Source organism: Bidens hawaiensis, unplaced genomic scaffold (assembly GCF_021521415.1).
Source record: "Bidens hawaiensis isolate Kalapana, Puna unplaced genomic scaffold, B.hawaiensis_p1.1 tig00027642_1, whole genome shotgun sequence".
NCBI lineage: Eukaryota > Viridiplantae > Streptophyta > Magnoliopsida > Asterales > Asteraceae > Bidens > Bidens hawaiensis.
The window spans coordinates 6,031-78,119 of record NW_027494482.1 but is presented as its reverse complement, the minus strand read 5'-3'; the positions used below and the strand labels follow the sequence as shown (position 1 = coordinate 78,119).

General features: G+C 35.5%; 2 protein-coding genes and 2 pseudogenes across 2 annotated transcripts; 2 read left to right on the top strand and 2 right to left on the bottom strand.

Annotated features, from left to right (window-relative positions):
* Positions 1-30,746: 30,746 nt before the first annotated feature.
* LOC143575748 (F-box/LRR-repeat protein At4g29420 pseudogene) lies at positions 30,747-32,965 on the top strand (annotated as a pseudogene).
* An 870-nt stretch (positions 32,966-33,835) lies between these two features.
* LOC143575754 (F-box/LRR-repeat protein At4g29420-like) lies at positions 33,836-35,314 on the bottom strand (annotated as a pseudogene).
* Positions 35,315-52,055: 16,741 nt separating this feature from the next.
* On the bottom strand, positions 52,056-56,709 carry LOC143575753 (wall-associated receptor kinase 2-like). The gene is made up of 3 exons (XM_077060046.1): positions 55,583-56,709; positions 55,326-55,496; positions 52,056-53,366 (listed from the first exon to the last, which is right to left on the bottom strand). The coding sequence occupies exons 1-3, from the start codon at positions 56,481-56,483 to the stop codon at positions 52,141-52,143; spliced, it is 2,298 nt and encodes a 765-aa protein (XP_076916161.1). The 5' UTR covers positions 56,484-56,709; the 3' UTR covers positions 52,056-52,140.
* Positions 56,710-66,881: 10,172 nt separating this feature from the next.
* Positions 66,882-70,651, top strand: LOC143575752 (uncharacterized). The gene is made up of 3 exons (XM_077060045.1): positions 66,882-66,978; positions 68,723-68,909; positions 70,248-70,651. Exons 2-3 carry the CDS (start codon positions 68,728-68,730, stop codon positions 70,432-70,434), a joined length of 369 nt encoding a protein of 122 aa, XP_076916160.1. The 5' UTR covers positions 66,882-66,978; positions 68,723-68,727; the 3' UTR covers positions 70,435-70,651.
* The last annotated feature ends 1,438 nt before the right edge of the window (positions 70,652-72,089 follow it).

The following is a 72,089-nucleotide window of genomic DNA, read 5'->3' as shown; positions in this document are numbered from 1 at the left end:
TCCTATTACAGATCCAAATATAAGAATAATGAATGATCGTCTCTAAAATAAGATTTTTCGAGGATTATTGGCTCGAAATACAGCTTCAATCCTGGAATTATGTAGGGCCCTCTTCTTTTTTTTTTTTGTATTATTCACTGTGTAATCTATTTGCTTTAGTTTTGTTGTAATAACGTTTGGGCCTGAAGCCATGTATTATGAGCCATTGGGCCGGTTCTTGATGTTAATATGCATGGTATGTTGTTACCTATATAGGAACATACATATGCACACACAAATAACCTTTTGCAAATTATCTTATCCACATCCCACCAACTCTCTCTCTATATATATATATATATATCTTTCCAAAACCGGTAATAAACCAAACTAAACAAGATCCGAGATCAAGGTTTATTTATGAGTGATTTCCACTAGTTTATAGGGAGATTGATTCAAGAACACATTGTTAGATATGGTGTCGGGACCTACAAATTCCATAACACCCACCATGTTGTTGAGAAGATGTCTTCCACCACTTATTTTTAAATCCCTCCAACTTAACACATTATTTAATATAGTTAAATATAATTACCAATTTTAATTGATTAGTTTCTTTCTTTTTTTTTTAGCTCCTACTTTCTCTCTCCATTCTTCTTCTCTATGTAACTGCACTATGATAACACTACCATACCGATTATTTTCATCTAACAAACTGGCTGGTTTCAACCCGAACTAATTTTGACTTAGAACCATATTTTTACACCTCTTGAGCTATAAGGCTTTCGGTTGGTTGGGCCCTATCAGGTTGAGGCCCATAGAACCACAAAACAGAATGCATGGCATAATTGTCTATGCTATTCAGAAGGGGGTAGCGGCGCAGCTTGTTGTCCGTCTATCTGCCGTTAGCCTGTAATTGTCTATGCTATTTATAAATAGATAAAAAAAAAAGAAAACTTTAAGCGCAATATATATATATATCATCGTAGTGTTTTTTAGACTTTATCTTCTACCTGTGCTGACGATTTTTAGTTTAAAGATCTCTCTCTTTCTCTCTTTTCATGGACAAACTCCCTGACTCACTGCTTCTCCAAATACTTAGTCGACTCGATAACTCAGCTGACGTTGCTCGTTGCCGTTTCGCTTCCAAGGCTTTTAATGCTGTGTTTCTAGGCCTTCGATCCATTAATCTTGATCACAGATACATCCATTCAAGGTCTAGGGATCCCAATTCTTTCAAGAAGATTTTTTTCAATTCTATTTTAACATTGGAAACCGTTGAATCGGTGAGTATCAACGCTGATGATCAGGGCCGTCTCTGAGAATATCAAAAAAAAAGGTGGGCCTGGGACATAAAGACAAGAGGCCCTAAAATACAAACTCAAAAACTCTAACATAATTTAGACAAATGTTATAACAATAAAACAAAAACAAAAGTTGTTTTTTTCCAGCAAAATGATCTAACTAAAAAACTTAAATGAATCGTGATGCTCTTCTGGCATTTTTGGAAGCAAAGCCCTCTACTAACTCTTTGTAATCTATGGTATCTAAAACATCGCTCTCTATAGCAATAACTGCTAAGCCATTAAGTCTTTCTTGGGACATTGATGATCGTACAAAACATAAATAACATAAAATTAATTCCATTAACGTATTAACACAACAAAACCTTAACTAATCTATCTTTTTTCAATCAAAAATCTAAAACTAAAAGTCTAAATTGTAAAACCAAAACAATCAATTTGGTGAGTTATAAAGCACAAAACATATAATATCAATATATCATAATATGAAAATATGCAATTTCTCACAAATAAACAACCCTATATCATTAATTTAACACTAAAAACAACTATAAACATAACAAAACATATAGTACTGATATACCGTATACGAAATTCAATACCCCACTTTAAAAAAGAACTAAAACATATAATATATAATATTTTTAACCTGGTTTAAGTGTGGTTGGTTGGACACTAAGTCGGAGCGTCGGACCTCGACAATGGCGAAAAGCAAATCCGCAAAAGTTCTCCGGCTAAAATAAGAAATCCTGCGATCGAAAGAAAACCGGCGGCTCTTTAAACGGGACTGTCGTGCATCTGATTGTATTCCCGTTCTATACTATCAGTGTATTATTTTTTTTCCAGCATATGGGCCTTTCAGTATCGTGGGCCTTATACATATATGAAATTTTTTTTAAAATATATGGGCCCTAAAGGAGGAGTGGGCTTGGGACTTGAGCCCTCCCAGCCCACCCTCATAGCCGGGCCTGCCGATGATTTCATTCTCAGAGACGAGGATTTCATTAAGGCCTGGTTGCATAAGGTTTCCGGATCCTTGAAATCACTTTCAATGTCTGCATGTGTTCCTTCAAATTTTTTAAATAGGAAAGCTAAATCGAATGTTTTGCTGCTGATTTCTGCGTATTGTAAGCTCATGTTTATTTATATCTTCTAGTAATATTGTATCTCGTTCATTCAATGTTTCATAGAACAATATACTCCCTCCGTCTCATTAAAAGTATCCACATTTTTTTTACTTGTCTCATTACAAATGTCCACTTTCAAAATTTATTATATATCCAATTTCCAAGTTCACCCTTAAACACAAAACTTTGTTTTTAGTCGGATTGGGTTTGCTATCCAAAAGGGGGTTGCGGCGCAGCTTGTTGCCCGCTTACCTGCCACTTCATTGTAAATCGTTTGGATGTTTCTATGAAGTAAAAAAACACAAAACTAACATTAATAAACAATATTGATGGAGTATATTGTATTTTTCAAACTAAGACACATTGACCAGGACGTAGGGAGTATATTGTTAGTTGTTTTGGTCAATTTAACTTGATTGTTTTAACTAATTAAGAAATTTTGCTTCCAGGTCATACTCTCACTACAAATAAAAAGCCATTTAATGGCATACAAAAAGTGTCACAAGAAGTCAAAGAAGTGTCACTAAAGGACCTTGTTGGAATGAGTGACAAAAAAAGTGCCACTAGATACCACTAAAGCCTTTTAGTAACACTTTTCTTGTCCGCCACACAAACTTTTCGGCTTTTAGTGGCACTTTTTTCCGTATGCCATTAAAAATATTTTGGACTTTTAGTGGCATTTTTTTCCGTATACCATTAAAAACATTTTGGACTTTCAGTGGCATTTTTTTCCGGATGCCATTAAAAAAATTTTGGACTGATTTTTTTCCGAGCTTAATCGAGCCCGAGCTCAAAAAATTTTTATCCGTAAATCGAAACAAATAGCAACAAATTTAGAAAATCAGAAACGAAATCGAACATTCAGAACCGAAGGTTTAGAAATATCTGAATCTGATGAGCAATTACCTGATGAGACCTGAATATGATGAGCAATTACATGATGAGTTACCTGAATCTGAATAGCGGAGGTTTAGAAACGATCAGTTTAATTTGTTGATGGAGGGAGGTTAAACCATTTTTAGAGGTTTAGAAATGAAGAGTAGACATTTAATTTATTTCTTTACCTAAATGAATTAGTATTAAATTGCATATAATTTTTCTAATGGAAACTATATGTAATTTTTAATTTTTAGTCAAGTAGTTTTTAATTTATTGATGGAGGTAAATTTAAAATTGCAAACAAATTAGTCAAGTAATTTTTTAATTTTTTAGATATAGTAGATTGATGTTCCGTTTAATTTTAATTTATGTCGCATGGTCATGTTCTTTCATTTGTCCTAACGAATGAACACGTTCAGCTTCTTAATGAACGAACACGGACTGTAAAACGTTGTTCATTTGATTACTCGTGTTCGATCGTTGTTCGGTTAAAGTTAAACGAACGGACATGAGCATGTCTCGTTCGGTTCGTTTAGAAGCCTAGAATTACTCGTGTTCGATCATTTGTGTTCGGTTCCTTTACAAACCAACTAAAACAGTGACAAGAATGAATTCATAATTTTACTAACCTATTAGGCCTGTATGACAACACGTTCAGTTTCTTAATGAACGAACACGGACTATAAAACCTTGTTCGTTTAATTACTCGTGTTCGATCGTTGTTCGGTTAAAGTTAAACGAACGGACATGAGCATGTCTTGTTTGGTTCGGTTCGGACTGTAAAACCTTGTTTTAATAAACATGATTGGTTTTTGAGTAAATCTTGACTGGCATATAGAAAAACGGGTTAAGTGGCTTATGTTTGGGTTGACTTGTTAATGAGCCAGATCCCCTAAAGGCTGCTGCAATTGCTGTTGGGGCCCGCATTGCTACTCGATCGGCTGCTGCAGCTATATTGAAGCAATATCTGTATTCGTTTTTGTGCATAGTAGCTTAGGTAATTTGGTTGTAACCGAGAACCCGAATTCATAGTCATAACCCAGCAGCAACTTAGCCAACCATTTATGTTGCGGTGGTGTACTTACCTTCTGATCTTACGAATATTTTAGACTTCTTTGATCAGTCTTAATTATAATAATCAGTCTTAATTATAACAACCATCAAAATTGCTAATAAGTATCAACTCTTTTTGATAGCTTGTTGTTTGGCTGATATACCTCTGCCAATGTTTACAAATGCAAAACTGCCAATAAGGTTCAGCAATTTGTGACTAAAAGGGTCTTGTTGATTATTAAGTAGCAATTTCATTTAGTGGACCAGATGCATTGCTGATGCTTTTGACTTACTCAAGTTTAATTCATTTTTGAATGTCAAAACTCAATTTTACTTTGTGTACACAGTTAATGTTAGCATTGACTTTCTAACTTAAATTTGAATGGTTTCTCAAATTTGCCCCTGTATCTTCCGAGAGACTTTGCAAAAACCGGTTTCTTTTGCACCATTTGACTTATAATAGTCAAAACTTCTTTTTTGACCATTAACAACAGTTACTAAACTTTGACTCACTAATCAAATTTACAGTAAAATCCACAAAATACGAAAAAACTTGACAATACCTAAAACATTAATGTTATAAGTAGGGGTGCAAACGAGACGAGCCGAGCCCGAGCTCGACCAGGCTCGAGCTCGGCTCGTTTAATTTACATAGAGCTCGAGTTCGGCTCGTTTCGAACTCCATTTTTATAACATGATATATATATATATATATATATATATATATATATATATATATATATATATTAACTAATATTTATTAGATATATATTTTAAAAAATTATATAAATGGCAGGCTCGTGAGCCGGCTCGAGCTCGATAAGTGAAGCTCGGGCTCAGGCTCGATTAAGCTCGGCTCGTTCAGGCTTTTTAAGAGCCGATCTCGAGTAGCTTGCTAGCAGCTCGGCTCATTTGCTCCTCATTGCAAAATTTTAATTGTTTTGTAGGATTTGGCCGCGGTTGTCTTTCTCTAAATTGGGAATTCTTTTAATTGTTTGATAAATATTAATGTTATAAGTTATGATTGCGTTAACGGTTATTATATTTATTTTAAATCTTGAGTGGTTAATTTTTTTTTTCATTTGACGGGTTTGTGATAAAAAGAAACTCATTTGATGGAAAAAGATAATATCAAGAAATCATGAATACAATTTATCGGTGACTTTTTTTGGTATTTGCTCTAACTTTAGAAAAGAAAAAAATACATGGTCGATATAATAAGTTTTTATTCGACTTTTATCTCAAATCTATATTTCTCTTTTATATTTTTATCAAAAACATAATTCTATCCAATAGTTCTTATTACGAAGATATATTTTATTGTTATAAGAAAAGATGGCATATGCAAAGTGCCATTAAGAACCTAGATTAGTGACATAAAAGTTAAATGGCATTAAAAACACATGACACTAGAATTTTAGTGGTATACGTAGAGTGCCACGAATAAATTAGTGGCATTTAAACTTACTGTCACTAAAACTGTGTTATGAGCAAAGATGACGTACGCAAAGTGCCATTAAAAACCTATATTAGTGGCACAAGAGCTAAATGTCATTAAAAACGTGTGATGCTAGATTTTTAGTGGCATACGCAAAGTGCTACTGAAATAATAAATTAGCGGCACTAAAACTAAGTGGCGCTAAAAATGTGTTATAAGCAAAGATGGCATATGCAAAGTGCCATTAAAAACCTAGATTAGTGGCACAAAAGCTAAATGCCATAAAAAACACATGACACTAGAATTTTAGTGGCATACGCAAAGTGCCACCAAAATCATAAATTAGTGGCATTAAAACTAAATGTCACTAAATTGTGTTATAAGCAAAGATGGCATACGCAAAGTGCCATTAAAAAACTAAATTAGTGGCACAAAAGCTAAATGCCATTAAAAACGTGTGACAATAGACTTTTATTGGCATACGCAAAGTGCCACTGAAATCATAAATTAGTGGCACAAAAACTAAGTGCCACTAAAAATCTGTGATAACAAAGATGGTATACACAAAGTGCCATTAAAAACTTAAATTAATGGCATATAAGCTAAATGCCATTAAAAACGTGTGATCCTTTTTATTTTTAGTGTCTTGTTAACTTAAAGCTCACATTTGGATATTTGTCTATGCAAAATTTGCATCCAATGCCAATACTAAAAAGTTTGACACTTGAATGTATAAATATAGATGAAGATGAGGAACACCTAAAGGATCAGTTAAATAAGTGTTTTCCTAATCTTCAAGTTCTTAACTTCTCAACCTCCGAACCTTCCACTGGGTCGTATTTTATGGTTTGCCATATTCTTTGACGCTGATCACACTCAAAATTGAATGTCACAAGCTCCCTGCAATTCATGCTGAAGCTCCGATGTTATGTCACTTAGATCTTACCATTTCCACCCATGAAGCCACCGATGCAATCACAGTCAACCAGTTTGAGAATTTGAAAACACTTTCGCTCAACTCTTCCTATATTGGCTCCTTACTTTTAAAATTCCCAATCACAAAAACACTAGAAAATTTGACATTGTGTTCCCGAGGCGAGCCAACAGGAGACGCACCAGATTCGAAACTGACCCTAACAAAGGTGTTCATAGCTTTCCCGAACGTGAGTTCTCTACGCATTGGCCCAAGTAGTTGGTCGGAATTAGAAGCCTGTAATTTGGACCTAGAAGATTGGGAGATTTTGGATGGCAGGAAAGGATTAATGTTAGTTGACCCGTCGTTGACCTTCTCGTATATTGCTCGTGTGTTGGACCAATGTGCCAGCTTGTCAGAGGTCTCGTTGTTCATCCATAGTAATGTTTTTTATACTAATTCTCAAAGTTTCATGTCTCAATGCATGACTCGTTGGCCTGGGTTAAAGTGGACATGGGAAAGATGGTGAAAAAATGAATGATTCTTGGATTACGGGTGGTATTTCTAATTAAGCATCACAAATCATCTTAGAAGCGCAAGTGTGATGAGGTAAGATCCATCATATATCATTTTCAAACGTCTATATTTATGTGGACTTTTTGGAATTTTTAAGTTATGTTATGGCTCTTGTGTTTTTATGAATTATTATGGATATATGAAGATGATAGCTCCAGATATCAGACTTAATATGAGAGAATGTATGAGGTTTTTTATTCTTTTTGTTATAGTTATTGTAGTCATGCTTAAACTGATTTCAACAGGCTGTTTGATTCACGAAGGGTGACTTTTTTCAATCATGAAACAGATTTTCGAATGAGAGGAAACTTGTATTGAGAAACTATATAAACCCGGCAAATGAAACTCAAATTGCATTTGCATCAACTTCAACTCAATTTGCAACATCAAGAAGAATGGGATAACATTTTATTATAGCTATCGAGATAACTATGCAATTCTCATTAAGGAAAATGACCAATTACTCGGTTTATAATAGTTGTTGTATAAGCATTCACATGTACCAGGGCCAGCCAAACATGTTATCAGTCCAGCCGTGTAACAAATAACGCTAGGCCCTTTCACTATAGTGATCCAAATTCCAAACCTTAGAACAAACAAATAAATAAATTCTTTTGTTTACCAAGTTTAAGGAACTCAAAAAGTTATATTCACAATCAGTCGATCACGCAAGCAAGAGATGCACTATGAGAAATATTATGAATGAAAGAAATTTTGATGTAAAAGTTGTTTGTATTCAGTTAACTAAAATGATGATTTTGCCTGTTAAGGAGCAATAAGACTATAAAGTGATGATTTTGCCTATTAAGGAGTGTAATACTGTCTTTTGGATGCATTTGAATGAATTTTGTAAAATTTGCCAAGAGTTGACTTTTTTAGACAGGGGGTTTTGGGTTACTGTTGACTTTACCAATTTTGACTTTTTTTTGCCACATTTGGAACTCTGGTGGTCAACGTTGACTTCTATGCTAGTGGACTTTTTTGAAATAAAATCATATGCATTCAAAATTTGGCAAAACCATTCATGAATTTCGAAAAGTAAGTGTAATCGCTTTGATGATGAAAAACTCACATCGGCTTTAGGATTATGGTAAATGAAGAATCAGGTTTTCAAGAAATTTGGTCGGTCGGTTTTCTTCACGTGACAAAAATTATGAAATTAAGTTGTAAACCAGAAGACCAGACTGTATACTTTGATTAAGCCATAACTGGTACGACTTGTTATTCACTTCAATGGTCCATTGTGATTTTAAATCATATCGTCTCACAAATCACAATCCACACAGAAGCAACAAATAAAAATTTCAATGACAAAAAATATGCACAAAATTCTGAATCCTTTTCTTCTCAGCCTGATAGGATAAGATATATAAGCAACAGATGAAATAGTCCAGATGGGAAGGTTCGCAAGACCGGACAAGGAGACGGACGAGGAGGCGGGCCAGATAAGAGTCGGATGCAGTAACGACCAAATATAAATATAAATACAAAGATAAGATGTATATGAACGATCTCGTTGTCGGTTAAACATTATTAAAACCAAGTGCAAAATCCGTTCGTGGTCGTTTTGGGACCTACACAAACAATCCAAATAACGACATGATAATATTTTTTCGATTCCAATACCGCCTTCACAGGTTGTACTAGAAAAGCATTAGGTTGTCGAACCATTAGAAGATGGTAAACCGGATGATGAGTCAAACTACGAAACATATTTCACTTCATCTGAAGACGAGGAGGATCCTCACCAGTCAAATGATGATTATTGCCTGAAGTAATCAATCGTTTGCTATTAAAAAGGGTTGCGGTGCAGCTTGTTGCCCTTTAGTCTGCCATTTTATTGTAATCGTTTTGAGTTTAATGACCATCAATATAAGTATCTTTTGACTTAAAAACAAAAAAAATCTAACTTTTTATTCATGCATCGTTTTATTTCTGTCAGCCTGTCAGGTGGAGGCCCATAGAACTGCAAAAGATAATGCATAGCATATATATATTTATATATCGTTGTAGGGTTTTTAATAATTAATATATATTGTTTTCATGGCAAACTCCATGACTCGCTGCTTCTCCAAATACTGAGTCGACTCAATAACTCAGCTGAGGTTGCTCGTTGCCGAGTCGCTTCCAAGGCTTTCAATGCTGTGTTTCCAGGCCTTCGATCCATTAATATTGATCACAGATACATCAAATCAATGTATTGGGATCCCAAATTTTCTTTCAGGAAGATTTTTTTGGATTTTATTTTAATGTTGGAAACCGTTGAATCGGTGAGTATCAACGCCGATGATTCCATTTTCAGAGACGAGGGTTTTGTTATGGCCTGGTTGCCTAGGGTTTCTGGATCCTTGAAATCACTTTCAATGTCTTCAAGTGTTCCTTCAAGGTCTTCATATACGAAACCTAAGTCGAATGTTTTGCTGCTGATTTCTGCGTATTGTAAGCTCATGTTCATTTATATCTTCTAGTAATATATATTGTTAGCTGTTTTGGTCAGTTTAAGTTGATTGTTTTTTTACTTAATTAAGAAATTTTGATTCCAGGTTATCTTGTTAACTTAAAGCTCGGGTACGGACTTTTTTCTATGCAAAATTTGCACCCAATGCCAATGCTCACAACTTTGGCACTTGAATTGATAGATGTGGATGTCGATGATAAACACCTAAACGATCAGTTGAATCAGTGTTTCCCGAATCTTCAAGTTCTTAAGTTGAGTGTTAGTAGAGAGTTTAAAGATCTTAACCTCCACCTTCCCGACCTCCAAGCCTTCGATTGCCTCATGTTTTGTGATTCACTAGATTCTTTGACGCTGATCACCCCAACCTCATCACACTCATAATTACATGCATCATGCCCCCTTCAATTCATGTTGAAGCTCCCATGTTATCTTACTTTGATCTTACGATTTACATCTTTAAACCCGCACACACATTCACAATCAAAAAGTTTGAGAATTTGAAAACACTCTCGTTGGACACTTCCTACATTGGCTCGTTACTTTCAGAATTCCCAATCACAAAAACAGTAGAAACTCTAGCATTGTGTACGCGGACCAATGCAACAAGAGCTGATTCAAAACTGACCCTAGCGAAGGTGTTCACAGTTTTCCCCAACGTGAGTTCTCTGAGCCTTTGTTCGTGTGGTTGGTCAGAATTAGAAGCTTGTTTGAAGCCAGAAGGTTGGGAGATTTTCGATGGGAGGAAAGGACTGAAAACAATATATGCGTATCTGATGTTAGCTGACCCATCGTTGACTTTTATGTGTATTGCTCGTGTGTTGGACCAATGTGTCAACTTGTTAGAGGTCTCGTTTGGCCTATCTTATCATTTTAGTTATGATACATCTCAAACTTTAAGTGTAGTTGGCCTGGGTTAAAGTGCACTACTAGAAAACAAGTCATTTTTCAACAAAAATTTCCTACAATAAGGAATTCCAACAGATTTTAAACGAATCATCAACAAAATACTAACAATATGTGTTTTTGTTGGAAAATTGTTGCAACTTCCTATGAAAATTTCCTACATATTTCAAACGAATCATTAATAGATTTCAAGTAATTCCTACAACAAATTTCATTTCAAATTACTCGTTTAAAAAATTTACTAAAAACGGGACCAAAATGTATTTTTATGCCTCATAAAAAATCTGTCATATACAAACAATTAGATTATATTTTTAATAATAATAAAGGCTTTTGAACATGAAACAATTAATTAATTATTAAAAAATTGGATAAAAAACTTTGTGAGTTGACTTAATCCTAAAGAATTACTATTTTCTACCCAAACCACCAGTTACACTTTCTGACCATTTTGCCAACTCCATTCAATGAATCATTCATTCATCTCTTTCCCTTATTAAAATCCAATTAAAATATACACAGTCGTCGATGTAATCGATCGGTTCGCCAAGTCGTCATTGGCCGGATTAATATGTGTTTTCCGGCCACTTCTGCTACCGGAACTCGTCCATTTACTAAAGGTATTTTAGGTTAATTTTGATGTTTGTTCGTTTTAAATTTTATTTGATTGAATTAATTTAGTTTGGAGTTGTGCTTATGGTGTTAGGTTACTGATTATTGATTATATGTGATGCACTCCATGTGTTTGATAAAATGCCAATTGTTAAGTTACTGATTACTCGATATGTTAAGTTACTGATTATTGTGTAGCATGTATTCTATTGGAAAGTTTTTATCCTAATTTTTGTAATGTTAGTTGTGGAACTAGTTAAGTGAATAATTAATATGGATTTTTGTTCTAGGTCCACCGACATTTGTGTATGCTATTGATTCGTTATAGAGTTATCAAACTGTAGTTGAAATGATTTAAGGTTGATCTTGGTTCAAAGTTCAAAATTGGCATGGCTGTTTAACTTAATGAGTTAGTGTGAATTTGAATTTCAGCTGATTAAATTTTATCAAACTATAGTTATTAAACTTTAATGTAGGATTTGTTGTATAAAAATGTCAACAGTTTACTCAGATCTGAAGTCATTAAACTTGATGTTGCACTCTATATTTTGTTAAGTTTCTCCTTGTAATAGTTGAAAAAACTATTTTACATTACATTAATATGTTATTAAATTTGCTTTTGTGCTTAATTCTTTAAGTTTTGTCTTATAAATGCATTGAACTTTTGTTTTAAAGTAACTTGTTTTATTAAATGCATGGTATATACATCATGCATGTTAGTCAACACAAGCGTCCTATTACTCGTGGCGGACGTGCACCTACAAGGAGACACAATTGTCGTGAGGGGGATCCCAACAGTCCGGTATTCATAGTGGTGCCCACAATGCTAGTAATTATGATGTTATTGGACCGAGTCTTACTAAACAGAGACACGACATTCCTCACGGTGGGGGATCCCGGGAGTTTGGTCCTGCTAGTAATGATGATGTTACTAGACCGAGTCTTACTAAACAGAGACACGACATTCCTCACGGTGGGGGATCCCGAGAGTTTGATCCTGTTAGTAATGATGATGCTACTAGACCGAGTTTTACTAAATATAGACACGACATTCCTCGCGGTGGGGGATCCTGGGAGTCCGGTCCTGCTAATAATGCTAATGTTACTGGACCGGGTCTTACTAAACAGAGACGCAACGTTCCTCGCGGTGGGGGATCCTGGGAGTTCGGTCCTGCTAATAATGCTTATGTTACTGGACCGGGTCTTACTAAACAGAGACGCAATGTTCCTCGCGGTGGGGGATCCCGGGAGTCCAATCCTCCTAGTAGTGCCGATGTGTTCTGTCTTCCTAGTGGTTCTAGCGTTGCCGGACAGACTCTTACTTCAGCGAGATGCGACATTCTTGGCGTTGGGAGATCTCGTGAGTCTAGTCTTCCTAGTACTGCTAATAATAATCATGTTGTTTTGATAAAATTGCAGGTAGCGTATAAGAAAAAACTTGCAAGGTTGTATGACTCGGACCCAGTCAGCATCTAATGGATGATCTTGATGCATGGAAGAGTGTGCAGCCCAAAAATCGTGTTGGTCAGATGTATGGGATAGGATCTTCTGATCCACATTTCGTAGTGGGCAGAAAAACAATCTACTACTTGCGGGTCTAGATCATACCTTGATGCCCAACAGTCGCAAGAGGTATCGTTGTTATTATTAGTGTTACTATTATGATCATCATCTTCATTATCAAAACGTTATGTTGCAATTTAGAAGTTCGGTTCGTTTATGTCGGTTATAGTTCGGTTAAGGCGGTTAACTTGCTCACAATGCCAACTGTTCGTCTTTTTTGTGTATGTATTATGTATTAATTATATATGTTTTAACATTATATATGTTTTAACAAATGTTTAGGTCCAAGACGTTAAAACTCGATTTGAAAAGGAACGACAAGAGTTGGAAAATCGATTGCAACAATTGGAACGCGAGAAGGTCGATCGTGAAGAAAGGGAGCAACGTGAGCGGGTCGTGCGTGAAGAAAGGGAGCAACGAATGCAAAAACAAATAGAAGACATTATGAGGAAATTAAATAGTCCCGGTACTTAATTATAGTTTAGTTATCATTTATCGAAGTGTGTTTGGTTTGTAAAGCATACTTATATTGGAACCTTTTCTACGTGTTTTAGATTCTTTAAGAAAATTTCTGCACATTCTAGTTTGTTATGATATTTTCCTTCATACTTCATGTCTTTCTGAATTTTTATGCAAATTTTAGAATTTAATTTTTTATATTTTTTGTTTAAATTTAGTTTTTTGTTGGAAGTTTGTTGGAAACTGTGTTGCAAATCAAAAAATAGCTTTTGTAGGAAAGCTATAGGAAGTTTGCAACAACATACTTTTGTAGGAACTTTGTAAGAAAAGTTGTTGGAAAATGGTTGAAAATGATTTTCAAGCATGTGTTTTTCCCACCAAATTTTTTTGTTGGAAAATTGTGAGAAAGTGGGTTTTTCAACAAATTTCCAACGAAATTTGTCGTAGAAAAATGACTCATTTTCTAGTAGTGATGGACATGGGAAAGACAGTCTTGGATTACAGGTGGTATTTCTAATTAAACATCACAAATCATCTTAGAAGCGCAAGTGCGATGAGGTAAGATCCATCATTTATCATTTTTAAACGTTTATATATATGTGGACGTTTTGGCATTTTAAATTTATGTTATGGCTGGTTTGTTCTTATGAATTATAATGGATTTATGAAGATGATAGCTCCGAATATCAGACTTGATTATGAGAATATATGACTTAATTATAATGGAAACTTGTATTGAGAAACTATATAAACCCGACAAATGATACTCAACTTACATTTGCATCAGCTTCAACACAATTTGCAACATCAAGAAGGATGGGATAACATTTTATAGCTATCGAGATAATTATGCAATTCTCGTTAAGGAAAATGGCCAATTACTCGGTTAACAATAGTTGTTGTATAAGCATTCACATGTACCAGTACCAGCCAAACATATTATCAGTCCAGCCGTGTAACAAATAACGCTAGGCCCTTTCACTATAGTGATCCAAATTCCAAACCTTAGTACAAACAAAAAAATAAATTCTTTTATTTACCAAATTTAAGGAACTCGAAAAGTTATATTCACAATGAGTCGAAATACCCAAGCAAGAGATGCACTATGAGAAACATTATGAATGAAAGAAATTTTGATGTGAAAAGTAAAATTAGTAGAAGTTGTTTGTATTCAGTTAACTAAAATGATGTTTCGTATTTAGATATAGATGTGGCAAAACAAAATTCATGATCCCCTTAATAGTTATAGCTTTCAGATGGTAATCGGTTTGCATGTACTGTTGTTTTTGAGTTGAACCAACACAACCCATACTGTTGCTTGTGTTCCTTTTTGGCCCAGAGCCAATGTTTATATTATTGTCGTCCTTGATGAGATTATAAACTTATAATTTGTGAAGTCATTAAGACTATAAAATGATGATTTTGACTATTAAGGAGCGCAATACTGTCTTTTGGATGCATCTGAATGAATTTTGTAAAATTTGAATGATATAGTGGCATTCGATCTTTATAATCGATTATAAATTGGTCCATTCAGTTAATTATGTCTAACAAGTCATATAAACAACATAAAACTATGTTTGCTAAGAACGAAACGGGTTGAATATTGTCCAAGTTGAACATATGCGTAGTTTTATGTGCTTACTGCTTTATATTTATTAATCATATTAACAATGGGATTAGTTTAATACACCCTTGAAGATAATAAATTGACTCAATTTGTGTACCCGAATAAAGAGTATATAAAGTCAATAAACAAGAATGGGTAAAATCATATACATTCAAAATTTGGCAAAAAAACATTCATACAAATCGAAAAGATGAATTGTAATAGCAATGATGATGAAAACTCATATCAGTTTTAGGATTATAGTTAATGAAAAATCAGATTCCAATGAAATTTGGTCGAGTCGGTTTTCTTCACGTGACAGAAGATTATGAAAGATGTAAACCAGACTGCATACTTTAACCGAGCCATATATGACATCATGCAACTTAAACGTCCATCTTACTTCAATGAAACATACCCATAGACATCACTACCAACATCATCATCTTTGATTCATAACCAAATCGTTTCACAAGTTACAGCCCCGCACAAAAGCAACAAATAGAAATTTCAATGTCATGTCAAGTATCAGGAATATGCACAAAATTCTGAATCCTTTTCTTCTCAGCCCCATAGCATAAGATTTAAAAAACTAAACAATTAATTAATAAACAGAGTCGTTAATTATTATCCTATTTAACACATAAATATTTTTATAAAAACCAGACGAACCAATGCAAGTCCTGAAGGTTGGTTTCATGTGCTTTCATATATAATCAATCCCAATTGTTTTAATTCATATAACATAGTTATCCATCGGTTATCCATGAATCTTCCCTATGTTCATTCCATATTCCCCATCTCCACTTCAAACCCGACCAGCGAGCCATGCACTTAGACATGAAACTTTCAGATACAGTAACACTAACATCACTATGGATGAGCAACGAGACCTCTGACAAGCTGACGCATTGGTCCAAAACATAAGCAACAGCTGAGTAAGTCAAAGACGAGTCACCTAACAACAGATAACTTTTCAAGAAATGATAACCAACGACCGTGCTTATGAGATATCTTGTCTTGCGTGCGAATATGCCTTAGAGAATCATGATCAGTAAATAAAACAAACTCTTTGTGAAACAAATAGTGACGCCAATGCTTTACAGCTTGGACCACTGCATAAAACTCCAGGTCATAAGTACTATATCTCAACTTTGCCCCTGTTAACTTCTCACTAAAATAAGCAATTGGTCGACCCCCTTGACTGAGGACCCCGCCAATCCCAACCTTCGAGGCATCAGTATGAAGTTCAAAAACTTGTGAAAAGTTAGGCAATACCAGAATTGGTGCGGTAGTGAACTTTTCCTTGATAACCTGAAAAGCTAACTCTGCTCCTTCTGTCCATACAAACGTCTTTCTCTTCATGCAATTTATCATAGGGGCCATAATGGAACTGAAGTGTGGAATGAACCGCCTATAAAAAGAAGCAAGCCCATGAAAACTGCGGACTTCAGTAATGGTGGTAGGAGTTGGCCAGTTTTGAACCGCTGCAACTTTAGATTCATCCACCTGTATCCCATCACCTGAAATAACATACCCTAAGAACAAAACTTTAGGGGTCATGAACACACATTTCTTTGTTGCTTCATAGAAACTGTCTCTGCGAAGTAAGGCCAAAACCTTCTTGACATGCACGACGTGCTCACTGGAAGAAGCACTATAAATAAGAATATCATCAAAATATACCACCACAAACTTCCCAATAAAAGGCCTGAGCAACTGATTCATCACACGCATAAAAGTACTAGGCGCGTTTGATAAACCAAAAGGCATCACCAACCACTTATACAACCCTTCACGAGTCTTAAAGGCTGTTTTCCACTCATCCCAAGGTCTAAGACGAATCTGGTAATAACCACTCTTCAAATCCAACTTTGTGAAAATAGTGGCACCACTAATCTGGTCAAGCAAATCATCAAGTCGAGGAATAGGAAACCTGTACCTCACAGTAATCTTGTTGATGGCTCGACTATCGACACACATCCGCCAGGTGTCATCCTTCTTTGGAGTTAACAAAGCAGGAACCGCACAAGGGCTCATACTTTCACGAACATGATCCTTAGAGATCAACTCCTCAACCTGTCTACGCAACTCCTCATGCTCTCTCGGGCTCATCCTGTAATGGGGCCTATTGGGCAATTGTGAACCAGGCTCCAAATCAATATGATGTTGGATGTCATGCAAAGGTGGCAGCCCATCCGGCAAGTCATCAGGGAAAACATCAGAAAATTCCTCAAGTAAAGGAGTCATAGCTTCAGGAATCTCAACTTCCTCGGGCACCGGTTTCCCTATCAAAACAAACACATTGTCTGCCCCCACCAACTCATCTCCAAACTGACTAATGGTCAACAGGTTACCCGACTGCTTTGTGGCTAGCTGCTTGGGCTTTCTAGGAACAAGCGTTATCTTTACCCCCACCAAACATGAAGCTATAAGAATTTGACCGTCTGTCATGTTCTATACTTCGATCATACTCCCAAGGTCTACCCAACAACAAGTGACACGCATCCATAGGAACCACATCACACACAACATCATCTTTATATGTGGTCCCGATAGAAAAAGAAACAAGGGCTTTTTTTGAGACCGTTACCTCTCCCCCTTTTTTAAGCCATTGAAGTTTATAAGGTTTGTGGTGACTCTCCGTCTTCAAGGCCAACTTTTGGACTGCCTCTTCAGAAATCAGATTGTCACAACTTCCAGAATCAATAACAAACGTGCAAACCTTCCCAAAAATGGTACATGTGGAGTGGAAGATGTTATGCTTAAGCCATCTGTCTCCATCAGCCTTTGGTGTATAGCAAGAACGCCTAACCACCAAGTTCACCCCCACATCACCGGTCACAAACTGCTCCTCATACTCGGGTTCTTCATCATACTCTGGGGCCTTTTTATATTCTTCATATTGTTCATCATCAGATTCAACAAACAAGTGCCTCTTACCCGCCTGTTTACAGTCAACTTTCCGATGACCTGTCTTACCAAATTTAAAACACTTCACCCAGCTACTACTAGCCCCCTTAGAAGTCGACCCAGTGTTGTTGGCCCCCGACCTCTGCTGACTTGGCACGACACGAGGTCCTGCACTACCCGACCCCGAATTTCCTCCAGCAGGGGATGGAGAATACGAACCGCCCACCCGACGGTTTTGTTTATCAAAACCCAACGCCCGTTGGTATGCCTCGGCGACCGTTAACGGATCAAAAAGATTTACAGAGTCCATGATCTGAACCCTTAAACCACCAATATACCGAGCAACGAGTTGTTCATCGGTTTCTTGAATATCATTACGAGCAACCAAATGATAAAACTCGGCGTATATTTATCAACCGATCTGGATCCCTGCTTCAGATTCTGCAAATGTTGATACATCAACCGTTGAAAGTTGTGAGGTAAAAAAGTATCCCGCAAGCACTTTCTCATCTTGGCCCATGTCACGATCCGTGACTTTCCGAGTCTATTTCGTGTCGTCTTCAACTGTTGCCACCATGCTGACGCCCTCCCACGTAGCCTGGTAGCGATCAAAGAGACCCGCTTATTTTCAGGGACCTCTCGGAACTCCAACACCTCTTCTACAACAACCAACCAATCGATGAACACTTCCGGATCCAAACTAGTCCCATCAAATTCTGGGATATCATTACGGACCCCAGCATCCTAACGCCGGTTTCCATCTTCCCGTTCTAGTCTTGGTCCCTCTCGTAACCTTATTCGGAAGACGAACCATCATTACCCAAAAACAGATTATCAAACGGATTATCCCTGTTTTCTGGGCCGGCCTTCTACGATTCATCAAGTCAGTCATCCGATTAGTGAGTTGATCGACCACTTGATCCAGTCGTTGTTCCACCCGCGCCATAAATCGTTGTTCCAACTCTCGTTCGTAAACCTAATCGAGCGGTCTCTGTTGTCTCCTTGGAGGCATTTTTGAGCCAGGAATTCGGCTCTGATACCAACTGATGCAGCGGTAAAATGAGAATGAAGATCGATCACGTTGATTCAACGAATACCGTGATGAACTTCCAAAACCCTAAAATCTCACCCAAAGGTCAGGGAAATTGAAGAGAAAAAATAATTATTATCAAATTCAAGTCTGCCTTTTGAAATTACATAACCAACATATAAATAAGAGTTCTAATACGAAATGGGCCTAAAACGGGCCATGGGCCAAACACAAACCCAAAAATAAAAAAATAAAAAGTGTTGAAAAAACAATAAAAGGCCCATAACTTTATTTAGAAGTCATTTTTGGGCTTCAGACAGGGCCCAACCCGCCATAGGCGTTTGCCACAATGGGCTCCTCGTCTCAAGCTTCGATTTGACTGGTAATAGACCTGAAACGGAGCTTCGTGGGCCAAGTTATGCCCGTTTTCGTGGGCCACCTTTGGAGACACGATCATGGGCCTCCAAATATAACATGACTGTTCGTCAATACTTGGGCCTTCATCAAATTTGAAGCCGATGCTATTGCTAACAAGCTTGACACTTCAAGCTGTAAGAATAGAGGATGAAAACCTGGAAGTGCTGAATAAGTGTTTCCCTAACCTTCAAGTTCTTAACATGTTAAGGGTTAGTGGACTTAAAAATCCTAAGATACATCTTCTCAAACTTAAAGCATGCGATTGGGAACTACACGCTGTTTCCGCATCATCTTTGACTCTAATCACTCCCAACCTCATCACACTCAAAATTGACTGTTACGAACTTGATGCATTTCATGTTGAAGCTCCCATGTTAACTCACTTTGATTTTACTATTGTTTCCGTTGAATCCGCACACACGTTCACGTTCAAAAGGTTTGAGAGTTTGAAAACTCTTTTGCTTGACTCTCTCTATGTAGGCTCCTTACTTTCAAAATTTCTCATCACAAAAAGTCTAGAAAATTTGACACTGGAATCGGGATTTTGTAAACCAATTGACACTGGAGATTCAAAATTGAGCCTAGCGAAGGTGTTCAAGGTTTTCCCAAATGTGAGTTCCCTGCGCATTAGTTACCTTGTTTGGTGGGAATTAGAAGATCGTTCGGACCCAAAAGATTGGGAGATTTTGGATGGGCGGAAAGGGTTGAAAACATTTTGTACATCTTTGATGTAGACCCCACCCGTCTATTTCATTGGGTTTATTTTATATTTCATAGAAACATCCAAACGATTTACAATGAAGTGGCAGGTAAGTGGGCAACAAGCTGCGCCGCAACCCCCTTTGATGTTAGTTGACCCGTCGTTGACTTTCACTTGTGTTGGTTGTGTGCTGGACCAATGTGTCGGCTTGTCAAATGTCTCGTTGCTCATTAATGGTAATGTTGTTGAAAGTGCATCTAAAAGTTTCATGTCTAGGTGTATGGCTCGTTGGCCCGGGTTGAAGTGGAGATGGGGAATATGGGATAAAAAAGACGATGAAGATTCTTGGATATCCAATGATATCTCTAACTAAACACCACTACACTACAAATCATCTAAGAAAAGAACTTGTGACGAGGTAAGATAGATTGATTACGTATCATTTGTGAACGCTTATGTTGATTTTAACTGTTCTGGCTTAAGTTCTAGCCTCCTTCAGTTGTACACTGCATTATTCCCATTATCATGTTTGGAGATTATGTTTCTTAAAAGTAATTTTCTAATTTGTTTATGATTATAAAGACTATATTGAAGTATTTTATTGGCGGGAATTAGAGGCACGTTACAACCATTTGAGTTGGGACGGTGTTTTTTTTTTTTTTTGGAACCGTGAGAACCATTACCTCAAAACTCACTGGTTCACAACCAATGGTATACTTGTGAGTGGAAGAAAAAGATTGTGTTCATATTTGGTGTTACTTGACCTTACTCATTTGTTGCTTGTGAGTCGGTTTGTTGTTCACCGAGTAGAAGATAAGATTCTAAATAGTGTATAGGAGAAATGTGAGTTGATTATATATCTAACAGTATAAAACCATGTTTTAGTAGTGAAAGGGTAGATTGAGCGACGAGTTAAACAGGTCTGGCCAAAACAAGCAAACAAATCAACTATACACGAGGCGTTGTACTTAAATCATAGAATATTAAAAAAGTATAAATACTTGGCTAATTAAGTGTGTGCGTATAATATTGTAATTAGTCATTGAGGGTTCATCTTACTTAAAGCCTGAATACAAGCAACTAGCGTGTGTGACTCGGGAAGCTTTGGATGAACATGACTTGTTTGGGATGGCTCGTGTATGACTATTGACTAGCGTGTATGACTCGGGAAGCTTTAGTTGTTTTTGGTGGTGGTTCAGAAATCTTAGGACCTGGCTTTGTTTCTGATGGCTCATGTTTAAAACGGGCTAGTCATGTCAAGGCTTGGGAGGAGATTTTGCTGTTACCCGGTTAAAGAAAAGAGTATACAAGTCACCCACAATATTATTATCAACTGTTTAAAACATTTTAAGTTATTTTTTTTTTAAGTTTTTGCTGTTCTTTTTTAGTTTAGCTTATTTGTTTATGTGATTGAAGTGCATCCAATGGGTTAAAGGGTTTGAATTATTTCAGAGTGTATTTTAATACATAGAACCTTTTGAATTGCATTATCAAGAAAATAAATTATAATGTATGCAATATAATTATTGATAATCTGAATCACATTTGGCATATTATGTTACGTATCAAAATAGAGTGATCTAAGATTAAGAAAAGAAGAACCAGAAGAGAAGAAGAATACTCAAATCATCGATAGTTCATTATGACTAATCTGATTGTTTAAGTACAATAACCCAATGTCATAGAATATACCTTCAACTATACAACTATTACAATCCAGTCCCTATACTATTTAGTATGTAACATATTAGTTATAAGTAAAAAGATAAAAACTCCAGACATTATGGGTTAGCCTGACCCGTACAATATTTTCATGGGTTGACCCGTTATTCATTATTTTAAGCTTATGTTTTCCCTGATCCCACAATCCTTTCAGCTGTTTACGGTGGTAGTTCGGATATCATAGACTCGGGGTTTGTTCGGGAAAAGGTTCTTGTTTAAAACGGATCAGGTCAGGTCAGGTCAGAGCAAGGCTCGGGAGGAGATTTAGTGACGTTAGAATGTCTAGTTCCCGATGATTCATGATTTTTTTTTAATTATCGGCTAGTGGGGCAGCTTGTTGCTCGTTTACCCATTATCCAGATGTAGTTTGGTTTGTGTTAAATGTTAATAAAAAAATTAAATAAATATCGGATGGATTGGAAATTACTGTTTTGCCCGTGAGTTGTGACTTGTGAGATGTAAGGCCCCGAACCCGGTAGCCCTACTTTAGCGTCGGACTTACTCATAAACACAGTGTGACATCCCACATCGGTTGGGAAGGAGAACTAAGCCTTCTTTATAAAGAGGTGGATACCTTCTCCATCATAACGCGTTTTGGGCGCTTAATGGTAGTGGATGAGAGGAGAACTCCACAGTTAAGCGTGCTCAGGTTGGAGAAGTATGAGGATGGGTGACCACCTGGGCAACCAAAAGCAAATCCGTGAGGCGATGGTGGTACGTCCCGGCCAAAGCGGACAATATTATGATGCGGTGGTAGCTGGGCTGTTACAAATGGTATCAAAGCCAGGGCCGGACCGGTGGTGCCAGCGAGGACGCTGGACCCTAAGGGGGGTGGATTGTGACATCCCACATCGGTTGGGAAGGAGAACTAAGCCTTCTTTATAAAGAGGTGGATACCTTCTCCATCATAACGCGTTTTGGGCGCTTAATGGTAGTGGATGAGAGGAGAACTCCACAGTTAAGCGTGCTCAGGTTGGAGAAGTATGAGGATGGGTGACCACCTGGGCAACCAAAAGCAAATCCGTGAGGCGATGGTGGTACGTCCCGGCCAAAGCGGACAATATTATGATGCGGTGGTAGCTGGGCTGTTACAGACAGCTAGCTTGAGCGGGCACATGGTGGGCGAATAGGAGACTGGCATCTGAAGACTCAAGATGTTTTAATGTAATTGACGTTTATTTTGAAAGACAAGAATGTTTAATTGAGGCAAGTTTTGGATTGCTGTAACGTTTCATGAAAGTTTTTATATTCCGCGAAAGTTTTAATGAACTCTGATTTGTACGAACTGTGTGTAACATCCCGAAATTTCAAGATAATATTAATTATATTACTTAATAATAGAGGGAAAGTTTACTCGGGTTAGCAGGAAATAAATAAAAGAATAGGAGTTGGTATGGGTCGGGCTAGTGTCGGGTAATGGACGTTGGTTATGGATTTGGATTAATTGAGATGGGTTAAATGAGAATGGGATTTCAGGGATATAAATACCCCCAAAATCCCAAAATATCTTCATTTTCCCCACTCTCCTAAACACACACATACACACACACCAAGCACCCAAAACCGCCGCCGGCCGGGCCGAGAAAGAAGGAAGGATCGAGCGAGGTCCGGGTAAGAGAGAAAGATTAGTGGTGATACCAAGATAAACGAGATCCAAACAAGCTCAAAAGGTATGATTCTTGATCTTGGAAGTTTAAAGATCCGAGCTTTTAGTGTATAAACGACCGAAAATGGTCGGGAAGTGTAGTGGGTGGTATTGAACCTTAACAAGGGTGTTAAAATCGCCCGAAATGTTGATCAGAAACCGAAACAGCGGACATCTGGGCAACTTCGCCTTCATCTGTGCAACTTCGCCTTCAAGCGATGAACTTCGCCTGCAAGCTAAGTTCGCCTGATGAACTTCGCCTGCAAGCTAAGTTCGCCTGATGATAAGTTCGCCTGAGGTTTAACTTCGCCTAAAGCCAAGTTCGCCTGAGGTTTAACTTCGCCTAAAGCTAAGTTCGCCTAAGGTTTAACTCGACCCCAGCCAGGGGCTCTGCCCCTTGGACCCTGCTAGGGGCTGCCGCCCCTAGACCCCGCTGCCAGGGGCGCTGCCCCCGGACCCCCGTTCGTTGTGGGTAGTAGTTAAGACTGGAAAGATGATATGAGTAGTGATAGTTGTTTGATACGTGTACTTGTTATACAGTCAGCCGTGCACAACTGAAGAAAGGGATAACGATTAACGGTGAACGTAACCGTGTTCAGGTGAGTTTCTAGCCCCATTTATGTGTTATGTTTTCGGGGCTGTGTGCATACTCAATATGTTTGTTAATACGCTTATCCTAAGAGATAAGTGTATGCCTTATGTGGATAATGTGAAATGTATGAATGATTGCTTGATGGTACGTGAACGATCTTCGGATATTGCACGTACTGTCAGGTTGTAACGCTATGTATAAGGTAAGTATGTTATGTATGTTTATGTGTATGAACATGATAGAGATAATAGAAGAAAGAAATGATAACGTATGGTTGTATGGTTACGAAGAGGGTACCGAGCCCTAGTAATACTCGAGGAATGTAGGGCGTAATGCTCTTTATAACGTAAGATATGAAAGTAAGATAATACTAAAGAAAGTAAGAAAGTATGAACGAAATGATATAAATTTTATGTGTATGCCTTATATGGATAATGTGAAATAGATGAATGATTGCTTGCCGGTACGTGAACGATCTTCGGATATTGCACGTATCGTCGAGGGAAGTGACTAGCTCCTTACATGGATATTAAATAATAAAGTATAGAGTTCCTTTTATGGAAGGTATAGTGTTCCTTTTATGGAAAGTATAGTGTTCCTTTTATGGAAAGTATAGTGTTCCTTTTATGGAAGGTATAGTGTTTCTTTTATGGAAGGTAAAGTGTTCCTTTTATGGAATGTATAGTGTTCCTTTTATGGATAGTAAAGTGTTCCTTCTATGGATAGTATAGTGTTCCTCCTATGGAAATTATATATGGTAGGGTAATGGTAATGGTTCTTTTAATAGATATTACGTGACGATCCTCCTATGGATATTTATACAAGGTTAAGGTAGTAATATGTGTCTTCGGATACAGGAAGTAATATATGGGAATGGATTGTATGTTGCCTGATTAACTAGAACTCACTCAGCGTAGCTGACTTTTAGTATGCACGCAGGTGAGCCGATTACAGTGCTAGCGAGAGGATGACGCATGGCATGGATTGAACGGCTGGCATCTGAAGAAAGAAGTAAAAATGTTTTGAATATAAAGTTTTGTGTTATGGTATCAAAGAAAAGATTTAATGTTTTGTAACAAATGATTGATGTTTTATATTCCGCGAAAAGTTTTAATAAACTCTGATTTGAAGGACTGTGTTTATGAGTAAATCCGACGCGAAAGTAGGGCTACCGGGTTCGGGGCCTTACACTGTCTCATTTTACTCACCTGCGTGCATACTAAAAGTCAGCTACGCTGAGTGAGTTCTAGTTAATCATACACTATACAATACACATAAACTTATATTTTTTCATTCATACTTTCATACTTTCTTTTGTATTAACTTACTTTCATATCTTACGTTATAAAGAGCATTACGCCCTACATTCCTCGAGTATTATTAGGGCTCGGTACCCTCCTTCCTCGAGTATTATTAGGGCTCGGTACCCTCCTTTCTCGAGTATTATTAGGGCTCGGTACCATCTTTCCTCGAGTATTATTAGGGCTCGGTACCCTCTTTCCTCGAATATTAGTAGGGTTCGGTTCCCTAGTTCTCGAATATTAGTAGGGTTCGATTCCCTCTTCGTTACCATACAACCATACATCATACCTCGAGTATTATTAGGGCTCGGTACCCTCCTTCCTTGAGTATTATTAGGGCTCGGTACCCTCTTTCCTCGAGTATTATTAGGGCTCGGTACCCTCTTTCCTCGAATATTAGTAGGGTTCGGTTCCCTAGTTCTCGAATATTAGTAGGGTTCGATTCCCTCTTCGTTACCATACAACCATACATCATACCTCGAGTATTATTAGGGCTTGGTACCCTCCTTCCTCGAGTATTATTAGGGCTCGGTACCCTCTTTCCTCGAGTATTATTAGGGCTCGGTACCCTCTTTCCTCGAATATTAGTAGGGTTCGGTTCCCTAGTTCTCGAATATTAGTAGGGTTCGATTCCCTCTTCGTTACCATACAACCATACATCATACCTCGAGTATTATTAGGGCTCGGTACCCTCCTTCCTCGAGTATTATTAGGGCTCGGTACCCTCTTTCCTCGAGTATTATTAGGGCTCGGTACCCTCTTTCCTCGAATATTAGTAGGGTTCGGTTCCCTAGTTCTCGAATATTAGTAGGGTTCGATTCCCTCTTCGTTACCATACAACCATACATCATACCTCGAGTATTATTAGGGCTCGGTACCCTCCTTCCTCGAGTATTATTAGGGCTCGGTACCCTCTTTCCTCGAGTATTATTAGGGCTCGGTACCCTCTTTCCTCGAATATTAGTAGGGTTCGGTTCCCTAGTTCTCGAATATTAGTAGGGTTCGATTCCCTCTTCGTTACCATACAACCATACATCATACCTCGAGTATTATTAGGGCTCGGTACCCTTTTCGTAAGCATACAACCATACAACCATCATTTCCTTCTTTTATTAATTTTATCACGTTCATACACATAAGCATACATATCATACTTACCTTATACATAGCGTTACAATCTAACAGTACATGCAATATCCGAATATCGTTCACGTACCATCAAGCAATCATTCATACATATCACATCATTCACATAAGGCATACACTTATCTCTTAGGATAAGCGTATTAACAAACATATCGAGTATGCACACAGCCCCGAAAACATAACATATAAATGGGGCTAGAACTCACCTGAACTCTGCTTCTTCCTTCGATAGTTGTAAATCCCTTCTTTAACTGAGCTCGGCTGACTGTATAAGTTACACGTATCAATACTCGCCTGATTTAATCTGGTGGCCTAGTATTAGCTTACTTTTGCTTATCGTTTTTAATTTATTTTCTAATCGAACTTGACTTTAGGCGAAGTTAAACCTTAGGCGAATTTAGCTTTGCAGGCGAAGTTCATCAGGCGAACTTAGCTTTGCAGGCGAAGTTGTCATCAGGCGAACTTAGCTTTGCAGCGAAGTTGTCATCAGGCGAACTTAGCTTTGCAGGCGAAGTTCATCAGGCGAACTTAGCTTGCAGGCAAAGTTGTCCAGCTGCAGGTACTGTTCGTCCTTAAATCCCTTAATCATCTTCGTTTCTTAACCAAATAACTCGATTTAGGTATCCACGGAATCGTCTGACCAGCGCCTACAAACCCCAACCATCAAATCGACCTAACATCGATGTTTAAAGGGTGCGATTTAGGCATATAGGTTACGGGTTCTTTTATCAATCGATTAACCCATCAAATCATATACATTTTCAGTAAGTTTAGCTTTGTTGGATTCGTTTTTACCATACAAACACAGATCTATCATTTCTATACTAATCCAAACCTAAACGAACAAGTTCTCGATATAAACGTACCGTAAATGAGTCGAACTACGAACACGAGCTGGTCTTGTTGCTTTGGTTCGTCACGACGATCTAGCACCAACGAGCTCGGGTCCTCGCCTTTGGATCTTGGTTCGGGTTGTGTGTGTTTTGGAGTGTGTAGAGATTAGGATGGAAAAATGGATGGAATGGAAAGGATTGGGGTTTAAGGGGGTATTTATACTCCCTTAAGCCCATGGACCGAAGGCCCATATTTCCTTTTGGTCCATATCTAATCCCATCTAATTATCCTACCAAGTCTTCATATTTTGCTATTATTATTATCGTTCCACTAACTCGTTTATTTCACCCGACAAAATAATATAATAAATATTACTTTAGAAATTTCGGGATGTTACATGAGATGAGCACACACTTAAATGAACTTTATGGCTGGACGTCTATTTTGAAACTGGTGAAACGTCTTCTCGGCTCTCAAGGGTCAGTTTCACTATGATAGGATGAGCCAATTTCGACCAAATCATTCAGCTTGATTCAGGATTTTGTGGGTCCCGGGTTAACTCAAGGTCAGGTTTGGTTTAGCCATTCCCACTTCTGTAAATGATGTCTTTAAATGATTGTTGATAACAAAATAATTATGTTTAGACTTTAGATGGGATTCACAAAACTTTATTAAAAAAGCCAAAGAGTGAGCTGGGAGATCAAAGAGGAGGGTAATACTGTCTTTTGGATGTATTTGAAAGGATTAAGTGTTGACTTCTGGACTGGATTGACCTATTTGGTCAGAGTTGACCATAAAGTCAAATGTTTTTATGCCATTAATGCTACATTATCGCACTCGTAATTTATGTGTGCGATTAGGGGTGAGCAATTCGCAGTTTCGAACCGTTAGAACAGCGGAACCAAAACTGAACCGCAAGATCCGAACTGTATTATTGTATTTCGGGTCCAGTTCTGGTTCTTAAATTTAGGTGAAAACAGTTCCCGGTTCGGTTCCGGTAAGAACCGGCGGTTCCAGTTATAGAACCGCTAGAACCGGGTTAGGTTTAAACTTTGAAGATTATATTTAAAATCCTATATATTTAGTAGGCTTTCCAACTTCATGTACTAGCGAACAACCACGTTCTCACTTTCTCCGTTATATACAATCCCTTAACGATAATCATCTAGTATTGCCCTAAATTTGTTTTTAAGGTATAGTTGTTTTTTGTAATATTTTGAGTCATTCTAATCTATTCTGAATGCCATCCGTTAAAATATAATACGTTGATATGATAATGTTTTGTTTTTCGGATTGTAGCTTGTTTCTTGCACATTCTAATAGTTTATATTTAGATTTTAATTGAAAACGTTTACACAAGAATCGTTTAACTCGAATCTGAACTGGCCGGAATCGTTAAAATACGGTTCGGTTCCGGTTTTTATATTTTGCATTTAATGGTTCCGGTTCAGTTCAATTCTGAACCATTGCAGAGCCCTACTCATAATCTCATATGAATATTGATCGAAACGGGGCGTATTAATGAAATTTGTGAGTCTAATGAATACCCGAAAAAGTGTTTTTAAAGCTCAGTTAATTCGGAACATTATTAATAGGGTTATTGGATTTCTATAATACAAACTTTGGTCTATTGACCGGTATTAATTTCAACTTAAGAAATTTCTTAGATTAATCCCAACTTTCACCATATTGGCTTCCACTGTGACTTTTCTTAACTTAACTAACATGGTTAGTTTTACGGTAAAATATGTGATTTCTTTATGTTAAGAGAGACAAATGAAAAATGCAATTAAACTTAAAAACTCACCACTACGACCACCGTTGCAGCCGCCGCCACGACCACGACCGTTGTTGCGGCCATCGCCACCTCCACTACCACCACCAACTTATGAAGGGAGGGTTTAAATTTTTAAATAATTATTATTAATTAATATATAGTTATGAAAAAACAAATTAATAATACATATTATATAAAGTTATAATTAAAAAAATATGCAAAAATAATTATAAATATATAAAAACTTATTAATATATAGTATACGAGCTGAGCTCGAGCTTGAAAAATCATTCACGAGCTCGAGCTTTAGAAAAAGATATAGAAATAGAGCTTGTAACAAATCAGTTACATAGAAATAAAATAGCTAATAACAAACCAGCCAAGCCCGAGTCGAGCTTAAGTTTGAAAAAATATTCACGAACTGAGCTTAAGCCATAGAAATAGAGCTTGTAACAAATCGAGTTTGAGTTATCTATAAGTAAATGTCGAGCTCAAGCCTTGTCGAGTTTAGGCTTGTCTCGTTTACACCCTAATTGTACATCTACGTTGTCTTTTTTTTTTCTGGTAGTTATAAAGAGTGTTTTTACTGTTGTGATTAAAACAACACATCCAATACCTATTTTTTTAACTGACTTGTAGAGTAGAAATTATAAGAACATTTTTCATGCCGGGTGTAATACAGTCAAGTTAACTCGGTTCTCGTCCTGAAACCAGCTTTTCTACTATGGATTATGAATTAAAACCGAAATGATTTGTTTATGTAGACACATTTACAAACAGAATGCTAATTGTCAAATAATTATGTAAAATCAAGTTGGATATTGAAAACTATTTAAGAAAGTTATAAATGAAAAAGAATTAAAAAAATATCATTAATATATACATACGAAAAACAAGGAACTGAGTGCTCCCCAATCACATTCGATCAACTCGACATATATACAATGCAAATGTCACAATTCTATGGACTTAAGTATGGAAATGAGATCAAATATAATTTACACAATATATGCAATATAATATCATTCTAATAAAAGATTTGTCTTCTTTTCTGCCATATTTAATGATGATATTTTTTTTTTGTCAATTTTTTTTCACAAACACTAGACGCATGGCTATTATTTGGTACCGTTCGATCAAATGTTTAACCACGTTACAATCACTTTGGTGTTTTGATATTAGCAAGTTGTTTTGAAATGTTATGATGTTTTATAAACCGGTTTTTTAATTATGCAAGATTAAGTTAAAAAACAGTACAACCGGTTAAACCATGTGTGTCAAGAGATTCAATCGGGTTGGTTGAATAATTACCTTATAAATACATATAAATGCAATTTCAACTCAAAAGTATATGATTCTATTATAAAATATATTTCAAAAGTTAATCCATAATAAAACGTAATACTAAATCACTCAATTTTCAAAAAATACACTCAGTTTTCAAAAAATAATCCAAAAGTTTATTCGTTTCAATGTTAATCGCTACATTAAAAGTAATTTTTAGAAAATGCGGGCCGCAAAATATAAAAAAATCTCTTGGACTTAAACTAGTATTATAGAAAAAGCCATCGGTTTCAATGTTTTAGCAAACCAGCCAAAAATACAGGCTTCAAAATACCGACTTGATATGCGAAACCAGTATTACCGGGTATATATTTATCTACAGTTTATTTTATCTTTGTAATTTGGACCGAAAGCGAGAATATGAGTAATGTGAGGACTAAAACCGCACTTAACTCGATCAGCTAGAAAAACAATAATAATATAAAGAGAACATTTAGCGCGCATCCATGGACATGGACTCTCTTCCTGAGTCTCTCCTACTTGAAATACTGAGTCGACTCGACGACTCAGCCGACGTTGCTCGCTGCCGAATGGCTTCCAAGGCTTTCGATAATGAGCTTCCAGGCCTTCGATCAATCAATCTTCTATGCTCGAAGGAATGGTACAGCGGTACAATGTATAGGGTTTCATGTTCAAGCTCAAGTTCTCAACCTTCTAAGGCTGTTTTTGTCGATCTTATATCGAAACTGAATGTTGTTGAATCGGTGTCTATCGGCAATGAGAGCCGTACTGTGGCCTTTTCTTGTATCCCGTTCGTCTTAAGAACGATGATTTGTACTTCATGGACTGCGATTTTGTTAAGCAGTGGCTGCCTAGGGTTTCCGATCGCTGAAATCGCTTTCAATATCCGATCACCAGTGTCAGGGGTTTCTTGATCATGATTATGAATTTTCTCCAAAGTATCACAATATTCGATGCCAATCGAATGTTTTGCCTCTCATTTCTGCTTATTGTAAGTTGTAGAAATTATTCAGCAATGTGAAATCATAAATTTGGATTATTATTATTATTATTATTAAAAGCCCTCGCCTCTTGAAGGTGACAACACCTCTACAGGCATTGATGACGGATCAAGAGCAATAGTCATTCGAACGTTCCTATTTATTACTTTTTGACCTTTTGGTTTTTATGTTTTAAACATTTTGGTACTTTACTTTGAACAATTTGTTATTCAAGTTTTGAAATTACATTTGAATCTCGACTCTTTTAGAGCTTTTGGGACTAATAGCTTTTGTTTATTATATATGAAGAATAGTATTATTTTTCTAATACATAATATATTTATATTTTTTTTATTTAAGTGCGCTTTTTTTTGTCTTAGACCCTCACTTATTTTGCGCCTTGCGCCTAGCCCCAGGCGAGGCCTATGCGCCTTAAGTGCGCCTAGCGCCTTTGATAATTATTATTATTATTATTATTATTATTATTATTATTATTATTATTATTATTATTATTATGTGCCTGTGTTATCACTTTGTTAAACATAAAACATATTAATATTATGACTTATGAGAATTTTAGCCTAAACTATCAACAAGGGTGAACTTCTGATTATTAAACATAAAATATTGCTAGTCAATATTATGATTTATGAGATATAACCTAAGATATGATACTTGTCTAGCTATAATTCATTTTTTTTAACCCTAGAGATATAATTTGTACCATGAGAAGGTGGAAATTTGATTTTCTTGCATTTTGCTTTCGTTGATATGCGCAGGTCATAATCTTGTTACCTTAAATCTGAAGTTTGCATGGCTATCTATGGACAATTTAAATCCAATGCCAATGCTAACAAGCTTGACACTTGAATCCGCAAGATTAGAGGACGAAAACCTAGACGAGTTGAATAAGTGTTTCCCTAATCTTCAAGTTCTTAACTTGGTAGATGTTTCAGGGCTTAAAGATCCTAAGATACACCTTCTTAACCTTAAAGCCTGCCATTGGGATGCATTTATTAACCATTCATCAGCTTTGACTCTAATCACCCCCAACCTCATCACACTCAAAATTGAGTGTTCCATACCTAAGGCGATTCATGTTGAAGCTCCCATGTTAACTCACTTTGATCTTAGCACCGATTCCTTTGAACCAACGGCCAGATTCACGTTCGCCTGGTTTGAGAATTTGAAAACCCTTTTGCTCAATTCTCCTTATATTGACTCTTTACTTTTAGAATTATTTATTGAAAAAACAGTAGAAAATCTAACACTAGATTCGGGAGACGTGGGACAAAGCAACAATGGAGATTCAAAATTGTGCTTAAAGAATGTGTTTATGGTTTTCCCGAACGTGAGATCTCTACGCATCAATCTAGCCTCTTGGGCGGATTTAGAAGCGTGTTTCGTCCAATATGGCTGGGAGTTTTTGGATGAAGGGAAAGGATTGAAAACAATTTGTGCCTATCTACTGTTAGTTGACCCGTTGTTGACTTTCTCGTATGTTGCTTGTGTGTTGGACCAATGTGTTGGCTTGTCTGAGGTGTCGTTGCTCATTCATGGTGATGTTGTTGGTAGTGTATCTAAAAGTTTCATGTCTAAGTGTATGGCTCGTTGGCCCGGGTTGAAGTGGCGATGGGGTGTATGGAGTGAAGATAACGAAGATTCTTGGATAACCGATAGAATAAATAACTAAACTCCACAAATCATCTAAGAAAGGCGCTTTGAGATGAGGTAAGATCGATCATATATCATTTGTAATCGTTATTATTGATGTAGGCTTGTGTGATCAGTATTATCAAAGCAATTTCATGTGATCAACATTTATCTTGTTACATGTTTGTAAACACCAAAAATTCTGATTCATGTTTCAGGTTTAATGGCTCATTAGTAGGGAACTTTTGGGAATAGTAGCTTTGGAAATTTTACAAGACAAGTGATTTTTTTTATTCACATTTGATATGTACTTTTTCTTTTTCTAAAATATTAACTTTTGTCTCCTAACTTTTAATGGTAATTTTGTTAGTTTCGTAGCTTCGTATGGTTTTCTCTATTTTTAGTTGCATTATGAATTTTGTAAGCTGATTTAGTATTTCTATAATTCTGTAATAGATTTTACTACACAGCATAATACAGCTCGAGCCGAGCTTTGGATCGTTAAGGTCGATGGAAGTGATTCAATATTTTAATTTCAAAAAATAGTTGTGACGGGAATTCTATCGATGTAAGAATACCATCACAACGTGCGACTAAGCTAATTTCTTAATCGAATGTTGCCATCCGTGGAAGAAAAATACTAGTTTATTTTCACTCATAGTTGATGTACTAAGTTACTAACTCAGTATTTAAAAAATGCAAAAAGTTTGAACATGTATATAAACTGATTTGGGTCATTGCAACCCATTTAGGCCTAAATGTACTTTGACCAGTCACACAACACATCATTTACCCATCTTTGCCTGCTATGTTAAACTGAAAAGAAAACTTTAGCTAGACAATAAAATAGAAAAATATTTAAAAATATTACAAATTAAATCACATGAAGTTAATAGATAACCAGTAAATTCATGATGGTGTTTTTCTACTGATGTAGTTTTCTCATCACAAGCGCAACTGTTAAAATATTTTTTTTGTTCACTTCGATGTAGCATCGGTTATCCAAAAAGCTTCCCAATATTCATTCCATATTCCCCATCTCCACTTCATACCCGGCCAACGAGCCATGCACTTAGACATGAAACTTTCAGATACATTAACACTAACATCACTATGGATGAGCAACGAGACCTCTGACAAGCAGACGCATTGGTCCAAAACACAAGCAATAGATGAGAAAGTCAACGACGGGTCATCTAACATCAGATACACACGTATGGTTTTCAATCCTTTCTCCCCACCAAAAATCTCCCCGCCTTTTGTCATGAAAAAAGCTTCTATTTCCGACCAAGCAATTGAATGAATACATAGAGAACTCACATTCGGGAAAACTGTGAACACCTTCCCTAGGCTCAAATTTGAATACGAGATATATCTTCGTGCCTTTGGTTTGTTACACAATGACAACATTTCTAGTGTTTTCGTGATAGGGAATTCTGAAAGCAGGGAGTCGGTGAAAGGAGAGTCAAGAAAAAGGGTTTTCAAATTCTCGAACGTCTTGACAAATATGGGTGTGAAAAGCAACAAATGCTAAGACGAATGTTAGATAACATAGGAGCTTCAACTTGAATTGCACCAGACTTGACACATTCAATTTTGAGTGTGATGAGGTTTGGTGTAATTAGAGTCAAATTAAACGGTCGGATGTGTTTTAAATAAAAATGGCAGGTTTTGAGGTTGAGAAGGCGGATCTTGGGATTTTTAAGCCTTGTAACATCTATCATGTTAAGAACTTGAAGATTAGGGAAAAACGTATTCAACTCGTTTACTTCTTCATCACCTAAATCTATATGTTCAAGTGTCAAACTTGTAAGCGTCGGCATTGGTTTCAAATAATACGTACGCAGCATTGCAGACTGGAGCTTTAAGTTAACAAGATTGTGACCTGCGCATAGTCGAGTTAATTAAAACAGGTAATCATGATAACTTGAAAATATAAATATAAACATCAACTTACAATACGCAGAAATTAGCCGCAAAACATTCAATCCGAGTTGCCAGCTATTTAAGTAAAAACCGCTAGAGATTGAGAGTGACTTCAAAGATACGGAAACCTTAGGCAGCCATGCCTTAAAGAAATCCTCGGAGAGAATGACGTCGATACTCACCGATTCGACTGTTTCCTGTTTCATAAGAAGATCTAGAAAAACCTTCCTGAAAGAATTCATATCCCTTGACCGTAAGATATTGTTGTTTTCAGAATGAAGATTGATTGATCGAAGGCCTGGAAACACAGTGTTAAAAGCCTTGGAAGCGACTCGGCAGCGAGCAACGTCAGCCGAGTCATCGAGTCGACTCAGTATCTGGAGAAGCAGTGAGTCATGGAGTTTGTCCATGGAAACAATTAGTCGATCAATGACTCAATCGGAGGTTTTGAAATCTATATATAAAAAAAACAAACGAGTTTTCTTTGGAAAGCCTTGCCTTTTATTGCTAAGGAGGTGTAAAATCTATATATGATCACTTTAAATTTTATTAATTTGAATTTTAAATTGTTTTTTTCAACAAAAAGAATTTGAATTAGTGTCCATGCATTCTTTGGGCTCCATCCAACGAGTTTGTTATTAATTTAATTTTAAATTGTTTGTTTTGAATAAAAAGAATTTGAATTAGTGTCCACTTTAGATATTTAGTTTAGATACTTGGTTTCCTTCCCCCATAATAATCAACATTTGTGTAAGTCTCGTGTGTAGGTCTCCTAAAACACGAATCTATCAAACAAATGAAAATTCTCTTGATAATTGATTGAGGCGGGTGTGAGAAACCATACGATTGAAGAATAATATAAAGATAATATAAGTGATGAACGATTCTGTAATCCGTATAAAAAATGTAATATATTAAACGAACCGACCCCACCCAAGATGAGCTCTCCTTGAGTGGGTGATTTACATCATAAAAACACACATAAATGAACACAACAAAGGTCCTATTTATCTCTAAACTTATTCCTTCTATAAGCATTCTTCTCATTGAAGATAAACGCGTGCACCAAAGTTCTTGTCTCATATTCAGATTTCTCACCGACATCACCTATTTTATTAACCAAAATATAATTAATGGATTTCATTTTTTTAATATGGAAATAGTATAGAGACTAAGAGGCTGTTTGGTTCATTCAGATCTGAGTCAGAGATGAATGAGCATGCAACAACAGTAAATAATTGCGGTTATAAGCAAGTGTATGAAAGTGACAAGTATATCTTGTCAAGACATGGTACTTTTGTTGGTTTCGGTTATCTATGTAATGGTATGTTTAAGTTAAATGTTGATGTTTCATTTGTTAATCAATCTGTTTGCATGGCTTCAACTAGTTCTAATATTATTTTAAATGAATCTGAAAAGTGGCATGCTAGATTAGGACATGTTCATTATAAAAGATTGAAAGATATGTCTAAAATGAGTTTGATTCCGGCATTTGATTTGAAAAGTGAAAAATGCAATACTTGCAAGTTAACTAAGATAACTAGAAAACCGTTTAAACCTGTTGTTAAAAGAGAAACAAAGGTGCTTGAATTAATATGTAGCGACTTATGTGATTATCATGCAACTCTAACTTTAGGAAATAAAAAGTATATTGTTACATTTATAGATGATGCTTCTAGATTTTGTTACGTGTATCTTTTGCATTCTAAAGATGAGTCTTTAGATAAGTTTAAAATATACAAAACCGAGGTAGAGTTGCAAAGAAATGCTTTAATTAAGACATTATGCACAGATAGGGGAGGTGAATATTATGATCCATGTTATTTTCAATCGGTGGGAATTATACATCAATCCACGGCTCCTTATACACCAGAACAAAATGGTGTATCCGAGAGGAAGAATAGAACATTAAAAGAAATGATAAATTCTATGTTATCCTATTCGGGACTTAGTGATGGGTTTTGGGGTGAAGCTATGTTAACAGCTTGTTATTTATTAAATAGGATTCCTAATAAAAGTAATAAAATTACCCCTTATGAACTTTGGCATGGTGAACCTCCAAAATTTCATTACTTGAAAATATGGGGTTGCAGAGCTGTAGTAAGGCTTACTGAACCCAAAAGAAAAAATTTGGGTGAAAGAGGTATTGATTTCATTTTTATTGGATATGCTGAGCATTCCAAGGCATATAAGTTCTATGTTATAGAACCTAATGACTACGTATCAGTAAACATTGTTATTGAGTCAAGGGACGCAATTTGGGATGAAAACAGGTTTTCATCTATACCTAGACCAAAGAACATGATTGCGAGTTCAAGTAATTCTCAATCAATTAATCATGAAAATGATGTTCCATCAACTTCAACTGAGCCAAGAAAAAGTAATAGAGTTAGAAAACTTAAGAACTATGGTTCTGATTTTCAACTATATTTGGTTGAAGGATCCTGAAATGAGATTCAAAAGAAATATGAATATTGTTTTAATATTGAGGAAGATCCTAAAACCTATAGTGAGGCTATGGCATCTCGGGATATTGCTTTCTGGAAAGAAGCAATTAATGATGAGATGGATTCTATTATGCAAAATAACACTTGGAAATTATCTGACTTACCCCTTGGTTGTAAACCTCTTGGTTGTAAATGGATCTTCAAGAAGAAGATGAAAGTAGATGGTTCTATTGATAAATTTAAAGCCAGATTGGTTATCCAAGGCTTTAGACAAAAGGAAAGAATATACTACTTTGATACATATGCTCCTGTAGCAAGAATATCTACAATAAGATTGTTGATTGCTTTAGCAGCAATACATAATCTTGTGATTCATCAAATGGATGTGAAAACTGCATTCTTGAATGGTGAATTGGACTAGGAGATATATATGAAACAACCGGAGGGTTTTGTTATGCCCGGTAATGAGCATAAGGTGTGTAAACTTGTTAAATCACTTTATGGTTTAAAGCAAGCACCAAAACAATGGCATCAAAAATTTGATGATATGGTATTGTCTAATGGTTTTATATTAAACCAATCAGACAAGTGTGTATACAGCAAATTTGATGCTTCTGGTAAAGGAGTCATAATTTGTTTATTCGTAGATGACATGTTAATCTTTGGTACAAACCAAGACCAGGTTGATAAAACAAAGAAATTTTTGTCATCTTGTTTTGATATGAAAGATAGGGAGAGGCTGAAGTGATCCTTGGTATAAGGATCAAGCGTGAGAACAATGGTATTTCAATATCTCAATCTCACTATATTGAGAAGATTTTAAAGAAATTTAATTTTCTTAATTGTTCTCATGTTAATACTCCTATAGATCCTGCTTATAAGCTCTTACCTAATAAAGGTAACGCAATGAATCAACTTGAATATTCAAGAGCTATAGGATCTCTCATGTATGCAATGATAAGTACTCGACCGGATATAGCTTATGATGTTGGAAAGCTTAGTAGATATACAAGCAATCCAAGTTCAAATCATTGGAAAGCTATAAATCGAGTATTTAGGTACTTGAAAGGAACCATGGATTATGGTTTGAATTATAATGGATTTCCTTCGGTTAAAGAAGGTTATTCAAATGCAAGTTGGATTAATAATATGGAAGATCATTCTTCCACAAGTGGATGGACTTTTCTACTTGAAGGAGGTCATGTATCATGGGCATCTAAGAAACAGACTTGCATCACTAACTCGACTATGGAATCTGAGTTTGTAGCATTAGCAGCAGCTGGTAAAGAAGCTGAATGGCTAAGAAACTTGATATATGAGATTCCATTGTGGCCTAAACCGATATCACCCATATCTATCAGGTGTGATAGTACTGCTACTTTGGCTAAAGCTTATAGTCAAATGGATAATGGGAAGTCTAGACACTTAGGTGTTAGACATAGCATGATTCGTGAGCTCATCGTGAATGGTGTGATATCAGTGGAGTATGTAAAAACTCAACAGAATTTAGCCGATCATTTAACAAAAGCGTTAAGTAAAGATCTTGTGCACAAATCGGCCGTAGGGATGGGTTTAAAGTCCACCTGAAATTTCTCATGTTGAGATACCCAATTCCCATCTAATTTAATATTAGGTGTTGAATTCAATGTGGAAAGCTTAACATCTAGAAATTGGAACACATCAGTTACAACATCCCAAGGTATGTGTTTAGACCTGCAAGTTAAGGAGGTTGAAGTTAGACTTCTTAATAGTTCTTTTGAAAAATTGCATATGCAGGTGCGACAGTAAAAGAACTACCTATATGAGCATGAAGTTTAGCCGCTTCAAGAAGCTGGGACTTGGCTTTGATATGTTCATTGAAGGATAGGACATAGGCTAGTAAAAATAATGTCATGTAAGAATATATGAGTATGTGAACTTGTGTGTATATTATCTTTGATTAGTCATTATGAAGAGAAAGGGTTCAATCGTAGCGATGCCCCTATATTCGAATATTTGGAATGTGTAATATACTAATGTGAAATTCAATCGTCATGACATTTCATTTATGCATAAGTTTTGTTGTTTGTGTGAGTTTGTTTAAGTTAATCAGGGATTACACCAAAATGGGGGAGGATTGTTAGTGATTTTAGTGTAATTAAGGATTACCTTGTTGATCAAGTTAATTGTAATACGAAACTAAAATAAGTCGGGTGCGGGGTGCACACTTATTTGATCTTATTATAATTTATAATCCTATTGATACTTAGGGGCGAAACCCCTAAGTCATGGGGGTTCCAAGGGGGCAACGCCCCCTTGGCGAGGGTCCGGGGGCAGCGCCCCTGGTAGCGGGGTGCGAGGGGCGGCAGCCCCTGGCAGGGTCCAAGGGGCAGCGCCCCTGGCTGGGGTCGAGCTGCAAAGCGTATTAGAAAATTAATTAATTAATTTGGTTACAACGTTAATAAAAAACAAGAGCGTATTTGCAGTTATGATAACTGCAAAGCAGTTTATGATAACTGCATTATCCTTGAAAACCCTAATATAACTTGATCATCAATATACGAAGTTTCTTCTGGTTCATCATAACATACACAAATCCATACTTGATTCTTGCTCATAATTCTGAGTTTCATCCGGTCAAAATATTTGGGAACCACAAATAATTTTGATTTGATAGTGTTTACACGACTCTCAGATATCCAAAGATAATCGTTTGCAAAAATTCCCCAACAGTAATCGGTTAATTTTGATACTCTATCTGAATACCAACCCAATATATGATGAGTTAACCAGGGTTCGCTTTTGGTAATCAGTTTGATCGGGTCGGGTAAATCGGCTCCAGGTTACATTGACGGACCTGTAAAGTCGAAACTGAGTTTGGGTTGTAACATGAAATAGGCATTGTACATGATAGAGACCGATTCGAGATGGTCAATCTCCCAATAGACCCGTAGAGTGGGTTAGGCTCCAAGAACAAAAGAGAAGAAGAGAAACCAAACTTGAGACAAATTTTCTTATTATTTTTCTTTATTGAAACGATTACAATTTATAGGAAAAGAAAACACATAAAATAGGAAAAGATAAACAATAAGGAAACCTAGTTATAATACAATAAGGAAACTAAATAATAAATATACTTAAATAATATATTTAACTTAATTAAATCATATATCGTATCAATTCCCCGCCCTTCAAAACGTTCTTGTCCTCAAGAACGGAACGAATTTTCCAAGGTGGTCGCCACTCGAGTCGGACGACCACATACGGGAAGGTCTCAACCAGCCGCCACGGTGGTCGCCAATCTTGTCTCTCCATGGGATATGTGATCTTCTTCTTGGTAGCATGATTTGGATTTATAGAGAAACTAGGAAGTGGAGTTATTATTGTCGATAGCTTGTAAAAAGCCTTGACAAAATTGGCTTCATTGATCATCTCTCGGTAACATTGATGAGAACCAATGTAATGGAGCAATTGTTTTGCATATAAGACACAATCTGGAAGTGGTGACCTTATGCTTTTCGTCTTGATGGCATCAAATGAAACAACCACTGGTAGAGGACTTTTACTTGACTTCCGTTCACTAGTTGGGATGGGAATAAAGGGTTGGGGCACTGGTGTGAGTTTTGGGGCTGCTGCAGACTCGGGAGCGGTTACGGGAGGTGATGGTGGTGTCATGATTAGGGGTGTAAGGGCTGGTTTTGGGCCAGTTAACACCGAAGATGTGCCGGAAATTTTGTTGAGGGCGGCGGTAAGGTTTGCGGTTATTTGGTTCATGGTGGCGGTGAGGGAGTCAAACTGAAACTTGGCTTGGATGGCGTTTGATTCTTGTTGGATCAATAGCCGATCGATTTTGTCGACCAAGGCCATGATCATGTCTTCATGCGACGAAGGAGGCATGAGGACGATTGATGAAAGCACCAAATTGATAGAGACCGATTCGAGATGGTTAATCTCCTGATATACCCGTAGAGTGGGTTAGGCTCCAAGAACAAGAGAGAATAAGAGATACCAAACTTGAGACAAATTTTCTTATTTTTTTCTTATTGAAACGATTACAATTTATAGGAAAAGAAAACACATAAAATAGGAAAAGATAAACAATAAGGAAACCTAGTTATAATACAATAAGGAAACTAAATAATAAATATATTTAAATAATATATTAAACTTAATTAAATCATATATCGTATCAGCAAATCTAAAGTTTAATTGGCTGTAAATCCTTATAATGCACCTACTAAGAATTTAAAATAATGAATGGCTTTAAATTTGTAAATGGTAAGTTAGTAAGAAAATACAATCCAAAAAAGGTATTTGAACTTTGAAGGAAGTGTTGATGTTAAAAGCAGCCAGGCAACCTAGCAAAATTCCGTATTCGGGTTCACTAGATCGAGGTTCTTTTAACCATTAACCGAGCCAATTACATGTTATCAGGTTTGGGTTGTATGTTTAGTCGGGTTCGGGTGAGTCATGTTTGTGTAACCGGGTTTCAGATGCCTTCCTTTAGGTCGGGTTCGGAATTAGGATAGTATTATTACTTTAAATTTAAAGAAAGCCAATTCTTCTTTTTCAAAAAGAATTTAAACATGATGATAATAATAATGCAATACTGTTATAAGTATATTAATATTATGGTTATCAACTCCTAATATAGATTAGCTTCTTTCCCAAGTTTTCCTATCCTATATATAATCTCTTTATACCTCTTTGTAATACACACCATATTAATGAAATCTCAATCTTTCTCCCTACATCTCTTTCTCACATGTTTGGCTATTAGGCTTGTTTCACAACACGTTATCAGCACGACTTGCTTTGGAGTTGGATCGTATCATCATCAAGTAAGTCAGTCTTGTATTATCATTGTTGTTTATTCTCTAAAACATAAACCATATTATAATTTTACAATCCTAGGTTGCTTTAGAGATTTGTTTTGTTCTTTTCTATAATCTCTCAAAACAATCCCTCTTGAAATTCATACAGGCTTGGGTTGAACGAGACTTATATTTATTTTTTCAATACGATAAAATCATGTATTGTTTTAAAAATCAGACTGTTTAATCTATTTTCATTTTTTTTAAGAATAAAGTCACATAGAAAACAAATATCATAAATCTTTTACAATAAATTACTTCTGAAATGAAAAGATATATCAAATACAATAGATTGTTTGAAATCAATTTATTTTTGTCTCTGATATTTTATTCAAGTCAAAGTCGATTACAAGTTTTTTTTCTATAATTAATATGATCTTTATAGTAATGATAATATATTATAAATATTGTATAGTTTATCATGATATATGTTTTGTATGGATTAAAACTAGTGGGTGACTAATGATTTGTTGAATCACGCAATAAACTGATATTTAATTTACCAGAATTATAATTTTTGAAAATATATATGACCAACATTGTTACTTACGCAAATTTGTTTACAATTTAGTTTTTTTTTCTTTTTCTTTGCTTCTTTTATCAATCCACGGTTAAGAAAAATTTTGGTTTGCTATAGTTCATGTATCTTAGAAATATTATTTTATTATAATTTTAATTCAAGAGAGAATGATTTCAAAATTGCAACATGAAATTCTTTTATTGTTATGCTTATCTCTAGATATTATGGTATTCAATAGAAACACTTGTATTTTTTGTCTACTAATTTTTATATTTAGCATATAATTCTTTAGCCAAGTAATATATTACTTGCATTTTATTTTAAGTAAGTTAAAGGAGATTTTGATGCTTTAATATAATTCTGTATTTTTGAATATTAATCAAATCAAATAACCTGACAGAAATTAATAAAGAATATTGTGTTACACATATATTGTTAATATTAATACTATAAAGAATGTTGTGTGACACATCAATTTTGTAATAATTTGAATTGTTTTGTGAATACCATGTGTATTTAAATTCCTTCCTAAATAGCCATATTTGTTGCAGTTAAAGTATCTCTAACTCTATAAGTTTCAATGCTATTTAACTAAATTCATTAGCTTTAACAAGAGTTTGTAAGATGTTTAGCAAGTAATGGTAAATATCTATTAATTGATGTTAGATTTTAATAAATTATAAAATCAAAGTCACTGATCCCTTTTAGTATTTGGTAAATACACAAACCATGTTGTATTTTGAGATGACTCTTGATATATGCCGTTTGTTCATATCTTTTCATTGTTTAATTTTGAGATGATTTTTGACCTTAATATACAAATCTTCATTGATACAGTAATTATTATAGACCTAGTTTTTTTTTATACATAGAGTTTTGATATAACTAGCTTGATAACTTTTTGACAGCATGTATAGTTTAGTATCACTTGATGTATACATTGTATTCTATATGCTAAGATTTATTTATAAGTATTCGTTGGTATGACACTCGAAGTGTCATACTCCCTAATCTCATTATTTGTTAAAGGTCACAAAATTCAAGACCATAAAATCTTACACTCGAAGTGTCATGTAATTACTTCTCTGTTGATATTATATCATGTAATTACTTCTCTATTGATATTATATGAAGACAAGACTACTTATAAGGAGAGACTAGGTAAGACAATTTTCATTTGTCAAAACTCAAATATGCTCCTGAAGTAGCAAATCATTAAAACACATGAAAAGTTTGAAGTGATTTTTTTATTCACATCCGAGAAAATTATGAATAAACCATGAAAACGGTTTGGTTTTATATCATTCCCTGAAGTGAATGCGACTATGTATTGATCATTGCTATCATGGACATTGAAAAAGTTGTAACGATTAATATATTAATAATGATATCGACCATCGGAATTATAATGATGGTCATGCTAATAATGGGATTGACCACCACAAGTGGCAAAGGGATTGATTATATATGAGAACAAAATGTGAAAATACAAAAGTGAAATCACATAATCGCTTGAAACGATAATACAATGTTCTCCCATATTTATAGTCTTGCATTAAAGAAGCATAATACATATATGATCATAAACATGAAGTTTGAATCATGATTATCTAATAGCATGATCAGTTATACCACACCGAGTCAATGATGTGAAATTTATTGAAGAACCAAATGATTCTTCATATAATTATACATGTAATATTGCTCTCAAGGGAAATCATTTATTTACCAACTGAAGAAGGGTGTGAATCCCTAGATGTTATGGAATTGAGAAAATGATACACATATCCTAACATGATACCATTTAGTGTTTTGAAAATCGATGCATCGTCTAAATGGTTATCAAGATCGCAACTTCATGTTTGCATGATCTATGGCTTAGCTAATAAGATAGCAAGCATATTATTCCAAATTGGTATATTTACATTCGGTTATAATAATGAATTTGATTCCCAAGTTAATAATGATCATTGGAATAAGTGTTGAACTTCATAACATATTATGTTCTTAGATAAATTGTATTGTTAAAGACGATTACTCAACGTCTATAATTCGTTGCAAAGGCAATTATCACGAGAGCAAAGGTTCATGTTTGTATTTGAGTACATATGATTTTACTGTCTTTAAACTAATTCACATCAAGCCAACAAGTTATGATACTTCCTCCCCATTGCAATTGGTTTTTTGTCAGTAACCAAATATTTCTCATCTAATTTTTCATATGTGTTATATACTGAAATTAATCCACCACAAGACACAAAGATGAGAACACAAAGGAAGTTGGGAATATATGTCGGTATTAAATATTATATATGATTAAATACTTAAAGCCATTAACGGGATATATGCTTATGGCTAATTAGTTTTCACTTTAGTGAATCAACATTCCCAACATTAGGGGAGATTTAAAGCAGTTGGAAAACAAATTTAGTTTGAATGAATTATCATTGATACTCAAACTAAATTATATGAACAAAAAGTTCAAAGGATAATTCATGAATAAAGATCAACGAATGAATTACCAGACGATTCACTAACCAAAAGAGAGTGTCTAGCTAAGACACCTATACGAACTGCTAATGCTCCAATTAATAAATGTCCCGAAAGGACAAACACAAATTGATAATAATTCTAATGCACGCTTGTAGCGTGGTAGATTGATCGGTTCCAAAGTTAAAATTTCCTCGAAAATTGGAGCAAGTAATAAATATGGTCAAGTCGAGGTGCAGTAAAAGGTCTCTTGAAAGAGATTAGACATGATGGTTCTTGAAAAACCTTAGGTACCTAAAAACAAAGAGCTCTCAATAAATTATATTGAATCATGTCTACAAAGATATATGGAATCGAATTAAAGTCGACGTCGTTATAATTTTATATATATATATGTATAATTATCGCTTGAAATGATGATGATGAGGATCAAGATTATAAATCTGCCTATGAAAAATGATTGGCCAAAGTGGAAAGACGCAAACAAGGCAAAGTTGAATTCTCTAAATAACGGAAAGTTTGTTGGACCAACAGTCCGTACAACTAAAGTTGTAAAATGTGTTAGATACAAACGGGTATTGTATATGAGTTATGAAAATTCATCAAGTGATATAAGGCAAAAATTGATGGTACAATAATTTTTGTAAAGACCCGTGATTAATTATGAGGAGACGCGTTCTCCAATGGTGGAAGCAATGACTTTCCGATATATCTAAATAGTTTGGTAATACAAAGAGAAAATTGATATGCGTCTTATAATTGTTGTGATTCAGTTGATACTGAAAGTTTAAAAGAAAGTCTTCAAAGGATTTGAATTATCAAATCATGTTAATTAAATTCTCGAGATCACTATGACTCATGTTGTATGAAGATTCATATTTGAATACTTTACGATATTGAATATGTTGAACATAAATGGAACTCTTGAAGAGTTTCCTAAGGTAATTGAATACTTGAAAAATTAATTGATTGTGTGTATCAATAAGCATACACATATAAGAGAATGTACATTATGAGTACAATAACTCAATAAACAAAGATATGGTACAATATGGATATTTGATATGTGATACAAAATGATGTGTTAATGAGCAAGTTTATGCAACAAAAATCCTTAAAAAGTGAATGCGTATGCATAATTTGTGAAGTTGAAAGAAGTACATGATGGATTGGTAAATGCATGGATTTATGCTTATTACGTATGAAATAAATTATTTGGATTGAGCTTGACACAACTCAAGAGATATTGTGATAAAGAGGGAGATAAGTTGGATATGATTAGTCATATTTTTATCAAAATTCCATTCTTAAAAGTTCATTATAATCACATTTACAATGTTGATAAACACATAATCGAGAGAAACTTATGAGCTTTTAAAGAGATAATTCTTTTCGAAATATCTTGACACGGTGTGATTATTGCTCGACTTATAGTTTGAGTATATGTGTAATATGTTTATAAATCCATCAAAGTGCATCTAGAAAATGCTGAGACATTTTACCATGGACAAATTTAATCCTTTTAGCACATTAAGGGATGTCTAAAAATGTCTTTATATCATTTCCTATCTGAATATGAAATATTATTGGTTTAAAGATACCATAATTAAATGCATATGTGCATTACGTCGTACTGTTAGCTATATATGATTATTATTTTCTTTATTTATATTTATCAGCATGTGTTCTGCTAGGATATATCAGAATGGGTTAAAACATATGTTTCATGTATGAAAGATATGTGTTTATATTTTACTAACCCATCAAAATAAGTTTGGTTAGTCTTGTTGATGCAGAGAAACGCAACAGGATCATAGTGCTTACCATATGAAGTAATAGAAGTTTTCACGTGAAGATAATACAACATTATTCCACTTGAGGATTCAAATGTCAAGGGGCGAAGACACAAATTATTGACTACAAAATTTTTGAGCAACTTTCACAGAATATCGATATTTACCATTTTAATGGATATATAAATCAAGGGGAGACAATACGCGTTGCACTCTTTTTCCCTTAGCTATGGTTTTGTCCCATTGGGTTTTCCTAGCAAGGTTTTTAATGAGGCAAAATCTCCAAGCGTATTAAGTTGATAACCAAGGGGGAGTGTTATAAGTATATTAATATTATGGTTATCAACTCCTAATATAGATTAGCTTCTTCTCCAAGTTTTCATATCCTATATATAATCTCTTTATACCTCTTTGTAATACACACCATATTAATGAAATCTCCATCTTTCTCCCTACATCTCTTTCTCACATGTTTGGCTATTAGGCTTGTTTCACAACAAACACAACTCATTAAAACACAAAAATGTTAAAAGCCAACATCCATAAAAGCGCTTAAAAATGACATATAATCCTTCTTACCTCATCAAACTTACACTTCTTTGATGATTAATTAGATATACCACCAGTTATCCAAGAATCATCCATTCTTTCCTTCCATGTTCCCATCTCCACTTCAACCCGGGCCACTGAGCCATGCACCTAGACATGAAAATTTTAGATACAATACCAACAATATCACCATGTATGAGCAACGAGACATTTGACAAGCTCGTGCATTGGTCCACCACACAAGCAATAGTGTAACATCCTGAATATTATAATGATAAATAAAGAAAGTTACGTTTAGTGATTTCGCGTTATTAATTAAGTAATATCGAGTAAAAAACGGATCATGGACTTAGATTAATAAAGGTGGGTTAAATGGGAATGGGCCTTAGGTCCATGGGCTTTAAGGGATATAAATATCCCCTAAACCAACCTAAAACCCTAAATACTCATTCTTACCATCTTATTCTCTAACACACTCCAAAAACACATACACCACACCACACCACCATATACGGCCGGCGGCCGAGAGAGAGAAACGAGCAAGATCCGAGAGAGAGTAAACGTTAGTTGTGATTAGATTTTTGTTATTCGAGTCTTACACGAGATCTAGAGTTCCTAAACAAGCTAACCAAGATCGAACGAGCACAAAAGGTATGTTCTTGACCTTTAAAGTTTACGTAGTATTGAACGTTTTTACCATAAATGTCCAAACTTTACGTCATTCCGGGCTAAGTTTTACCCAAACAAGGCCATGGGAATGATCACGAGACTTGTTAACGTCATATCCAAGAATTTCTAGATAAAACGAGGGTGATTCTGGTGATTACGAATGAACAGAGGCGAATGCTGAATAACTTCGCCTGCAAGCCAACTTCGCCTTCAAGCAAGTTCGTTTGCAAGCAAGTTCGCCAACCAAGTTCGCCCCTGACAATTTCGCCACAATAAGTTCGCTGTCAAGGTTAACTTCGCCTAAGGCCAAGTTCGCCAAACTGTAACTTCGCCTGGTGATAAGTTCGCCCATGATAACTTCGCCTAAGGCTAAGTCCGCTAATGCTCAACTTCGCCTGGCATATGTTCGCCTAGGGTTAACTTCGCCGAACACTAATTTCGCCTATGCTTAAGTTCGCTAACAATAAGTTCGCTTAATGTTAAGTTCGCTTATTGTTAAGTTCGCTTAATGATAGGTTCGCTGGAGTTAGCAAATGAGAAAATAAATTAAAAACCTAATGAAAAATGTGTTAAGACAGTTAATGGAAATAAAATTTTTCCAAGCTGACCTGGCAGCTCGACCCCAGCCAGGGGCTCTGCCCCTTGGACCCTGCTAGGGGCTGCCGCCCCTAGAACCCCGCTGCCAGGGGCGCTGCCCTCGGACCCCCGTTCGTTGTGGGTTATATAAAGATAGAAATACAACATGAGTAGTAGTAGTTAACTGATACATGTAAATATTATACAGTTAGCCGTGCACAGCTCAAGGAGGGAATAACGATTAACGGAGAGCGTAACAGGATTCAGGTGAGTTTCTAGCCCCATTTATGTGTTATGTTTTCGGGGCTGTGTGCATACTCAATATGTTTGTTAATACGCTTATCTTAAGAGATAAGTGTATGCCTTATGTGAATAATGTGAAATGTCTGAATGATTGCTTGATGGTACGTGAACGATCTTCGGATATTGCACGTACTGTCAGGTTGTAACGCTATGTATAAGGTAAGTATGATATGTATGCTTATGTGTATGAACGTGATAAAGTTATTAAAAGAATGAAAGGATGGTTGTATGGTTGTATGGTTACGAAAAGAGTACCGAGCCCTAATAATACTCGAGGTATGATGTATGGTTGTATGGTAACGAAGAGGGAATCGAACCCTACTAATATTCGAGAACTAGGGAACCGAACCCTACTAATATTCGAGGAAAGAGGGTACCGAGCCCTAATAATACTCGAGGAAGGAGGGTACCGAGCCCTAATAATACTCGAGGAAGGAGGGTACCGAGCCCTAATAATACTCGAGGAATGTAGGGCGTAATGCTCTTTATAACGTAAGATATGAAAGCAAGTTAGTACAAAAGAAAGTATGAAAGTATGAATGAAAGAATATAAGTTTGTGTGTATTGTATAATGTATGATTAACTAGAACTCACTCAGCGTAGCTGACTTTTAGTATGCACGCAGGTGAGTAGGATGAGGCAGCTCGCTTGAGGGGACACGTGGAGTTGAATAAGAGACTGGCATCGAAAGGCTCAGGGCGTGTTATGTTTTAATTACTTAGTTTTCGAAAGACAAGTTGGTTGTTTAAGACAAGTTTTGAATTGATATGAAATGTTTTATTAAAGTTTTTATATTCCGCGAATGTTTTTTTATTTACTCTGTTATTAGAACTGCGTTTATGAGTAAATCCAACACAAAAGTAGGGCTACCGGTAACGGGGCCTTACAAATAGATGAGAAAGTCAACGACGGGTCAAATAACCACAGATACGCACATATTGTTTTCAATTCTTTTGCAAATCTTATCCTCTCACCAACTCTTTTCTCTCCCTCTCAAATAACCACAGTTTCTAGTTTCCGAAGAAGGTCGAAAAAAAAAACTTCTTGAAAGAATTTGAATCCCTTAACCTTGGATTAATGTTTGTGCAACGAAAATTAATTGACCGAAGGCCTGGAAATACAATATTGAAAGCCTTAGAAGCGACTCGGCAACGAGCAAATTCATCTGAGTCATTGAGCTGACTCAGAATATGGAGAAGCAACGAGTCAGGGAGTTTGTCGATGAAAACAATCAGCAAAGAAACCCTTTGATGATCGATGACATGCAATATGTTTTATATTTTTGTGGGCCTATAGGGTCCAACCAAATCGAAAGCCTTAGTTGAATGCAAACGAACAATTATGAACAATTTTGTTTGGTTGGAAGTAATGGAATGAAGGGGGAATGGAATGGGAGAAGGAATGGAATGAACAAGGGAATGAAATGGATCATTACCATTCATTTGTCTTGTTTGGTTAACCTATGGGAATTGAATGAATCATTAGTTAATGTCGTTTGGTATCCAAAAATATTATAGGAATGAAATAGAAATAATAAAAACATTTTTTCTCATAGTAAATTATTTTACAAAAAAAAAAAAAAAAAAAAAAAAACTGCAATGGCGACGTTGGTGGTGGTGCTGGTAGCTCTGGCAACAAAAATGGTGGTGGCGACGGTGGTGGTAATGGCGGTCAGACGTCAAGGGCGGTGGTTGGTGGTGATGGTGGTGGGAGGGGTGAGAGTGGTCAAGCGATGGTAGCATTGGTAGTGATGGCGATGGTAGGGTGGTGGCGACGGTGGTTGAGGTCAGGTGGTGGTGGCGGTGATAGTCAGGCGACGACGGTGACAATGGTTGCGGAGGTTATGGTGGAAATGGTTGTGTGGTTACGGTGACAATGGTGGCGGTGGTAACGCTAGTGGTAAGGTGGTGGTTGTGGCGTTGGAGATGGTGGCGGAGGTGGTGGTGGATACGGCGAAGGTGGCGGTGGCGTAAGGTGGTGATGGCCATGGTAGTGGTGGTGGTTGATGTTGTTAGGTGGTGATGTTGCTGAGAAAGTATGGTGAATGATGAATGGAATGAAAAAAAAAAGAGTAGGAATGAATGGTTTTGATGGAATGGGATCCATGTGTAATGGATGATTCCATTCCATTGAGCATCCAAACACCATATTTTTCATTCCCAAGTAATAATTCATTTCATTCCCCCTGTGATTACTGCATACCAAACGCTTTTAGTGTTTTGATATTAACAAGTTGTTATTTATAGAAATTTAGTATAGATCTAGGATTGTATTCTCTTACCCTTTGTGTTTTCGTAACATAAAATTGTATTCTCTTTTTCCAATTTTATGCCTGCCGCTTCAACGTGGTGGGTCTAATTACTATATAATCAACCATTATACCATCACCCAATCATATATAAGCAACAACGCAACTTCATCTTTTATTTAATTATAGCCAAATCACGCATATATTGTTTAAAAGACTCACAAATATAATAGCAATCAAATTTAAATTTTGTTTCAATCAGGTCACTGGTGTAAAATTTTGTTCTACTTAGGTCACTTAACTTTTATTTAGTATTTCTAATATATGACCTGGATAGCAGGTTATCTAGGTTTTTTTTTAATTTTGTCATTATTTAGTCATATTCTTTTAGGACAATATAATTAAAGTTTTCTATTTATTTTTTTTGTATGGTTGCAATTAATAATTTCTACCGTTACAAAATTTGAATATCATCCAAGTATTTTTCCAAATTTTTATAAAAAAAAATATTTTTTTATTAAAATAATCATATTTTTATAAAGACATTGGTGATTTTTTTTCATTATTTCAAAAAAATTTTGGAACATTTTCGCAATTTTAAAATTATTTTTTGCATTTTTTACTACTTTTTTACAATTTATAAAAAAATATTATGCAATGTCAAAATATTTGAAAATAAAAAAAAAACTATATAACCTACTATCTAGTTCAAATATCTAGGATTAGAACACTAAATAAAGTTTAAGTGACCTAAATAGAACAAAACTTTACACTAGTAATCTCTTAATGGAACAAAACTGAAACTTGTTTACTATTATATGGAGTAACCATTTATAAAAACAACATAATATAGAAACACATGATCATAAGGAATTACATCATCGGAGAATATTTGATGGATACACAAAACCACAGTTATTGCTAAAACCAAAAGAAATTCCACTGGTACTTGAGTATGGATTTATAGATTCTTCGTAAAGGTCTGTTTGTTGATTCTCCACGTTCAACAAGTTTGCATTCTCTTCATCCGCATGTCGCCTTGCCCATGGATGTTGTGTAAACTTACGTAACCCTTCAAGTTCGGTCGCCACTTCTTTCATTGTTGGTCGCTCTTCGCTCACAAGATTAAGGCATCTTTTCACAAGTTCGCCAATTTGTTGAAGCTGCTCTAGGGTACCCTCGCTTACAACTCTAGGTTCAAGAATCTGAAACAAACGGTTTTCTTTAAGCGACCTAATAAAATATTTCGCTAAATTTCGTTCTTCTTCATTACATTCCATACACAAAGGCTTCTTTCCCGTTAGAAGTTCGGCAAGTACCACACCGAAGCTATAAACATCACTTTTTTCGGTTAACTGACTAGTGTGAAAGTACTCAGGATCTAAGTACCCTAATGTCCCTTGCACGAGTGTCGTCACTTGTGTTTGATCTAGTGGAACTAATCGTGAAGCCCCAAAATCCGCTATCTTTGTAGTGTAGTTATCATCCAATAATATATTCGCGGATTTCACATCTCTATGGATAATGGGGGTTGATGTAGCTGAATGAAGATATGAAATTGCGCCAGCAGCTTCCGCTGCTACTCTTAAACGATTCTCCCAAGATAACCAAGTCATGGTTCCTTTCTTGTGAATATGATCAAAAAGAGTTCCATTAGATACATACTCATATACCAATAATGGAACCTCACTCTCTAAACAACATCCCAAAAGTTTCACCACGTTCCTATGGTGAACTCTTGTTAATATAATCACTTCATTTATAAATAACTCAATTTGAGTTTCATCCATAACTCGTGATTTCTTGATTGCAACGACTCGTTGATCGGTTAGAATGCCTTTGTATACAATCCCATAACCACCACGGCCCAAGATTCGATCTTCAGCGTATTTGTTGGTGGCTTTTTCTAACTCTTGTGCGGTGAAGACCTTTGTTGAATCGACATTTCCTTCCCTAGTCATAATACTCATAATACGTTGTTTAAGCAGCAAGCCACCGTTTTGTTTGAAAAAATTTTGTCTAAGCTTAACAAGGTTCCTCTTTTTGAAAATAAAATATAGCCATGTTATTCCAATTAAAATCGCCAAGAAACCAAGCCCCATACCTGCATTTTGCCACAATTGAAAGCCAAATTAGTATCCAATGTTATTAAGTTAGGGTTCCATGTCCATATTTCACATAATTTTTTGAAAAGCAATTTTTTTTATAATAGAAATAAAAAAGGAACTTCACCACCCAGATATAAGAAAACCTAAAAAATAACTTTTTTTAGTTGTTAATGTCTTCGTTGATATCTATGGTTATCTAATAGATATTGTAGAGTTTATCGTTTACTTTTATAGTAATTGGGAGAGATGATTTTAGTGTAAAGTTAAAATACAAAGAGTATAAAAATGAGAAGTGTGAGAATGATTTATTATCACATAAAAAACCATTTAAAACTAAATTTCAAAAAAAATAATAAAAAAATCATAACTCAAAATATAAATAAAAAACGAAAAAATTTAAAAAACTAAAATGTGTCCGCCATCATTCTCGTTAAAAAAAATTTTTTTAAAAAAATTGACTAAAAGGCACAATGTCGAGATTAAAGACACAATGAGGAAAATGAACAAAGACACAGTTAGAACTAAAAAAGAAACAATAGATTGCAAAATATAACATTACTAGCTTTTGAACCCGTGTATTACACGGGATTTGTCAAATAATAAAATTAAATTAGGTATGTTATTTCAATTGTGATTTTCAAAATACTTGTGAATTATTTAATGTACAAAGTAGAACTTATGAATTATATTTTGGTTGGTTCGGTTCGTTTATTTTTTTTGTTAAAAAGGTGGTTCCATTCGTTTATTTTTGCTAAAAAAAGGTGGCTCGGTTCGTTTATTTTTGTTTAAAAAAGTGGTTCGGTTTGTTTGTTTTTTTAAGTAGTTCGGTTCGTTTAATTTTGTTAAAAATAACATGGTTTGGTTAGTTTATTTTTGTTAAAAAAGTAGTTCGGTTCATGCAGTTTTCTTAAAAAAATAGTTCGACTCATTTATTTTTACCATAGGGTTAAGCAAATGAGAAATAAAAATATCACTATTTTATCCCTATCTCAATGGAAAAAACAAACGGGGTTAACAAAAAAAATAATAAAATAGCATGATTTTGGAAACGGCGGGTGTTGATTTGCAAGAAATTTTATAAAAGTATTAAAGTTGTGCAGATGGTCAAACCTTATGTATAAAAATGACAATTAACTCAATAATGAATATAATCCATACTATGTTATAACCCAATAGACAAAATGGTATTGACCTATGATCCATGGATAGCTAGAATGATTGGGATGAGAGATTAGGATTTAGGATAAATGTAGGCTTGACACATAAGATTTAACATTTTCTTTTATTAGTATTGTAAGATGGCAAAAAAAACATAGCACAAAACACAATATAAAGAAAAAAAAACAGAATTTCAAGAAAAAAGACACAATCAATGACGAAAACAAACACAGTGATAAACAAAAAGACACAATGATCTTTTTCACTCATTGTTTTTTTAGAACGATAAAGATGGTGGAAACATTTTTGCGTTTTTATTTTTTTTCGTCTTCTTATTAAATTTTGAGTTATGATTTTTTTTAATTTTTTTGAGGGGTTTTTATGTTGCTACAAATCCTTTTTATCGTTCTCATTTTTGTTTTCTCTTATAGAATAACTTGACCCTAGATTTAATTAAGTCTTATTCATAATTTTCATTGCATTCTTACATATAGATGATTAGTTAATTAAAAGCACATGACTACCAAGTTTTTTGATAAAATCTTTAATAATTAATATAGGGTAAACTTTCAAAGGAACAAGACTTGAATCAGGTTATACTTTTTATCTAGGGAAGTTGTTTTCACACACCCTTTTCTTTTCTAGTAAACATATATATCATTTCTAAGTAAATTACAGTTTATATAAAAGTAAACGACAATTTACCCTGTAATTTTCTTTCTGTCTTTATCCCAAAGGTGTATGAAAATTACGTTATAGAGTTGAATTAGTAAAATTAATTCTTAAAATGAACTTACCTAAAGAGAACTTTATGACAGGAAACTCTGAATTTTTCTTGGCACAACCACGCCCGGTTTTCAGGCCGTCTCCGACATACCCATCTTCGCAACCACACGTATAACTTCCAGGCGTATTCGTGCAAACCCCATCACATAGATTATTACTAGGATCCTCACATTCATTAATGTCTGAAAATCATGACTTGATCATATGATTTAAGGCTAAAATTAACATGAATATTGAGTCTTGAAAATAACAAAACAATTAAACAAACCTTGGCAGCCTGGCTCAAGATAAGGTTGACCTTGATAACCATTGTGGCAAATGCATCTATATCCTGGAACTCCAGTATCCGAATCAACACACTCGCTATTCGCTTGACAAGCCAACACACCAGCAGTCCTAGCCTCGCTACAGCTCAAGTTCCCGACCACCCAATCGACCAACATAGGAACACTAGCCCTGGTCCGGTTTACAAAACCAGGGTCCATAAAATCCGACACCCCACCAAACGTAAATCGTTCTTGCTCACCCAAAAACGAGTACGTACAAGGATCAAAAGACCAGATTGTCGTGTGGTTATGAACCATACTACCAACAGAAGTGTAGTAATACTTGAGTGCCTTTGGGATTGATGTCTGGCAGCATCCAACACCCGAACACGATCCATTTAATACCTCCTCGGGTTTTGAACACAACGCAATGCACCCGCTGGTGAAGTTTGCTTGTAGAGGGCCTAGAAAGAAGGCGAAATCATCGCACCCGATTAAAGTAAACTGATTCTTTTGTGAGAATGAAAAGGGTGATGTCCAGCCAAGACTTGAGTAGACTGGATTATCTTCGGTGATGTTACCGAATGGATCGTAGCATTGGCTTGCAACTTTGTTGGCCACTCGGAAAGTGTAGTCCGTAAATTCCAGGACACGGAGAGTGCCGATTTGGGGTATAGGAGGATTAAAACTAGTGTTGCAAGTGACTTCAAACCATTTGCTTAGAAAGCAGCTGGGACCGATGCCGAATGGATATGGAATGGTTACGTTTCCACACTGGCTTTGGCAGCCGGGTTTGGTCACGTTTGAGACTTTGGTGATGGTGATGACATCTGATGATGAGTGTGTAATTGTTAGCATGATCAAGAAGAGAAATAATTCAATGTTTCTTGTGAAGTTGTTCATGTTATTGTTTTTTGTAGATATAATTGTTGTGTTTGGTTTTTAATCTCAAAAATAGTTGCCATTTTGTCAACTCGTTTACTTTGAATCATCAATATTAGTGTATATCTAGAGCAACTACTATATATTTTGTCAATGGAATATGAATATAATTATATAAAATACTTTATCTATAGTTAAAAAAATGATTATATGGATTTGAATTCCACTTATACTATGGGAACTTTTGTTTTTTCTGTCCTTTGTTTCAAATTTTCATTATTGTATTAAACTGGTATTTTTCCTGGCGCGTTGCGCCGGGCAGGTCGTCAAAACCCAGGTGGTGGTAACTCAAGCGTTGATATGGTAAGTCGATGTAATTTCGGTCGGTTTAGGGTACGTGCTTTATTGTATCGAAACTAAGATACAATCAAAACAAAAAAAATTATAAAAATTTGGGTGGACCAATGGAAGTCAAATTTCGATACAATAACGCACGTACCCTAAACCGACCGAAACACAACAGTTGATTTTTGTTTTGATTGGTAAAACTCGATCGTTGGTAAAACCCGGGTAATTATGGAAGTCAAATTAAATTATGACAGTTGATTTTTGTTTAAAGATATTTAATGAAATTTATTAATTTACAGTTTGATTTCCGTTTACTTAATTGTGGAAGTCAAATTAAATTATTAACGTTTTCCAAAACACCTGGGTAATTATGGAAGGCAAATTAAATTATTTAAACTCGAATTTATTTTAATTCACACTATTTAATATTGTTGCAAAGATATATGTATTTGAAGAATGATTTCAAATATTATGATAACTAACTATCATTTGACCAAAATGATATAATCATAATTAATGATATTATATATTGCCAACTTTAAAATCATTTATACTTTTTATATATGTAAATTCATTTGAATTTAAGTTTTTGCAATATATGTTGACCACTAATTAATTTATTAGTTATGACGTTTCTTTAAAATCAAATATATATTAATATGTTTTATATTTTCATAAATATAACATTTTAAATATGTTTCATCCGTTTATAACACGGAAACTATCCTAGTTTAATTAATAAGTCATGAGTTTTTTAAAGTAATTAGCAATCCAAACCCCTTCAAACTATAAAATTGGAGTAAGCTACAAAACCTAAAAGTCCACTTTTGTATCCCATTGACTATATATTTTAGTTAGTCAATAGAGAATTATTTGTACCAATCAAGTGTAGATATAGTTGACTTTGCTAGCCACATATCGCTCTCCACAAGAACCCGTCAATGTTTTCCAACATGGCAAGTTGACTTCTCTTGTGAATGTAGGATCATTAGTAGCCCGACATCCATGTATGTTGGTATCATAACCTGTGAAGGCAAAGAAAAGACATAAAAATGTGTCGAAATAAAATAACATAAAAGAAAATAAATTTAGAAAAATATATAAAAGTTTGGAAGGTGAAACCAATAAGTACGTACAATTTTATAACATGGTACTAGTATATTATCCATAAACGGGTACCATTGTTATCACTTACCCACATAAATCTATATACACATTTTATTCTACGCACACAACCAACAATCTTCATAAAAATTTCAGGTTATTAAAAAAATCCTCTACAACCCGAGGAAATGGTTCGACCAATCGAGGAACCATTCCTAGTTCTAGCAGAGGCAGTTCGACTGACAGAGGAATATGGTCATCTTTGAGATTTTGAGTGCCCAAGACAGATAAATTAAAAGATGGACTTTAATCCATTATATAATTTTTGTTTACAAAAGTTGGAAGATAGTTGTAACGGGCACTTTGTCTCAAGTGCCCCAGCCGATTTTGAAAAGATGAAGCAAATCTGAACCGAACAGAGGAAAATGAAACAAAGGGTTTAGACGCTTCGTTTTTCATGATAGAAGGTGTCCAGGAAACCATATGCCTTAACGAATACATAAAGTAACTCCGACAAAGTACAAAACCGATTCGGGCAAAACCGATTCGGGCAAGACCGACATGTGGCACTTAGATATGGTGCAAGTAACCATATGACGGGAAACCATGGCTATTTTGCGGAATTAAACGAACAAATAGTCGGACAAGTAAGGTTCGGGGATGGTTCGTGTGTACCGATCAAAGGAAAGGGTTCGATTATTTTGAAGGTAAAAGTGGAGAACAAAATCTGATGACTTATATATATTATATTCCGGGTCTGCAGTGTAATGTGATTAGCCTGGGTCAAGCAACCGAGTCGGGTTGTGATATACGCATGAGGAGTAACTACTTAACGATGCACGATAGTAGTGGGAGGTTATGTAACACCCCGGCTTTAGCGGAATACGCCCGGGTGTGACGTACATATTTCCCAAAACACATGTGACACTATTAAGTGGCAATAATATCATTAATTCATTGATGATTCAAATAACAAGTACTTTTGCAAATAAGAAACAAGTCAAACAGTTTATTATTGATGATCATATGTCTAGTGTCTTCGCTTGTTTCATCCTCTAATAAGCATACCTGTAACATATGTATAAAATAATGTCAACTAACTTAATAGTTGGTGAGGTCACACATTTCTATATTATACATAAAAACCATACAATTCCATGAAACTCGTGAAAGCAAATAAGGTCCTTTTCAATTGGGATTGTGCACCAATGTACTCGGTTAATGAGGCCCTTTTCCACTCATAACAACAAGGTCTTGAGTGCAAAGGGGGGGGGGCGTATGATCATACTATATTGAAGTAATCCATGAACAAGTAATATTGAGCAAGTAACAAGTAAGCACACAAGTCCATGTATGAATTGTAGTTTGTAAGCAAAATCATAAACAATTGGGTTTTTGTAGGATACATATGTTACCCCCAAAACAATAAAAGATTAAAAAAAGGGGGATGTGAGAAACTCACATTTGAAATTGAAATGACAACTTGGAAACGAAAACGGGAAGCGTGTTGTATGAAACCGAACGATCGAATCTCGCGAGCTAAAATAATAAACACAATAAGTACTAACTAAACCATGGAAATAAGAGGTTGGTTTTAAGGTTCGTATATTGTTATTTATAAGTATTTAGTTACACATTTTTAAGTGTATTAATATTTAAGTTAACGGGTTTTTATTACTTGATATTATAATATTACTTACGAGTTTTATATTAAATTTGTATATAATAATGTTACGGGATTCTAGCGTTACCGGTGTATTTTCTTTTAGTATAATTGTTGTCTTTTTAGTATCTATAAAATTTACGACGATGATATATGTATATATATTCATATTTATATATTTATTTTTACGAGTTTTAACGGACGATTCGGGTTTGGTAAAGTTTAGGTTTTTTGGTTAAAACAATCAAAAATAATTTGTATTTAACTTAATAATGATTTATTTGATTTATATTGATTTATAAACATATATATAATCTATTAAAATTAGTAAACATGGTTTAAAAAAATATATAAAAAAAATGCAGTGACCCGGGTTCGAACCCAGGTCTCCATGGCCATATCTAACATACACAGGCACTGGACCAAGTTGTTAACATTGTTTATAGATGGAAGCTAGTAATTATAAACAACAATTCCACTTCATCTTCTTCACAGAAAACCCTAGGTGTTCAATTCTCCATATCCAGACCATGTTTGATGGATTTAGGTTAGGGGTTTTGTTTGTTGGGTTAAGACGAATCAAAACCATGTACTAATTACCTTTGATGGTGCCGGAAAGTGAAAGAACGTTGAGTTGGCCGGAATAACTTGGACGAACAATTTAGAGGTGTTAACGAGTTTGTTTGTGTAAAAATTATTTTTGTAGCACGTTTAGAAAAAGGTTAGGATGCTATTTATAGATCTAATTGATACGTTGGATGATTAATTCGAGTTATTGAGTTGTTAATTATATCCGACGGGTTGGGTTGAAAATCCGACCGTTTTGTTTACTAGCAAAATTGCTAGGTATACTCTCCGGTGTTTGTTGGCCAATAGATCTCAGGTCTGAACTAGTGACACCAAACCCAGCCAAAACAAACTCCAACAATAGCGACAAAGAACTGTCGCAAGCAGCAGCAGTGATTTTGTAGCTAACAGCAGCAATAACGACGAAATTGTCGCTAACTGCAATGAAACTCTCGCTAACTGCAATAATAGCAGTGGAAGTGCCGCTACCGGCAGAAGTCCCGCCGCAAACTGCAGTAAGGTAGCCAAGAATGATGTTGTGCAAACCCCGGTTAAACATTACACTTGCCATTTGATCCTACCCGATAATATTGGTGATTACGAGTTAATTCCAATGAAGAACTACTTGTGTTATTGAATGATGAATTGAGTAGTTTTGATGAAGCGAAATTGAAACCCGAGTGGATGAAAGCGATGCGGATCGAAATCAATTTAATCGAGAAAAAGTAAACGTGGAATTTAACGTGGTTACCAAAAGGTGTAACATCCCAAAATTTTGAATAATAATATTGAATATTGACTCGTTATGACGGAAAGTTTACCTGAGTTAATAAATAAATAGTAAAATGGTAAAAGGGAAAGATAAGTAGGTTAATTAAATGAAATTAACCATGGACTAAAAAGGAAAGATGAGCCTTAGGTCCATGGGCTTAAGGGAGTATAAATACACCCTTAAACCCTAAATCTTTCCATTTCCATCCATCTTATCCATAATATTCCCTACACACTCAAAAATACACATACACACATCCATATACGGCCGCGAGCTAGAGGAGAAGAATCCAAGGCCAAATCAAGCTAAATATTGATAGATCCTTGATATACAAACAAGATACACGATTCAAGTCCATAACCAAAGCTAGTCGTGACCTAAAAACCGTATAAAGGTATGTTCTTGACCTTAAAGGTTACGTTTTTATGAACAAATAATCATGAAACTCAAACCTAGAGTAGATCGGGTCTAGATAAATCATAAAGTTGCAAGCTTGATGATTAAAATGGACTTAACGAACTTATGGTTATGAAAGGTTCATCAAGAAAACCCTAGATCTAGCTTAATGGACGTTTCTATGCTTAAAGGTTCAAGCTTTATGCTAGAAACAGGTTAGGTCTTGGCGATGGGATGATAACGAACGTAAAACGGTTAAGTGGGTCGGGATTTAGGTGATTAAAAGTGTAGTCATAGACCGATTGACTATTATGGAGCCTAATATGGAATTAAAGATAGAAAATATGAACTGGAAGCATCAGACCGCGAGTTTTTAGTCAAATTCTCGGCCAACCCGAGTTTTTGGTTGTAAGGGGTTTTCGGTTAAAATGGGTTTTCGGTCAAAGTGATGGGTTCTCGGTCAAACCCGAGTTCTCGGTCAAACCAAGGTTCTCGGCCAGAACAGGTTTTCGGTCAAATCAAGGTTTTTCTGCCTTGAGTTCTCCGCCATCCAGTTCTGTTGGGCCTGAACCTAGTTGAGCCTAGATGCAATAGTGGACAGTTGGGCCTGACTTAACTAAGTCCACAAATGTTAAGCCCATATCCAATTTAGACAAACTAGCTCATTATATTAAACTTAACAAACACAACTTAGAAAATAATATAAAATGTTAATGGAAAATGTGTTAAGACAGTTAATGAAAATAAAATTTTCCAAGCTGACCTGGCAGCTTAACCCCAGCCAGGGGCTCTGCCCCTTGGACCCGGCTAGGGACTGCCGCCCCTAGAACCCCGCTGCCAGGGGCGCTGCCCCCGGACCCCCGTTCATTGTGGGTTATATAAAGATAGAAATACAATATGAGTAGCAATAGTTAATTAATACATGTAAATATTATACAGTTAGCCGTGCACAGCTCAAGAAGGGAATAACTATTAACGGTGAACGTAACCGCATTCAGGTGAGTTTCTAGCCCCATTTATTGTTATGTTTTCGGGGCTGTGTGCATACTCGATGTGATTAGTTAATACACTTACCTTAAGTGGTAAGTGTATGCATATTATGATATATGTGTATGTGATAAAAGAATGCTTGACGGTACATGAACGAACTTCGGATATTGCATGTACTGTCAGGAGGTAGTTAGATGATGTGATTGTTTATATATGTTGTACGTATGAAGTATGTACGTTATAGAATATGAGAATGAAAGAAAGTATGTAAAATATATAAACGAAAAGGAAAGTATGATATGAAGGAATTGACGGTAAAGGGTGGCAGACCCTAATAATATCTGTGAAGAAGGGTGGCGGACCCTAATAATATCTGTGAAGAAGGGTGGCGGACCCTAATAATATTTGTGAAGAATGGTGGCAGACCCTGATAATATATGTGAAGAAGGGTGGCAGACCCTAATAATTTATGTGAGGTTATAAGGTGAAAGGCTCTTTAAGGGTGGCAGACCCTAATAATATCTGTGAGGTTATAGGGCGAAAGGCTTTTTAAGGGTGGCAGACCCTAATAATATCTGTGAGGTTATAGGACGAAAGACTCTTTAAAATGTATAAGTATGTATGTAAAAGAAAGATAAAATATGAAGTATGAAAGAAAGAAAGTATGAAAGTAAGAATGAAAGTATATACTTACGTATGTATGAAAGGAAGTAAAGAAGGACAAGTATGTAATATAAGAACGTATTGTATGTTGATTGTATTAACTAGAACTCACTCAGCGTAGCTGACTTTTAGTATGCACGCATGTGAGTAGAATGAGGCAGTTAGCTTGAGGAGGACACATGGCAGGGTTGGACGAAGCTGGCATTTGAGGATTTTGCTATGACGTTTATTTCTATAATTTAAGTTATTTTTTAAAAGACAAAAATATGGATGTTTGTAACGACTGGTTTAAGTTCTATTATTTCCGCGAAAGTTTTTAATTAACTCTGATATTTAGAACCGCGTTTATGAGTAAATCCAACGTCCAAAGTAGGGCACTGGTAACGGGGCCTTACAAAAGGAGTTAAACCAATCGGTTTAAACAGGTATTCAAAGTAAAACATAATTCGATAAACAAACACAAGGCGACACTTGTGATGAAAGGATACGTGCAACAATCTAGGATTAACTATGACGAAGTGTTCTCCCCGGAAGCACAAATCGAGAGGACACGATTTTTAGTTACTCTTGCGCGGATTAAATTTAAGGAGATGCAAGATTTTCTAAAGTTGGAAGATCTCCCTTGTATGACTCAAAAATTCAGGGGGTGATTGTTGGGACAACTGACAATTTTTTGACCTTATACCGCGCCCTCGGGGAGCACCTCGTTGAGGGAACCGCCCTGTTTTGCCTTTACCACGAGAATGTTGTTGTGGCGTGGTGTAATTACTTGCTTGAAAAGCAACATGAGATGATCTGTATAGAGAAGAGACAAACAACTCATGTCCTTTAGCTTGTGAAATCAAGTCACGGAAGGAAGGCTATGGCCGAATAGCTTGGTGGGCGGTAGAAAAAGTTTCAAAAGTTGGACCTAAGCCACAAAGAAACCAATGGCTTTTATCGATACCAGGCACCGATGTGCCAATAGCATCAAGTTGGTTACATATGGTCTTGAATTTTTTAGCATAATCAGATACGGACAGGTTTCCCTTCTTTAGATTACGCAAGGAATCTTTAAGATGCTGAGATCGCTCAATAAAATCATGGTTGTATGCCGATTCCAAAGCCTGTCAGATATCCCGAGAGGATGAAAGTCCCAAGACTTCTGCCATAGCTTCTTCCGATAAAGAGGATTGAATAAGTAGAATGATTATTTGATCGGTTTCAATCCAGGAGGTATATTGTGGGTTTTATGTCTCTTTGTCATTGATAACTAATGTTTTTGGTGTAGGTGGATATGACCCATCCACAAAACAAAACCAGTTTTGATAAAGTAGTAATGAAGATATTTGATTTTTCAATACAAGGTAGGTGGAAGATGAAAGCTTGATGGTAAACATGTGGAGCAAGGTATCCATAGGAAGAGAAGTCTATGATGAAGGAGCCATAGAGGAAGAGATATGATTAGTGATGGGGAATTAGGGTTTGGGAGAAGAAAGGAACGTGATTTGGCTGATACCATGTTAGACTTGAATATTTTCACCACACAAATGATCGTATATTCACTATGATATTTAAAGAATAATACAACATAAAATCAGGAATAATAAAAGGAAGGTACAAGAATTTCGACTAATTTGGAAAACTAATTACGGTGATGATTTATTCCTAATAGTATGTTTTCCTTTTAAATAATCTTGTGTCTAGAAGTATATCATATTGGTGTGATTGTTGTGTTGGTCTATGTAATTACGTGAGGGGCTAGTTGCTTACTAGTATCTCTTTATTAATAAACGTTGGCCATGCAAAAAAAATCTAGCTAGAAGTAAGAAATCAAAGATCAAAAAGATATAATAACCTAATTACTTCTATTTTGTTATGTTAATAATTTGAATAGTTGCATTAGGGGTTTAAACTAAGCCCGGTAAAATAATCCGGTCGAGTTAGATTGTGTGACGGGTTACATAGGTTCAGGTTATTACACATCTTAGCAAAATGAATCCGGTTCATGTATCATTTCAGAAGGTTTGAATTTTATTCCGTGACGATGGTGAAGTTAAATATATCTATATAAAAGCACAACCAAATAATACATTAATATTTTTTTATTTATTTGTTTGTTTGTTTATTTTTGTCATATAATTTTCTAGATGTTCACATTAGCTCATTAAAGTTTCATTGTTTTAATTTGTGGTCTATTTGTCATTGTTATTTAGACCCCCAAACTCTTTATTGTTTTAACTTTTGCCTTGTCATTCGTTTTTTTCTTCTTATTTTTTTTATTTATGTTATATATTCAGGTTATTTATTCTTTTATAACATTTAGCATGAGATATATTTTTATAATTTTTGAGTAACGGCATTTTTGAGTATGCCGTTAAAAAGAGTTTATTTTTACATACGTCACGCCATTAAAACCAAATTGTATTTACAATAGAGTTTTTTCCATTATTATTTTCTTTTTTTGTATCGTAAACTTTAGAGATTGCTGGAAAGGTAGTAATGCCACGACAAACCGAATTGATACTGTCCCGACAATACCAGTCCCATACCGATTCCGACCAAAACACACCAGTAGCGATATCTATACTATCAAAATCGTTAGTATTATTCATATTTAAGGTTTTGACTGATAAAGAAATATGCCAATATCCTTTTGGCATATCACGACTCTTTTGAGGTTTTCTTTACCCATTGATATACCGAGTGCCGGTATTGCACTGAACCGATACCAACCAATTTCTTTTGATATTTAAATAAACCTTTTTTCTTGTTATGTCGAACTAATAGCCATCACATTGTGTTTATGTAACCACATTTTGACATTCGGGTTTGTTACTAAGTCCCCACACAAAGCGTACCGGTACAAAGGGTTGTAAACCGTTAAGGAAACGGTTCACATACACTTACCGAACGATATTTTATGTTTGTGTTCGTTCTTTAAGAAAACGAATGCATTCACAAACACAAATAACATCGGCATGACCTAGAGATTGAAACTGGTGTATTCATTAGAATAATGAAAGCATGTAGACAAATCGAATGAACATGAACAAGGGTATGTTCGTGTTCGTTCATTTAACTTTGAACGAACACGAACACGTAATCGAACAAATATTTATGTTCATGTTCGTTTATTTAAAAAATAAACATTTGTGTTCGTTTGCTTAAAATATAAACGAACATAACAGAACAAAGATAGACGGACATATATGAACAATTTTAAATAAATACAAATAAAGATCAACGACCAAAAATGAAAATACAAAATAAACACAAATTAACAAATATAAACCTTTAAGTAGATAACTCATCCATATAATATTTAATTATTTTCTAATAATACATAAACAAAATAAATGAACATAAATAAACGAGCGTTCATGTAGGGATGAGCATTTTGTCTCAATACCCGTACACGTATCCATATCTGTATCAATTTAGCCTATTTGGTATGGGTATTGGTACTCGTTTTTGTCGAATTTTGGTACAGATACATGTACGGGTACGGTACGAGTACGTTTGGTATTTCGTACTTATTTGAAATATGTAGGGATTTAATTGAGATTCTTCATATTTAATTTATAAAATAAATTCTCCAACAATGTTATGATTGAACAAATATCAAATGTTTCTTCAATATTAAATAATATAACACCCAATACTCGAACAAACAAACAAATCACTTAAAGTCGGCGACCGTATTAGAGTTCTTCAATACTATTTTATCATTAAACCGGCGACAAATTTAGTACTTGCACAAATATGGCACCCGTCATGTACTTTCATGAGTACCAGTACTCGGACTAATTTAAGTTGTTTGTTACTCATATTGCTACCAGTTTCAAGATTGTTAAAAATTTAAAAATAAATTGGCAAAATGGTAAAAAACCGGTACCGTACCGAAATTAAAAATTAATATAACTTAATTAATATTTCCACAAAACACACACACACTCCACGAGTCTCATCTAACGAAAGCTTTGAAGTTGCAGACGCTCTAAATCAGCCATCGTTTCATAACATAATTTGGGGTAATTAATTGATTTCTTTATCTTCTTCAATCCACCCACATATTATTATTATTATTATTATATTATTATGACCACAATTTCAAACACCCTTTTGGATTTGGGTTTTAGGGTTTTGATTCAAATTGCTTAGATCCTTGTATTATTTCATGTTGGGTTTTGATTGTATGCAATGTAATTATTGTTAGATGTATGAATTTGTTTATTTGTTCAGCTGATTTTGCTGGCGGCTATTGTTCTTGATTTAGGGTTTCGGGTTGTTGTTGATTTTGATTGGGGGTTCTTAAACTTTGTTACTGTTTTGGGATTGATGAATGTTATTGATTGATCGATTCATTTATACCCGAAAATCGGGTTTTCGGTTTCTCGGGTCGGGTTTTTTTGGGTTTGGGATTTTTGAGTTTAAACCCGAAAAGCGGCCGGAGTCTGTGACTGTTTTTTCGGGTTCGGGTTATGGGTTTCTCGGGTCGGGTTTTTTGGGTTTGGGATTTTGAGTTTAAACCTGAAACCCAGCCCGAATCTGTGACACTTTTTTTCAGGTTCGGATTTTCGGTTTCTCGGGCCGGGTTTTTTGAGTTTGGGGTTTTTAAGTCCATGCCCGAACTGCGACTCGAATATGTGACGGTTTTTCGGGTTTGGTTTTTTTTTCGGGTTGGGTTAATCAGGTTTCGAGAATTTGACAGATACATAATTTTTTTCTTTTAAAGTAAAATGCTGAAAATTATAACAAGTGGGTGTAAACGAGCCGAATCAAGCCCTGTTGATGTTTTGGGGTTTTGGGTTTCTTGGGTCGGGTTTTTTGGGTTTGGGATTTTTGAGTTTAAACCCGAAACGCAGTCCGAATCTGTCACGGTTTTACCGGTTTTGGGTTTTATTTGGTTAGGTTAATCGAGTTTCGAGTATTGAGAGAGAAAATAAAACAATTTTAAAGAAAAGCTAAAATGCTAAAAATTGTAACAAGTGGGTGGAACGAGCTGAACAAGCCCTAGCTCGGCTCGACGAGCCTAAAAGCTTCCGATACAAGGCTCGAATTTGGGCTCGATAACTAAAGTAGCTTCATTTGAGGTTGGGCTCAGCTTGAGCTCGAAAAAGCTCGGGTTGTTTCTAGCTTTTTATTGATCCGATCTTGAATAGCTAGTGAGCGGCTCGGTTTGTTGCGCCCCTAACAACATAATTATCTATCTTCACTTGTGAACTTAATTGCCCAAATATTTAACAAACACAATTTAGTAATATTTAAAAAGTCCATTAATAAAAAAAAATCCAAGATAACATCTTCAATCTTCATGTCTGATTTGTTTGTTTGTCCCTCAATTTCTAATGATATAGCCTATATTTAAAAAAAAAAGTCAAATAAATATGTATTTAACAATAAGCATTCCTTTAAAAATTTTGGGTTTTTCGGGTTGATTTGAAACTAGGGCTGGCAAATGGGTTGTGTTGGGTTGAACAGGTCAATTAAAAAAGGGTTGTTTTGGTTCGGGTCGGAACGTAAAAAAGTAAAATGTTTCATGTGTTGTCAAAATATAAATCAAAAACAAAAAAAAAAGTAAAAAAGTAAAATGTTTCATGTGTTGTCCTCGTTCAAAAAAAAAATCCGAATTACTAGTTTACTACAGTTCGAGTTTGGGTTAGTTCCGGATTTCTCGGGTCGGGTTTTGGGGTTTCGGTTGACAGGCCTAAATGTAATGGTTGCAACTCTTATTTAGATGATTATTACTTATGTTTGGATTGTTAATATTTGCAGACAAAATGGCATCAAAACTAAAGCAATTGCAATCAAAGGCAACCCTAGCTTCGGAGTTCTTGTCGAAACATGGAACCACTTATTACAAGCAATTGTTGGAGCAAAACAAACAGTATATTCAAGAACCAGCCACTGTTGAGAAGTGCAATGAGTTGTCCAAACAGTTGTTCTACACTCGTCTTGCCAGGTCAAACATATGTTTTTATGATAGTAGTTATTTTACTTTCTAGTGGTGTCAACGAGCCCGAGCCTGAGCTTGTTTGAGTTTGAACTTGGCTTGTCTAATGTACGAGAGCTCAACTCGTGTGTAATTTTTTAAACGTAAGCTCGGGCTTGTAACTTTTTGAGCTCGATCTTGACTGGTTAATGGTTAATTATTTATTGATTAATGCATAATTGCATATACGTTTATAATTATATTTATACGTATTTTAATTATAGTTTTTATGCATACCAGAATATAATCTTGTATAGTTATTTTTATCATAATTATATATAATAACCGAATATAGGTAATAGGCTGTTTAGGCTTGCTAACCAGCTCAGCACGAGCCCGATAAGTGAAGCTCTGGCTCGTTTATCAAACAAGCTTATTCAATGTATCTTGTGGCCCCTCATGTTTCCAACCTTTTTCATCAAGCAACCTGAGCATGTATGTAGTTTCATTTATCCCAAATTAGGCCATAAACACCCCCTAATGACAAATTGACTAAGTGTTTTAAGAAAAGACAAAATTACCCTTGTATCGGTTCATCAGAAAGCAAAGATTTGGTTTAGAAAACCTTGGGTGTTCTGTTCTGTTATTATTTTATACCATATTTCATCATGTTTTATATGTTGGATTTGGTGTAAACGAGGTTCGATAAATACTATAAAGTAGTTTTAATGTTCAATGAACGGGAAGTTTATTTATGTTTGTTTACCATGAACGAAACTTTTTGTTCATTTATCGTTCGTTAATATCTGTTTACGTTCGCTCATTGAAAATCATTTATGTTCAGCTATTTTTGTTCATTTATGTACGTTAGTTTACGTTTGTGCAAGTACGTTTATGTTCGTTAATATATCAATTTAAATTTCTAGGCCCATTATAATTTAGTATAGTCTTATTAATATTTTCACAGCTATTTTCAATTGATGTTAGCTTGATTATGTTTGTTCATCCATGTTTAGTTATGTTTGTTCATTTACGTTCGTTAACCGTTTGTTTAGACAGTTAATGAATGAACATAAAAGAACACGAACACACTTATTTTATAACAAACACACATTCATTTACTTAACGAACAGACCTGAATAGGCGCAGCTCGTGTCCATTCGGTTTGTTTACAAGTCTAGTGATCTTAATGAAAAAGATATATACGCGGGTGGCCTTCATAGTTTATATGCATTATTCTTATATAAAGCAACCGAAAAGGACATTCTTATGAAAAAAGTAGACATTTTTTTAATTTTTGTCAATAAATGGAAGTAAAAATTGTCTTATCAAAAAAACTAAAGACTGATTCGGTTATGGCTTTTGCAGTCTTCCTGCACGTAACGAGGCATTCTGGAAGGAAGTGAATCACGCGAAGGAACTATGGAAAAACAAGAAAGATTTGCACGTTGAACAAGTCGGGATTGCAGCTTTATTTGGGCTCGAATGCTTCGCGTGGTTCTGTGCTGGTGAAATCGTTGGAAGGGGTTTCACATTTACCGGCTACTATGTTTAAACTTGCAACCATTTCGGTTCATAAAAGCTTGTCTCGAAGCGAAAGTTGTAAGGTTGTTTTTTCTTTCTCGAAAGTGATTCCGTTCTATAACGGTGATGGATTAATATAACGTTGACATTATTCGGTTGGAAATTTTGAAGAAGCTGAGAAAAACAGTTGAAAGTTTGATTAATAATGTGTAATGACTTGTTAGTTTTGTAAGGTTTGATTGATTGTTTATGTTCTGCCCATTGGTTTCAAAGATGACAAAATCAAAATGATCATGACACATGTTAGAGGTGCAAAAATCGGGTTTTTAAATACCCGGGTTCGGGTATGTCTGGGTGTTGGAAAATCGGGTATTGGCAATACCTGGGTTGGATTCAGAACCGGGGATTGTCTCTAAAAACCATACCATATGCATCGAGTTCGAGCCGGGTATAGAATCGAGTATTTTTAAAACCGAGTATTTGAATACCCTATTTCGGGGTATTGAAAAAAAATAACCCTATTTTCGGGGGGTTTTCTGGCTTTTTTTTTTGTATAGATTGGATTTTTTAAGAGGTTACACTTTCAGGGGGATTTTCGGGTATTTTGTAGGTATATTTTTGGGTAATTCTGGTATAGATCGGGTATTTGAAAAACCCGGTTTCGAGTATTGGAGAAACCCGGTTCCAAGTATGGAACCGGTTCTGGTTTTCGGGTTTTACCGGGTATAAATCGGGTCCGGTTTTGGGTACGGGCTCGGGTATTAAAAACCCGGGTATTAAAAAATCGGTTATGAGTATTTTTTTTTCGGGTCCAGTTCTGGGTTTGGTTTTTTTTTTCACCTCTAGCACATGTTTATGTTGGCTAACACAACCTAAGATCTTGTGCAGATTCAACTTTGTTTGACTTGAATTAATGAATCGGTGATCAATTATAGGTTACCTCTTAAAAATAAATCATATAGGCTACCATGCTTTTGACAAAAAAAAAAACAATCTTTAATTTGATATTAAGTACAAAATTTGAAACTAATTAAACATAGTGTTTATTATTATTATTATACAAAAAAAAGGTTTGTTTTATGCTTAATTTAACCATTCATCATATCAGTATCACTTCAGCTTTTGTTCGTCGTTCAAGCTATGTTATACTTCATTATTTATTTCTCATTTTTTTTCAATATAATTTATATTTGAATAAAAGAATACAAAACATAAACCAAAAAAAAATAAACTAGATGTTTCATAATATTAATAAATATAATAAAAGTTTTTTAGAATAGAAAAGATTAACAAAAATAAATGTATTTTGACTCACCAAAAACATTATCATAAGTGAAGAGGTAGGTCCCAGCAGAGCCCATTTGGTCCCGCAAGACTCACCTTAAACAGGGACGTCTGCGCAGAAACCAACTGGATCCGCAGGACCAACCATGCTCAGAGACGTGACGTCCTTACGCGCAGTACGCAAGCTGTTCCCGCAGGAAATGCCTCCCATGGTGAAGGACTCCGCCTGTTCCCCGCAGCCTCGGATACAAGCCATGAGGGAAGGCCACCCGCGCAGCATGGCTACACGCACTAGGTACTTAGCTCTCGATCATTCAGTGTCACCTGAAGGAATGAGCAAAGCCGGGAGCAATCCCGCACAGAGGCGGGAGGGGGAATACTCCCGCCCAAATAAGCCAGTCT

Bases quoted from the DNA above. Each gene is read 5' to 3' on its own strand.
- LOC143575753 (XM_077060046.1), bottom strand. From the start codon at position 56,483: ATGAACAACTTCACAAGAAACATTGAATTATTTCTCTTCTTGATCATG. The intron at 55,497-55,582 runs GTTTGTTTAATT...CATGATTTTCAG, and splicing joins TCTTGAGCCAGGCTGCCAAG to ACATTAATGAATGTGAGGAT. The intron at 53,367-55,325 runs GTAAGTTCATTT...GGCAAAATGCAG, and splicing joins TGTCATAAAGTTCTCTTTAG to GTATGGGGCTTGGTTTCTTG.
- LOC143575752 (XM_077060045.1), top strand. From the start codon at position 68,728: ATGGCATCAAAACTAAAGCAATTGCAATCAAAGGCAACCCTAGCTTCG. The intron at 68,910-70,247 runs GTCAAACATATG...TGGCTTTTGCAG, and splicing joins TTCTACACTCGTCTTGCCAG to TCTTCCTGCACGTAACGAGG.